This window comes from Neofelis nebulosa, chromosome 14 (genome assembly GCF_028018385.1).
Source record: "Neofelis nebulosa isolate mNeoNeb1 chromosome 14, mNeoNeb1.pri, whole genome shotgun sequence".
NCBI classification, from domain to species: domain Eukaryota; kingdom Metazoa; phylum Chordata; class Mammalia; order Carnivora; family Felidae; genus Neofelis; species Neofelis nebulosa.
In genome coordinates, this window is record NC_080795.1 from 53,301,947 (window position 1) to 53,374,035 (window position 72,089).

General features: G+C 35.8%; 1 protein-coding gene across 2 annotated transcripts; it reads right to left on the bottom strand.

The window, feature by feature from the left end:
- Positions 1–519: 519 nt before the first annotated feature.
- EIF3E (eukaryotic translation initiation factor 3 subunit E) lies at positions 520–55,709 on the bottom strand. 2 transcript variants are annotated; one of them, XM_058698842.1, is made up of 14 exons: positions 55,553–55,664; positions 52,657–52,760; positions 51,293–51,407; positions 49,491–49,608; positions 46,851–46,893; positions 45,068–45,172; positions 39,368–39,493; positions 38,568–38,692; positions 22,255–22,381; positions 21,098–21,199; positions 19,668–19,777; positions 1,876–1,978; positions 1,452–1,586; positions 520–697 (listed from the first exon to the last, which is right to left on the bottom strand). In XM_058698842.1, exons 3-14 carry the CDS (start codon positions 51,348–51,350, stop codon positions 659–661), a joined length of 1,191 nt encoding a protein of 396 aa, XP_058554825.1. In that variant the 5' UTR covers positions 51,351–51,407; positions 52,657–52,760; positions 55,553–55,664; the 3' UTR covers positions 520–658. The 2 variants fall into 2 exon arrangements, with proteins under 2 accessions (XP_058554825.1, XP_058554824.1); XM_058698841.1 differs by lacking the exon at positions 52,657–52,760 and having other exon boundaries at positions 55,553–55,709.
- Positions 55,710–72,089: the final 16,380 nt, after the last annotated feature.

Sequence of the window (72,089 nt, forward strand, 5' to 3'; positions counted from 1 at the left end):
CAGGTAGTAGTGATGTTTACAGAGTGATAGGATACAAGCACATGACCTTCATGCAGCATAAATATGTGTGCCATCCCATATACAATCCCTTATAGACCCAGCCTGGTTCTTCTCCAACGCTGCCTCTTGGGAGTTGTGCCTGATTTCATTACTAGTTTCCATCTGAATCCATTTGGGAATGGGGTGATTCTGCTTTTGTTTCTTAGCCAGGAACAGTCAACCCAACACACTATGATGGCAGAGAAAAGAAGATAGTACTTTATCTTGACTGCACTGAAGGCTATACAAATCTACAGAAGTGATGAAATGGCATAGAGCTATTTACACACATTGTACCTATGTCTATATCCTGGTTGCGGTAATGCATCATAGCAACATAAATGAAAAAATTGGGATGAACTAGGTTTAGGCTACAAGAGACCTCTCTGTACTATTTTCACAATTTTCTGTGAATCTATAATTATCCCAAAATGAAAAGTTAAAAAATACACACATCTATACACAAGGAAATTCATAAGATAAAATGAAACACAGCCAATTTTATTCAAATTCCCCCAAATTTATACACAATGTTGTTTCTAAAATGCATGTCATCCTTTATATAATGATTTTATTATTTCATTTTTATAGTTTTTTCATCTTGTCTTTATACACTTCTTCAGTAGAAGCCAGAGTCCTGAGTTGCCCAGTTAGGAGCCTAAAACATGCAAAGGGAAATTGACAGAGTTAGAAGAAAGTACTTTCTGAAAAAGCTAACTTACAAAGTGATACTAGCATTTCCTTTCAGTACTCCTGCCCAAACCCCTCTCTAAGATTTTAATGACCTCTGCAATTTCTAAATCATGCCACTTACAACAATAAAAAACAAGTCAAAATATCATCTGAAACAGTTTTTGACCAATTATAAAGTATAACAATGACAGTATCACCAACATTATAACAAAAGTCAATACAAATTGATCTTTAAGCCTACAGAAAATAACATCATATAAAAGTTATCTTTTTAGGTTGAGTTATTCTAGACGTGGCTGGAACAGTCATGAACAATAATTTCCCATTTCTTCCTTCTCTTCTTTGAAAAACTACTCAAAGGACACAAACCTTCTGTTAAAATTTCAATCACATGAGGTCTCTGAATGTTCCATCTATTTTAGGAAGCAGTTGTACTTCCTAAAAATAATAACTTCCTACCCTTCAGTTACACATAATCGTAATAGCTAAGAAGCATTAAAGCTGGTTTGGGATTCCAAAATTACATGGCTGTTCAAGTTTAATATCTAATATGTAGGATATTTACCAAAAGAAGGGATATATATATTTTTTGACATAGTTAAATATGACAGATAAAATCAATTTTTTAAAGATCAATACTAAACCACACATGTAAGATGTAATAACGATGTTATATTCTTGCTAAATTCGAGACTGAATAGAAAATATGTGGTTCTTACCTCAGACCTACTATTCTGATTAAGTTTCTTCTCAATATTCATGGCCAACATCTGGCTTCTAAATGAAAGGCTTTTGGTCTTTTCAATCACTTGCTGATAGGGTGAGACTGCATTGTTACCCATAACCACATGACCCTAAAATAAGACAGAGGGAAGTTGATCCTGTAATATTACAACCAAGTTTCCCAGTAAGTCATGAGCATGACATCACAACACTACCTGACTGTTGCACACATTTTTATGCACTGTACAGAGATGACAATGTAACTCCAGCAACAAAAAAAACAGGTGGTCGCTGTTGCCTTAAAACAAAGCAAAAATTCTAACAGAATAGAACAAAATGTCCTTAATGAAAAATTCCCAAAAAAGCATAAAATAATCAGCAACTTATATCAAGATGTAGCATAACTAACATAATACTCACTAATTTAGAATCAATCTTGGCATCCAGTCTTGCATTTCTAATCAAATTTACGATCCACCTTTCAGCTTCTTCTGGAGTCATGTTCAGTTTGTCTGCCAACATGCTAATGAAAAAAGTAAAAACAATGTTAATGGAGTCTAAAACCTTGGTTTCATGTCCACAGTCTTTGAACCACACTCTGCATAGAGACTTTCAGGTATTTATGGATCGCCTCTCTTAAATACTGTGACTTAATAACTGCACTATTCCATGTTTGTGCAATTATCTAATACTGTGCATGACCTATCCCCATTCCACCAACCAGACTGTTAAGATCCTTGAGGGGAGAGGACCACATTTCACATTTATAGAAATCTTTCTGGCTTCTAGAATAGTACCTTACACTTAGCAGGTGCTCAATTAATAATGCTCTAAGAGAGGAAAGGTTTTATAATGTATAATGATTATACAAATTAAACCTACTACAAGGAACATCAGTGATAAGTATAATATAATGAAGTAACTAAAACTCAGGTCTGGTGTATATGTTTGCATTAAACTCCGAGGGCACTCTGGGAATTGTACACTATACAACCTAAATGTTAGCCAATGAATTTCAAAGGAAGGAGAAAGATACACATACATAAAATATGAGGAGGGTGGAGGAGGGAGGAAGACAAAGAGGGGAGAGAGGGAGAGAGGGAAAGAGGGAGAGAGGGAGGGAGGGAGGGAGGGAGGGAGGGAGAGAGAGAGAGAGAGAGAGAGAGAGAGAGAGAGAGAGAGAGAGAGAGAGAGAGAGAGAGCTAGGGAGATGCCTGGGGTAAAAAAGATACCATTATAGAGCTCAATTTATCAGGACTAATAAAAGCACCCCTTGGCAGTACATAAGTAAACCACTCAGCTGATGGAATAGTATGCATATATAGTATTAAAGAGTACAGAGTATAAATGTATTCACATATGCATGTTTAAACATTAACTGTTCTCTTTTCATCAGTCTTCACTGAAGACATTACACACTTGCCAGGCCCTCTAATGTTATCACTGGTTTGATGAAAAGAACTAGAGTACCAATAATACAATCTTTCCTTAGAATATTATAAACTAAAATTCCTGATCCGATGTCAAGACACTGGCAATCATATCATTATGTAATTCCAGACTTTCCAACACAAATAACCTAATTTATAAAAATACCCTTATGAGAAAAATATTATCTATGCTATCCCCATGTTACACATTTATTGAAAAAGAGTTAACAGAAGTTTGTTCAAAATGTAAAAATTAATGCGGCGCCTGGGTGGCTCAATGGGTTAAGCGTCCAACTTCAGCTCAGGTCACAATCTCGCTGTTCTGAGTTCAAGCCCCATGTCTGTGCTGACAGTTCAGAGCTTGGAGCTTGTTTCAGACTGTGTCTCCCCCTCTATCTGCCCCATCCCTGCCTGCGCGCGCGCGCGCTCTCCCTCTCTCTCTCTCTCTCTCTCTAAAAATTAACATAAAAAAAATCTTTAATGAAAAATTTAAGTTAGGTTATCAATAAAATAAGTACAAACTAAATCTATGCAGATATACAATTAAAATTTATCCATAAAGGTGAGCCTGGATAGCTCCATTGGTTAAGCATCTCTTGGTTTCGGCTCAGGCCGTGATCTCACAGTTTGGGAGTCTGAGCCTTGTGTAGGGCTCTGTGCTAACAGTGCAGAGTCTACTTGGGACTCTCTCTCCATGTCCCTCCTCAGCTCGTTCTGTCTCTCTCAAAAAGATAAGCTTAAAAAAAAAAAAACACAAAACTTATCCTTAAAATATGCTTGGAGCTAATAACATCTTGATGAATACGAGCAAAAACACCACCATAAAACTCCCTGGATTTATGTGTCAAAATTTTGTTCTCTGTCTTTCTGTGATCGATTTTGCTCTAAATACAACATTCTCAGCAAGCAGAAAGAACAATTAATCCATGACTATTAATTCAATTTCATGACTTCATTTTATTCTCTTTATCACTGTTCTCTAATAACCCTAATTTTATTTAAGCTACTAAAAATAGGGAACTACATCAACTTACTTAAACAAGCAGGTGTGTTTTTGACTAGTAAAAATTCCTGCAACTGGTGTTTCCTGTGGTTTCCCATAAACTCCTGTGTTTCCTGCTGGTGCTTGACTTATTTTAGAAATGTGTAAATTTCATTGTCTCTACACTTCTATAGTAAGCAAATGTCTGCTACTCTTACCTAAAACTCAACTCTAAATGTAAAGAACAGATTTTCCAAAACATACGGATTATTTTATCACCTCCTATAGCAATTTATCTTTCGTATGCCTCCTGCATCTCCCCAAACATAACTCATTAAAGTGAGGCCAAAGCATTTTACTCTGAAAAGCACAAAAGAAACTGTACTAAATATATTAAAATTCCAATGTTTAAGATCACTATATTCTATTTTATTTTTTTTAATATAAAATTTATTGTCAAATTGGTCCATACAACACCCAGTGCTCATCCCAGCAGGTGCCCTCCTCAATGACCATCACCCACCCTCCCCGACCTCCCACCCCCCCCAACAACCCTCAGTTTATTCTCAGTTTTTAAGAGTCTCTTATGGTTTGGCCAAACCACTATATTCTATTTTAAAGAGCAGAAAAATTATTCCCAGTAAGCTATGAATTATGTAGAGTTGGTAGTGTAAAGATGCTTTAAAATTATAATATATAACCTATTTATGAGGCTGTTTAAATAACTAAAATTATAATGAAACATGGTCTTGAAGCTTATCTATTAGATTCCTCTAGATGCTGTCACATCTAACTGAGAAGGCCTAGAATTCTCTCTTTAACCACTGCCTTTTATCTAACCACTCTACTGTCATCTTGAAAGACTTTCCTCTCCACCCACCATACTAAACCTCTCTATTCATTACACTTGCCAGGTTTTTAATCACTTCAGGACCTTTGCATATACTGTGCCTTCTGCTTAAAAGGCTCATCCATCATCTTCACTTAACTGTTACACAGGTCTCAGCTAAAACAGTACCCTCATAAGCCTTCCACGACACCTCTGTAAACTGTAATGTATCTTTGATTTCATAGCCCCTCTATATTCTTTGGAGCAGTCATAATAGGTGTAACTTCCTGTTGTTGAGTATCTGCTTTCATGATACACTGTATAAGCAACCAAAGAGAATGTACCAAAGTTTCTTTGTTCACTGTTATCTACCTAGCAATTAGCACAATGCCAGGTTTACAGGAGACAATTACTAAAAATTTACTGTCTGACTCCTATACTAGTCACTTCCCTAGTTCAGGCTCTATTAGTGTTTCCTAGTTTTTTAACTCATCTACCTCTCCAGTCTCTCCTTAATCTATTTTATATAATTGCTAACTAACCAGTTTATTCCCAAATTCCTTTCAAAACTTTAACACAGTCCTTTTACCAAAACAATAAAATCCAAACTTCTAAATATCTCATTCATGGTTCTATACAATTCGGCTACAACCTAACTTTCCAAATTCCCATTATTCTTTCCCATGAACACTACATGCCAGCCAAACCAAACCAATTATCTTCCTTCCTTGGCATTCACTCAACAAAATATGAACTGTTAGATGCTAACAATAAAATACAGTCTGTTCCTTACTTTTATAAAGTTTAAGCCAGGGGTTGGGGAGTAGAGGACAATAACTTCATCCCCAAAATATATAAACTATTTTAAGTGTAAAGATGAATAAAGTAGAAAGAGCTATGTGAGATGCACAAGAGTTTACTATTCTAGTTTGGAGGTTTGGAGACTACTTATTTAAGGTCAGATTTTAACATAAAAGAAAAGTTTACTCTGTATAACTCCATAGAGAATTCTTCATCCTTTCTTTCTTTACATCCATATTCTATCTCATATTCCAACATGGCTGGGGCAATGTGGCAACATGCATCAAGACCCACAAATATCTGCAAACTCTGACCCATAATCCTACGCTGGGGATTTACTGCTTTGCATTGTGCTTGTTGATCCTTTATGTATTAAATCAAGTCAAAGAAAAACCTGAATAATGTCCAAGAAGTATTAACAAATTATTGATGGCATCTCAGGTTATCTACGCTACCAATCACTCTGAGAGTGAATTAAAGAATGTGGCAACAGTCCAGTGTCTTTTAAGTAACAGGAAAATATACAGGGTAAAAGAAATTAAATGACTGATAGAAAGAAATCCTCAAAACTTGACAATACTCTTATAGTCCAGTGATTTTATGCAAAAATAGTAAAGTTTTAAAAATAAAACTATAAATCCTATTAAAGCTTAAAAAACAAAACGTTGGCTTAAGCTATCCTATACCATGCTTACCTTGTGTTATTTAAATTAACTCAGTTTATTAATACACTAAAAGACAAAATGTATCGAAATGCAGAATTTCTGAGAAAAGTATCTATTTGATCTAGATTTTAAACACAAAAATAATTTCCAGATTGTTCAGATTTTATAGAAACTCTCAACCTCATCTGGCAGCTTAAAGCTGACATCTAAATATTTGTGTAAATGTCCCTTATATGTATCTTTAAGTTGACTAGCACACCTTTCTCAAGTAATGCAACAACATATTGAATATGTTAAATGAGAAATGCATATGGAACCACAAAAGACCCCAAGTAGCCAAAGCGATCTTCAGCAAGAATTACAAAGCTGGAAGCATAACACTTCCTAATTTCAAACTATTGTTACAAAGCTTTGCATAGATGTTCAACTAATTTATGACAAAGGAGCTAAGAATATACAATGGAGAATTATATATTGTTTGATTATATATTCTTCAATAAATGATGCTGGGGAAAATGGACAACCACATGCAATAGATTGAAAATGGACCACTATCTTACACCATAAACAAAATTGACTCAAAATATATTAAAGACTGAATAAAGACCTGAACCTAAGACCTGAAACTATAAACTCCTCTAAGAACACACAGGTGGTAGGCTCCTTGACATCAGCCTTGGCAATGATTTTTTTTTTTTAACGTTTATTTATTTTTGAGACAGAGAGAGACAGAGCATGAACGGGGGAGGGGCAGAGAGAGAGGGAGACACAGAATCGGAAGCAGGCTCCAGGCTCTGAGCCATCAGCCCAGAGCTCGACGCGGGGCTCGGACTCAGCACCATGAGATCGTGACCTGAGCTGAAGTCGGAGGCTTAACTGACTGAGCCACCCAGGCGCCCCGGCAATGATTTTTTGATCTGACACCAAAAGTAAAGACAACAGAAGCAAAAATAAACAAGTGGGACTATATCAAACTAAAAAGTCTGCATAGCAAAAGAACCCATCTACAAAATCCAAGAGTAAGCTACCAAACGGTAGAAGATATTGCAAATGACATATCTATGGGGTTAATATCCAAAATATATAAGGAATTACTACCACTGAATAGCAAAAAACAAAAACAAACAAAAAACCAAATAATTTAACTAAAAAGTGGGCAGAGGACCTAAATAGACATTTTCCCAAAGAAGACATACAGATGGCCAACAGGTACATGACATGCAAATCAAACCTACAATGAGATATCATCTCACACTTAGAATGGCTATTATCAAAGATAAGAAATAACAAGTGTTGGCAAGGATGTGGAAAAAAGAGAAGACTTGTACATTGTTGGTGGAAATGTAAACTGATACATTCTGGATGGAAAACAGCATAGACTTCTCAAACAATTAAAAATACAACTACCATATGAGCCAGTAATTCCACTTCTGGGTTTTAACAAAAGGAAACAAAAACACTAACTCAAAAAGATTTATGTACACCCATGTTCACTACAGCTAATTTACAATAGCCAAGATATGGAAGCAAATTAAGTATCCATTGATGGGTGAGTGGATAAAGAAAGTGGGAGATATTATATGAATATTAGCCATAAAAAAGAATAAAATCTTGCCACTTGCAACAGCATGTATGACCTTGAGGGCATTATGCTAAGTGAAATAAGACAGAGAAAGACAAATACTATATGATCTCACTTTATATGTGGATTCCATATGTGGAAATTCTTTCTTTTCATTTATAATTTTTTTAATATAAAGAGAGAGAGAGAGAGATTGCAAACCGGGGAGAGAAGCAGAAGGAGAGAGAATCTTAAGCAGGCTCCACACTCAGCATGGAGCCCAATGCGGGGCTCAATCCCACAACCCTGGGAAGATGACCTGTGCCAAAATCAGGAGTCAGATGCTCAACCGACTGAGCTACCCAGGCAACCCTGGAATCTTAAAACAAAACAAAGCAAAACAAAAACTAAAAAAACAGGCCTTGATACAGAGAACAGATTGGTGGTTGCCAGAGGTGGTGATGGGTGGAGGGACAGGTGAATTGGTTAAAGGGGTCAAATGGCACGAACTTCTAATAATAAAATAATTCACGAGATGTAATGTATAGCACGGTGACTACTGTTAATAATATTGCACTGTATATTTGAAAGTTTCCAAGAGAGCAAACCTTAGAAGTTCCCATCACCAAAAAAGATCTTTGCAACTATGTGTGGTGATGGATGGTAACTAGACTTATTGTGGTGACCGTTTCACATCAAATCCTTATGTTATACATTATGTTGTCCATGATGTTGAAACTAATATGTTATATATATCAATTATAGCTCAACAAAAACACTAAAATAAAAGGCTAGCAATATCCTTTGAAAAATTACAAACTGTTGTGATACTGCATCCATAAAATAAGAACTGAAAGATGTGACATCATGGATTTGTTTTTTTACCTACAGAAGGTTTGGAAGAAGATGTTGAGAAAAATCTCCCCAGAGTGTAGAACATAAAGACAAAGGTATGGAAATTGGAGAGAAAAGGTAAAAAAATTAGAAGTCTAGTCCAGGAGATCCACTATCCAAACAACACTAGTTTCAGAAAGAATAAACAGTGAAAATAAAAGAAAATAAATCATTGAAGAAATAATGCAAACAAAAAAAAAAGTTTCCCAGAACTGGGGCATGAGTTCCCAAATTAAAAGGGTCCAGTATGAAGAATTAAAATAAACCTACACTAAGATATATCACCGTGAAATTTCAGAGCAATGGGAGCAAAGAAAAATAATCCTTCAAATTGTTAGAGAGGGAAACAAAACACCTATATGTAAAAGATCAGAGATAAAAATAGCTTCTGACTTCTAGAGCAGAAAGCTTCTAGAAAGCGACAGAACAAAGTCTTCAAAATTCTGGAATAAAGTAGTTTTCTACCTAGAATACCATGCCTAATACCATTATTCAAATATGAGAGTAAAGTAGACATTTTTAGATATGACTATTTTACCTCTAAACAACCTCCCTTATAAAGCTATTGAAGGACAAACTTTACCAAAATATGATAGTAAATCAAGAAAAAAAGGAATACAATAAAACTGGAGCTCTATTACAGGAGACAGACTAAAGGAATCTTCAGAACAAAGGACAAAGGGAGACAAATGTGCAACAGGCATAGAGAGCAACAAGTCCAGATCTTTTTCCCATAGATATAACTGATAGAGTAATTAGTCTTGAGAAGAGATTTATAAACTGGCAAACAGTCTGAAGTATAATTAGTGATAAAGACACTAAGAAAAACAACTAAGCAAATGGGAGGAAAATGGCAATTACCAACTCCACAGAGTATAGTGAATACTAAAACACATTACAAATCTTATTTGAAACAATTTGGTGCTTGTTCAGGAACCCAGAGATAATTACAACAGATTAAAGCATTCAGAAAAAGTCCCATATACAAATGACAATTCAAAATGTGATATGGGTGGCATTTCAAATTAGTGGGAGAAAAGATAATTTTTCTTTTTTTTTAAATTTTTTTTTCAACGTTTTTTATTTATTTTTGGGACAGAGAGAGACAGAGCATGAACGGGGGAGGGGCAGAGAGAGAGGGAGACACAGAATCCGAAACAGGCTCCAGGCTCCGAGCCATCAGCCCAGAGCCTGACGCGGGGCTCGAACTCACGGACCGCGAGATCGTGACCTGGCTGAAGTCGGACGCTTAACCGACTGCGCCACCCAGGCGCCCCAAGAAAAGATAATTTTTCAATAAATCATGTTGACTGGCCATTTAGGGGGAAAAAAAGGTAGTGTCTTCCTTATTCTCTATTCCCAAGTATAAATCCTAGGTGAATTTAAATAGAAAAAATACAGCCATAAAAGTCCTAGGAAAAAACATAAATAGCATATAAACCTATTGTGAGAAAGAATTTTAAATAAAATACAAAATCCAGTATGACAAATTATTAGTAGTAACTCTGACTACAGCAAAATGTTAATAATTTTTCAGTGACCAAAAAAAAAAAAAAAAAAAAGGGAAATATATAGGATTCTAAGTGATATTTCAAAAAGACAAAGTGAAAATAAGTATTTCACCCTCAGTTCTGTTTCATTAAACACGTTCATGCCTCTAGCACAAAACCAGATACTTTCCTTGTTTCTGGGCAGTAATTAAGACCAGTGGTCCTTCCTAGGAACATCAGTCTAAATCTAGAGAACCAATTAGAGTTCCACCAACTCTAGGTCAATTTTCTTTCAGGTTTTTAATTACTAATTTTATGTATTTCAAAAACTATGAACTTAAGCATTTACCTATGGGGTCCTCTTGCCTGCTTTTCACTGAAGACTGAGGCCAACTATTTAGCATATCCAAAGTACTCCAGTCTTTTACAAAGGTAGGACAACTAATTTAAGAATGAGTATTAAGAATAAACTGCTGAACTGTAAAACTGGAAGGAAATAGGAGAAAGAAAAAAGGAGAAAACTGAGAAATGCTTAATGCTGTGTGACAACTAAAAATTCTCACTGAATTTTCCAGTATCTCCTTAGTCAAAAATAAGAATATAGGCATACCTCTAATTGAATTTCATTTTACTGAGCTTCACAGATACTACATTTTTTTAAAAATTGAAGGTCTGTGGCAACCCTGCAAAGAGCAAGTCTACTAGTTACATTGTTCCAACAGCATTTGCTTTCTTCATGTCTTTGTGTCACATTTTGGTGCTTCTCACAGGATTTCAAACTTTTTCACTATTGTTATATTTGCTACGGTGATCTGTAATCAGTGATAATTGATGTTACTACTGTTAACAGTTTTGAAGTACCATGAAACTCACGTAAGACAGCAAACTTAACCCATAAATGTGTGTGTTCTGACTGCTCTACTGATGGCTGTTCCCCATTTCTCACTCCTTAGGCCTCCCTATTCCCTGAGACACAACAATACAGAAATTAGGCCAATTAATAACCCTACAATGGCCTCTAAGTGTTCAAGTGAAAGGAGGAGTCGCATGTCTCTTAGTTCAAATCAAAAGCTAGAAATGATTAAGTTTAGTGGGGACGGCATGTCAAAAGCTGACACAGCCTGAAAGGTAGGCCTCTTATGCCAGTTAGCCAAGTTGTGAATGCAAAGGGAAAAGTTCTTGCAGGAAATTAAAAGTGCTACTCCAGTGAATACACGAATGATAAGAAGTCAACAGCCTTACTGCTGATAGAAAGTTTTAGTGGTCTGGAAAAAAGACCAAAACAGGCACAACATTCCCTGTGAGTTCTATGAAGGCTGAGAGGAGTAAGAAAGGCCAAGGAAAAAAAAAACTGAAGTTCCTGGAGGCTGGCCATGAAATTTAAGAAAGGAAGCTATCTCCAGAACATAAAAGTACCCAAGGTGAAGCAGCAAGTTATCCAGAAGATCTAGCTAAGATAATTAATGAACGTGGCTACACCAAACAATAGATTTTCAATGTAGACCAAACAGCCTTATATTGGAAGAAGATGCCACCTTGGACTTACACAGCTAGAGAGGAGGAGTCAATGCTTGGATTCAAAGCCTCAAAGGACAGACAGACTGACCCTCTTGTTAGGGGCTAATGCAGCTGGTGACTTTAAGTTGAAACCAATGGTTCATTTACCATCCCCAAAATCCTAGGGCTCTTAAGAATTATCCTAAATCTACTCTGCCTATGCTCTGTAAATGAACAACAAAGCCTGGATGATAGCACATCTGTTTACAAAATAGTTAACTGAGTATTTTAAACACACTGTTGAGATCTACTGCTCAGGAAAAAAAATTCCTTTCAAAATATTACTGCCCACTGACAATGCACCTCATCACCCCAAGAGCTCTGATGGAGACGTACAAGGAGATTAATGTTGTTGTCGTGCCTGCTAATACATCATCTGTTCTGAAGTCCACAGATCAAGGAGTAATTTCAAGTGTTATTATTTAAGAAATTCCTAGGGCTATAACTGCCATACACAGTGATTCTTCTGTTGAATCTGGACAAAGTAAATTGAAAACCTCCTAAAGATTCACCATTAAGATGCCATTAACAGAGGCGCCTGGGTGGCCTAGTCAGTTGAGCGTCTGACTTCAGCTCAGGTTATGACCTCGCAGTTTGAGTTCAAGCCCTGCGTTAGGCTCTGTGCTGACAGCTCAGAGCCTGGAGCCTGCTTCGGATTCTGTGTCTCCCTCTCTCTCTGACCCTCCCCAGCTTCTGCTCTCTCTCTCTGCCTCTCAAAAATAAACAAACATTAAAACAATTAAAAAAAAAAAAAGATGCCATTAAGATTATTTGTGATTCATGGGAAAAGGTCAAAATATCAACATTAACAGGGGTTTGGAAGAAGTTAATTCCAAGCCTCAGATGATTTTTAAAAATTCCAGACTTCAGTGAGGAAGTAACTGCAGATGTGGTAGAAACAGGAAGAAAGGGCGCCTGGGTGGCTCGGTCGGTTAAGCATCCGACTTCAGCTCAGGTCATGATCTCACGGTCCGTGAGTTCGAGTCCCGCGTCGGGCTCTGGGCTGATGGCTCGGAGCCTGGAGCCTGTTTCAGATTCTGTGTCTCCCTCCCTCTCTGCCCCTCCCCTGTTCATGCTCTGTCTCTCTCTGTCTCAAAAATAAATAAATGTTAAAAAAAAAAAAAAAAAAAAAAAAAAAGAAACAGGAAGAAAACGAGAATGAGACGTGGAACTTGAGGATGTGACTGAATTGCTATACTTTCATGGTAAAACTTTAACAGATACGGAGTTGCTTCTGATGCATGAGCAGAGAAAGTGGTTTCTTGAGATGGAATCTACTCTTGGTGAAGATTATTGAAAATGACAACAAAGGATTTAGAATATTACATAAACTTAGTTGATAGAGCAGGGACAGGGTATGAGAGAACAGACTCCCCATTTGGAAAGAAGTTCTACTGTGGGTAAAATACTATCAAACAGGGTCACATGCTACAGAGAAATTGTTTGTGAAAGGAAGAGTCAATATTATGTGGGAAACTTCATTGTCTTATTTTAAGAAATTGCAGCAGCTACCCCAATCTTCAGCAACCACCACCCTGTTCAGTCAGGGGCAATTAAAACTGAGGCAAGACCCTTCATTAGCAAAAAGATTATGATTCACTAAAAGCTCAGATGATGGTTAGCATTTTTAAGTAATATTTTATTTATTTTTTTTTTTAAATATTTTTTTTTTCAACGTTTATTTTATTTTTTGGGACAGAGAGAGACAGAGCATGAACGGGGGAGGGGCAGAGAGAGAGGGAGACACAGAATCGGAAACAGGCTCCAGGCTCCGAGCCATCAGCCCAGAGCCTGACGCGGGGCTCGAACTCACGGACCGTGAGATCGTGACCTGGCTGAAGTCGGACGCTTAACCGACTGCGCCACCCAGGCGCCCCAAGTAATATTTTAAAAAAATGTTTATTATTCATTCTGAGAGAGAATGAGCACACATGTGAGCCAAGAAAGGGGCAGAGAGAGAGAGAGAGAGAGAGACAGACAGAGAGAGAATCTCAAGCTGTCAGCATGGAGCCCAATGTGAGGCTCGATCCCATCAACTATTAGATCATGGCTTGAGCCGAAATCAAGAGTCAGACACTCAACTGACTGAGCCACCCAGGTGCTCCATTAGTAGTATTTTTAAATTAAGGTATGTACATTCTTTAGACATAATGCTACATTGCACACTTAACAGACTAGAGACTACATATACTGAGAAACAAAAAAATTCATTCAACTAGCTTTTATCCCAAGTAAGCTCCACACTCAGTGATGAGCCTGACATAGGGCTTGATCTCATGACTCTGAGATCATGACCTAAGTCGATATCAAGAGTCAGATGCTTAACCAACTGAGCCACCCAGGTGCCCCCATTTGAACAGCTTTATTGTGATATTCACTTTATTACAGTGGCCTGGAACCAAACCTGCAGTATCTCCAAGGTATGTCATATATTACCTAACAGTTAACACAGAAATACAAAAATATTTTTGAAACGAGTTTATCTCCATCTGGAAATACACCTTTCTATATTTTTCTTTAATATCAGGAAATAAAATTATGAATAGTAACTGTAACAAAGTTAATGAGAACTTTAAGAAAAATATTAAGATCTAAAATGTTATTTAACAAAGTAGAATGGCTTCAAGAGTAGTTGGCAAATATCTTTTGTGAAAAGTCAAACTAATTCTCTAAAGGAAAATTACATTAATGTATGCTCCAACATGTTTATCAACACATTCAAAGTATTACTTCCATACTTTATTTTTATCTACAATTGAAAACCGGTCCAAGAATTACTCTAGAGCAGCTTTTAAACTTCAGACACACACCATATCTCATAAACTGTTCAACTATACTAAATTAAATCCCACCACAGTAATCTTTTATGACAGATGTTGCATACTTTATGGTAAACAGATTGGTAACTTATCCTACAAATCTATACGGTTGTATATAAACTGATAAAAACATTCTTTTTTTAAATGTTTTTATTTATTTTTAGAGAGAGAGAGAGAGAGAGAGAGAGAGAGAGAGAGAGAGAGAGAGAGAGAGAGAATGAATGAGTGGGGGAGAGGCAGAGAGAGAGAGAGAGGGAGACAGAATCCAAAGCAGGCTAGAAGCTCTCAGCTGTCAGCACAGAGCCCGATGCAGGGCTTGAACTCGTGAACCGTGAGAACATGACCTGAGCTGAAGTCAGACACTCAACCAACTGAGCCACCCAGGCACCCCTAAAAACATTCTTTATAAAGATATGCATTTTTATAAAGATATGACTATCACATGTGTTTAGTCAAGAAACCTATCAACTGAGAATGTTCCAAATCACTAATGGAAAAAGTTGTTTAATAAACAACCATTGGTTCTAGAATATGTACTATTCTCTTGAGCATTTAAAATGTGTCCACTTTTGGACAGAAAGGAGGCTGGAGACCAATCTCCCTGGTCCCCCCAAAAAGGACAGAATATTAAATAATTTTAGATTAATTAGAAGCAGAGAAATAGGTCAGCACAAACTCGTGAATAGAATACTGTGTCATAATTAGTATACAGTGGGGAAAAAAGTCTACTTTGCAGCTTAAACATATTCCATTTGCAGAGTTAACAGGGTTCACTAAAGCTTTAATCTAAATTACTCTGGGATTTTCCAACACACAATTTATAAATTATGTCCATGTCATTCTCATTACTCTATTTTTCTTCAAAACACCTATCATAACTTATAATTTTGTCTTTATTTAATTTGCTTCTTCCTCTGGATTTAAAGTTCTGAGGCTGTGCTCACTACCTTCTAACCAGTGCTTGGCCACAAGAGGCACTCATTCACATCTGCAGTATTTTCTTCTTTGAAGACCTATACTAGTTATACTGTTGCTAATTACATCATAATCATGACACCTAGTGTGTCTATCCTCTCTGGAAAGTGGAACATTACCTTTTAAAAAAGTTTTTGCATATTCTTCAAGTAACAAAATTATAGAAATGGTTAACAGATGAGAATGTATCAATATCAATACACTGGTTGTAATATTTTACTACAGTTTGTGAGATATTATTGCGAGATGTTATCACTGGAAATGTGAACTGTGTAAATGGGAAACTGTGAAGAACAAAGGGGATTTATTATTTCCTACAACCTCATGTAAATCTATAATCATCACAAAATAACAAGTGTAATTAAAAACGGGTTTTACATCAGAATTACTTAGAGGAGCTTTACAAAAACATAGTCCTTCTTTATTTTTGTTTATTTCGTTTTAAAAGCTTCCCACTTGATTCTAATATGCTGTCAGGACTACAAATCACTAATTCAGAGCAATGTTTCCACCAAAGGCTGAGTGCACCTGGGAAGCTTTAAACCCAGATTCCCAAGCCTTGATCCCAGAGATTCGGAAATCTATACTTTTTAAAATTTAAGTTAATGTTGTTTTAAGTTCTCCAGATGATTTTGATGTACACCTGGGTTAAAAACCTGTATTACAGGGGCACCTGAGTTGCTCAGTCAGTTAAGCATCTGACTTTGGCTCAGGGTATGACCTCCTGGTTCCTGAGTTTGAGCCCCACATCAGGTGAGCTTGAGTCTAGCTTCAGGCTCTGCACTTTCTCCCCCTCTCTCATGGGATTCTCTCTCCCTCCCTCTCTCTCTCTCTGTCCCTTGCTCACTCACATACTCTCTGCATGTGTCTCTATCTTAAACAAATAGAAACAGAAACATCTGGATTACAGAACAATAAGTTTTTTCTATGTACTATTTAAAGGTAAACATTAAGCTCTGTTGGTCATTACCATGGATTTCAAACCCTTAGAGTCTGCATTTTGACGTTTTCTGTATTTATAAAAGCCCAACTTAAATGTTTAACATTATTTTAAACCATATTCCAAACCCATTAAAGCAGCTTTAAAAAATGAAAAACCTAACCCCTAGACTAAGTCCTACTGTACACACCCTCCACCCTGCCAATGAACCTTACAGAGATCTCGTTGTTGCTATAAGACAACTATTTCTTTTTCACCCATAGCTATACTTTCTGCTCTGCCCCTATCTTCTTAATTCCTTATATACTAAAAATACTAAATCACTGATTTTTCACTTCATTACTTTAACAGGATGTAAATGTGTGCCTAAAAAACTGGCAACTTGATGCAGTGGTTCTCAATCCTGGATGAGCTTTGGTGAATAAACACTTTGAAGGCATAGGGTAGTAGCTCTGTTAGACATCACAGCAGAACATATCCAGAAAATCTGATCCAAAAACTTTGAAATGGCTTCAGGAAATCTGTATTTGTAAAATAAAATAAAACTCTATAATGATTCTGAGACACAAAGTTAAACAGTGACTTACGGTTTCCATCTTTATCCTCTGGCTTTTAGTGAAAAGACTAATGATAAATTAGTCTCAACCTGATATTTCTAAAAATATCAACTGTGCACAATGAAAAAAAAAAGAATTTATAGTGAGGTATAATACAATGAATGTCAGAGATCTATTAGTTCAGGCTCCGTCATTAAGTAAGAACTACACAGCTCAATGTCTCTGAGCATTAAGTTTCCTAGCTATAAATAAGGGGCTAGAAAACAAAGGAGTTGTACTGGATCTGGTTTTTTGTTTTTTGTGGGTTTTTTTGGTAAAACTGTGTTTCCAGAAGTCTTAGCATCCACCGAAGTGCTTCGGTAGTCAGGAGGAAAGCTGAACAGAGGTACAAGCTAAGCAAGCATAAAGGGACTTTAATTTGACTTATATATACACAAATATATATATAATGTCACATTTGAAAACAAGTTCTAACACACACACACAACACACACGATTTAAACCATGGTTCTATAATTTGAAATCTGAGCCACATGTAAAGTGTTCAAAAGCCACAAATGGGGATGCCTGGGTGGCTAAGTGATTTTGGCTCAGGTCATTATCTCAGAGTTGTGAAAACAAGCCCCACATCAGCTCCGTGCTGGGCGTGGAGCCTGCTTGAGATTCTCTCTATCCCTCTGCCCCTTCTCTGCTCTCTTTAAAAAAAAAAAAAAAAAAAAGCCACAAATGGACTATTGGCTACTATACTAAACAATATAGATATATAACATTCCATCAGTGAAGAAAAAAGCCCTGCTGTTGATGATTCAGTAACTGCACTGTTGGATCAAAAGCTCCCCAAGATTTCTTCCAACTCTAAAATTCCTTAATAATTGAAGAAAATGCATTATAATGTAAGTATTCAAAATCACCTGAGTTATAGAACATTCCACACACAGCCAAAAGCATTTAAACAACTGAAATACAAAGGAAATACTATCATTATAAAAGAGAAAAGATTTCTGGACTTTAGAAAGCCACTAGAACTTTAGTCTGAAAATGCTTTAGACTTTGTCTAAAGCTACAAAAAAAACTACTGGGATCAAAGAACTACAGCATTCAAAGAAAAACATCAAAACTACACTGATACCAACTTTAAAAAATTATTAGGTAATGATAAAGTCACATAAAAGCTTATAGATGATGTATTTCCACTATATTATATCCTGTGAGCTGCACTTTTCTCTTGAGTACACAGGACAAATACTTTATTTCACTGTTAAGCATGGTAAACCAAATCTCAAAAAAGGAAAATAATGAATACAAAGTCCTCAAGTTAATAAAGGGAAGAAGCTAGAGCTGGAACAAACTTTGCTCATGGTACCTCAGTGAAAAAGCATTATTGTGGACAAAAACACAAATTCACTAATGCAAAGAAATCTATTCATTTAACAAGTATTTACTGAGCATCTCTAATGTACAGAGTCACCATACTAGGTACTAAAGATATAAAAAGGAGAATTTGCTTTCAAAAGGCTGATAACAAGGATAAATATAGTCCTAGACAAAGCAAAACACCCAAGTGACCATATTCTAATAAGAAATGGGGGAAAGTCTGCAAGAAAAAACAAAATATTAGCATCCCTCTTTCATAAGACTGAATTATAAATCTCTAAAAAAAGGAAAAAAAGGGCATTGCAAGAATTGTTACCTATTGTAACTGCATCCCACATATGATTCATCTCTTTATTTCACAACCAATAACCAATAACATATTAGGAATATGCATGTATTCTTCAAGAGAATCAGATATTTTAAATTATGTCTGCTAGCTATAGTAAAGTACTAATAAAACTGGTCAAGGCTTTAATTCCCATAGGAGAAGCACCATGATTATACCATACTTCAAACTGAAAAACCACTTCAATAACCACCCAGTAAAATTAGGCAAACAAGTACGGATGCCTCAGCAAAAACAAATGGCACTAAAGAAAAACTTTGGTCTACACACAATTCCAAAGAGGCAAACATTAAAGTAATTTTTTAAACATTTATGGAACATATTTACTGTTTGACTTCATCTGTGGCCAAACAGCACTAGTTATTTTTCAAATTCTAATATGTACAATTAGTTTCTAATAGGTTATATAAGTTTCACAATTTTTCCCCCAATAATTTTCTCACACAACAAAGGAAATGTGAACTGAAATTCACCATACTTTCCATGTTTCAACATTTTAGGAGGTCACAGCTTACTATATGAGAATTCAAATATATAATTAAATAAAACAAACTCAATCAACTGAAATGATTACCAAATGTAGTCTTTCAACAGTATTTCTGAATCACTAAGGGCTAATCTCTTCCTTATTTGAACTCCTGTTGAAACCATTCTAAAACGTTATTTTCTCTCTTCTCCCTATATAACAGTACTTTTTAAAAAGGTACTCAACAATCAGAATACTGCCATGAAGATACCATTTTCAAAAATCATATTATGCCACACACATAGAAGCCAAAGAAGGTATTTCTGAATCTGTACCATCCCATAATAAAAACAAAAGTTAGGATTTTTAATAAATCACTATCAGACTGCTTTCTTTCTCTTCTAAAGCAAAGGGAAATAAAACAAAAATCCAATTAACTGGAATCCTATTAAGTATAATTTTACAAGAAATGGAAATTTCCAGGAATTTAAAAGTAGAAATACAAATCAAATCAGGGTGTTCTTACTTAATGCTGATACACTGGTGGATGCGACAGAAAGTCTCAAATATGAAGAGACGAGCATTTTCAATGAAATCCTCAAGACAAGCCACCAAGAAGAAGTCATTCACAAGTACCTATGTGTGTAAAGTGTAACAAAAAAATTAACAGCACTGACAAGCAATTTTCAAAAATGTGACCCAAAATACTTTCCATGTGCTTTACTGCAATTCTCTTACCTTACATCACAAGTTATATACCACAGCTCTTTCTAGAATACTATGCTCAAGCCTCTAACAATTTAAGCAGAAGTAAATGAATGCTATATGAAAAAAAAAAAAAACACCTAATTTAAGCACTGCAGTGTTTCCTTGTTCTATTGATGACTTTAGCAACCTTTTGACAAAGTAGTTTTGCCCTGCCCGTTATCCGAAATAAATGCTGTGTAGATAACATATCTCTTCTAGGTACTCAAAATCATTATGAAGACTAAATATATGCATATTTGTGAAGTAAATAGACTTGGAAATCTACAAAGGAGAAAAATTCAAGGGGTGGCGCCTATTCCACAGAAGGTATCATAATTAAAAGAGGGTATTTTAACTTCACAGTAATAACCAAGTGCCCCTTGGCCTCAGCCAGGCCTAACCAGCTACTTAGTGTATTGGCATATACCAAGACATAATACATAATAACACTACATATGACTACATGAATACAAATTATCACACTTGAGTCTATTTTATTTTGTCCAATGTGTGAAAATCACCCCTGGAGTTGTATTTACATGATAATTTTCTTGTCCTTAGGGAAATAAGATCTTAATCCTTCAACAAACTCTTTATATTTTGTGTTAACATTTGGGTTCAAAAATAAAACTGACAACTGATAACTTACCGATTTGGTAAATGCATTTAACAGGTAAGTTCTTAATTTCTTAAAACTCTACAAACTAACATTTAAAAAAGCCGATAAATCTAACTCAGCTGCTTGAAGGTACTTTAGTTTCTACCAATCAACAGAAGACATTGTGATAAAATTCACGCCCTTATAGCTTGACTGGTTTATAGTAAATGTTCAGTACAATCATGTGAAAACTTCTAAAGACAGGCCCACTTATGAAACAAATTTAGAATCTCAGATAGAATGTGCAGTTCTATACAATCTTATACACACACAGGAAATACTTCACATATTCACTAATATAGAGTAAGATATGGAATCATGGGCATATGTGTGAATTTCTAATGCCACCGATGTTTTAACAAACTGTACTAACAAAAGCATACACATATGGCAATATTAAAAATGTCTACATCTCGCACATTTCTAAAACATCAGTCATTTTAAGATTAATATATATTTCTGATATAATCACTTTAATAAAACACTGCAAAGTTAACTTTTACAATAACCAAACATTAAATATTAATTTATAAGTAAAAATTCATACTTACTGATTCACATTCCCTCAGCTTTTTCTGAGCCCCATCAAAGTCAAAGTTAACATATAAGCACTCAACAAATTCCGTGATTGGGTCTTTATATGTGTAAGACTCCTGTAAAATTATGTCAAAGGTCAAGTTGGATTTGATTCAACACTGTTTGGTGGTAGACTGACCCTAGAATATCCCAATATTCCTAGTTTCTCCTCCTTTGTTATTAATTTCTAGCAAATTACCTAGTGTCATCATCTCAAAGCAATTGCTCATATCCTGATTTTAGGCCCAACCTTAAGCATATAATGTCTTCCAGACTGAGTTCTCTATATATTCTCATCCTAGAACCATTCCAAATGCTTTCAAGTTCCTCTATTGCCAAAAGTCTTCCTTACTCAATAACATCCCCAAGTATAAGGGCATTCATTCATAACCTGCTGAATTTGTCTCTTGGTATTTAATTTATCCTTAGGTCAAAACAGCGTTTAAGTTCTTTTTCTAACCCATAGTGATTACTGAGAAACTGACTAAAAATCAACCAGTAGGGCTGCAGCTTTTGTATAACTTGGGGACTATTAATACCATATTCTATGTAGAAATCACTACTCTGCAATTAGGTAGGTAAGAGATCTCCCAGAAATGCCAGGCTTCAAATCTCCTTCACTCTGCAATAAAGGCAATGCTAATACACGATGTATATTAAGTATCCACCTAGCAGAGAGCAGTAGTCATTCCATACTACATCTGGCATAAGTATATACTGGAATTAAAGACAGTAAATGCCCATTTGAGTATCCTGGGCTCCTCTCTATGTATACTTCATGTAACCTTTCTCCTATTTTTAAAACATTTTACCTTAAGAACTAAGGGTCCTACTTTAGAAACAGATGTTAGATCTAGTTTAGAGTTTTAAAAGTTAACAAAGATTCTGGTTTTGGGGGGCACCTGGGTGGCTCAGTCAGTTAAGTGTCTGACTCTTGATTTTGGCTAAGGTCATGAGCTCAGGTTGTAAGATCCAGCTCCACATTAGGCTCAGCAATGGGCATAGAGCCTGCTGGGGATTTTCTCTCCCCCTCTCCCTGCCCTTCCCCTGCTCGTGTGCGCACACACACGCACGGTCTCTTTTCTTCTCTTAAGATAAATAAACATTTTTTAAAAAAGATTTTAGTTTTTACCTGTTGAATAACTTTAACCAGATCTTTTAGTACCTGTCGGCGTTTTCGAACATCTTTGTTTGTTATGACGGCAGTAGTCAAATAGCGCAGAATATGTGGACACATTGTCTGTATTGCATTAAGATACCTAAGGTAAAAATATAAATAACTTTAATATTTTTAAGAGTTAATTATTAATAATTTACCCAGTTTCTCTAGACCTAATTTACCATGTGATTAAAAAAAAAAACCACACACTTGAGCAGCCCATTAGATTGTGCTGTTTCAATAACCTAAATGTGACCAATTAACAATGATTATTATAAAGACCATCTCCTCCAAGAAATAAAAAAAACAGAAGCCTGAGGAGGACACCAGCTTGTATTCCCTAGTTTGAAGGGAAACAGAAGACTCAATTCAGAGGTAAATAATCCTATTACTGTTGTTGAGTAAAAGGATTTTGGAAGCCCCCTATATACACTGTCAGTCTGTTTCAAAAGATTGCTAAGCTATAACTCTCAGTCATTCACCTTTAAAAAAAAAAATGTATGAAAACATTCTATGTTCAAATAAGACCTCATAATCAGAAAATGAGGCACTTAAACAAATTAAAGATTCAAAGGATGAAAGTCTATAAACTACAGGGAGAAGGAAACTGTTATAGTATTATAAGGCTTTGGTTAAATTGGTAGCACTGGGAATTAGAAAGGAAGGATTAGATGTCAGACAAATGTCAGCAGGGCCTTGGCTAATATTTAACAAATCCTGCTATTCTGATGATCAGCAGCTGGCCACCCTCTGTCATTTGGGGTTTATCCTGTATTCCTCCTGCTCAATTTCCTTAAATAGCTCCCTAATTTTTACTCAAGAAGTACCTCTAAGTGTCAGGCACTATGCCAGGTTTGGAAATATTTGTCAATAAAGTCCATTCCTCTTGGCTATATATAAACCCCAAAGTACCCATCCAGCTCCACCTCCCACCAGACCATCATTGACCACTTCCTGGTTTTCTCACTTCTTAAAGTTCACTCCACATGGATTGCTCCCCCAAACACATCCCTCTGAAATCCTCAACTCTGGTGTCCTTCAAGATCCAGCTCAGATACCTTATCTTCCAAATTCTTCCAGACTATATTAATAAATCTTTGTATTTCACCACATTGTAGATTCTCCACAAAATGTTGTTTGAACTCCTTAGAGGACTCTAGAATCTGATAATAATAACCTAACAATAATATTTAGTCCCTTCTTATATTCCCTCTAAACAAGGCAGGGTATAAAAACAATCAACACTCAAGAATAAAACAATTTCTAGGAAAAGATAACTAACATCAGTTAAAAGTTTCATCACCTGAAAAATTAAGCCTGAATTTTAGGCAGAAACTTTTTACATTGCAATCTGTTCAGAACAATTGTTTGTCTCAATACTCTCCTGCCAGAGATCTCATGTACAAGCACAAGGATGACTGCTTATCTCAGTATCAGTTTTGAAGTAAATAATTGTAGTAGACATTTCTGGAACTCACTCATAAACTTATCCATACAGCTTAAAAAACTATAAGTTTATTGTCTAAGATGTTAAACATATTTATTTTTACCTATCCTAACTTTATATCACTGCACCATGTATATCTTCATTGTTTTTAATGAAGGATAACTTCTTAGGAAACTGTATCTCACTTTTTTTGAGATGGTAGGGGCTAGCAAAACTTTTGTAAAAGTTTTGTAAAATATTTTAGGTTTTGCAGGTCAGGAGGCACAATTGAGAATACTGTACAGGTTCTTATATGAAAAGAAAACAAACTTCCAAAATATGTTAGTCAAAATATTAATTGTTGAGTATAATTTTTGTAATTCATCTACTAATGAGAACAGATATTATCTATTGGGGATAATTTTGTTTAATTGCATTCAAAGTTACAAATCCCTAACATTAAAATTAGTTGCAAATGTTTATCTGTAACTGTTGTTCTGTAATGAAATTTTACATACTCAGTCTTTATAAATGTTTTTCATGAATCTAGTACTACCAAATGCTGATATCAACTGACAGAAATGATTTTAATTTAGCATATTTATCACCTGAAAGGCATTATGGAATTCTGTTAAATTCTTGTTATGATATTGCCCTTTAGCATATCATTACACTGCAGATAAATCATCTCCAATTCAATAGCACAGCCAAATGAATTTTGAAATGGAAATTTCCTTTGTACTTACAGTGAGGCCTAAAAGTTCATGGAATTGCAATTTGAGCTTGAAAAATATATCTGCTGCAAATTTGTGTGGGAATGAAGGTTTCCCTTCTTGTTTTAACATGTGAAAGAAAGGCAAACAGATAAAGCCACTGGACATTACCTTTTTTAAAATTTTGGACATTACTTGTTATTCATGCTATGTTAGTTGTCATCATTGTGACAATATACTGCAATATAGTTTTTAAAATAAATACTATATTTATAATATTTATAATATTTTATATTTTCATAATATATTATAAATAATATAATATTTACTATATTTATAATATTTTAGGGTGAATTAAGAAACAATAACAAATTACAGTAAAAGTTACTTTCCAGAGCCACCCAAGGCTTGATAATAAAGATTGAGGGCAATTTTTCTCATTCAGAAAAATTTCAATCTTGCCCTGAGCAGAAAAAAAAAAAAAAAATCACATTAAAACTTTGCCATTACTAAGCTATCTAAAGGTTAAGTAGAGAAAGTCAGGATATTCTGTTTCTGACAAAAGTTCATGGACTGAACACAGTTAAGTCCACATGAACAAATGAAGTTCACAGTTGACTAAAATGGTTCAAAATTACACCACAGATTCAACTATTTTCCACAAAGTGTCTAGAGACGCACAATGTACTGAATAACCGTATTTTGAACACTTCTCATTTTTCCCTCCACATATATTTGCAGATTCCACTTCAGGTTGTACTAAATTAGTGTTTTACCAACTTTGAAAATATTTTCACCTGTAGTTATTCCACAGATGATTCATAAAGGCGTATTCTTCAGTCACTTCAAATCCAGCAATGATTCTTCAAACCATACTAATAATATCTATTAACCCATCAAGAGCCAAGGAAAATCACTAAAAATCATATGCCTTGTTTTTTTAATTGATTATTGATGTTGCTCCAAATATCTTCAACTCTTGAGTAACTGTTCTCACCAAAAAGCTAATATTTTTAAACACGTCTATTTTTTCTGGACATTATTTCTTTGGCTGCTGCAACTGAACATGATTTAGAATCACCACTGGTAAAATGGCTTTCCCTGCATGGCCATTCAGAGACTTACTTTGCTTGAAGCCTCATTTCCATTAATTGTGAGGAAATTCTGCTATGAGGAGATATTCTGCTTTAAATTTCCTAGTTTTTCTGATAGTTGCTTTGCTGTCAGTTGGAATATTACAGTCTTGCAATGTGAATTAAAATATATTCTTTCAGCATACCTATAGTGTCAGTTTAATGCTTTGCTTTCTAATTCAATACAAAGTAATCCCACTCCACTGTGCCTTAAGAGTACCTCTGAAGTCGACTTTTCTTGTTTTGACATGAGTATGCATTGGGAATAAAATGTTGCAGTATGACAATATTCAGGACCCTTGAAACACTGGCCAAGCATAACTGCAGCATCATGGGGATTCATAGTGTACTGAGTAGCTGTGTGAGGCAACAAGAATGCAACAATGCATGATCTCTGTCACAACTCTCAACTCCCCCTTATAGTTCAAAAGCAGCCAAAGATGCTATGTATATCAATGAACCCAGCTATGTTCCAATAAAAATTTATGATGGACACTAAAACTGTAGTGTCATATAACTTGCAGGTCATAAAATATTCTTTTTTCAATCATTTAAAATGTAAAAGCCATTCTTAGATCACAGGCCATAAGGAAAAAAGCAATGGGCCAGATTTGGTCCATAGTCCAGACTTCCAGTATATAGCACTACCGTGGCTCTGGACTTCCCAACATAGCAGGGACTCCCTATCTTCTAGAACTGAAGTAATCCTTCCTATGTATGTATGTATATGAATCTACACACATCAATACATAAAAAGGGGGAGTGCAGATTAAGAGAGTAACTCTTATGAAGTTGGTTTACCATCTTAAAAATTTACAATCTTGTTGAATCAATGATGATATATTTTAGTTTAAATCCAAGCAAAACCACAGATGTGCTTAACAGTCTACACATGACCACTGTGCTCTTTTGTTCTGTTTCTTTTTACTATCTCCTTTTCTGTCAACTAAAATTTAAGGGTCAATTTTCATCTTCACCGCACTCTTCTAACTTTTCCAGATCTCACTGATAGCTGTGATACCTACAGTGTATTTATAATGCACAATACATCTGTACTTAGTTAAATGTTAAGCTACTTCTTATTATTATTTGTTTGGATTATAAACTATTTAAGAACAGAGGCTGTAACTCCATTATTTCTGAAGTTTAACTTTATTATTTTTTTAAAATAAGAGCATCAATATTTATTGTATTCTGAAGTATAATTTCATAACAGGTAATTAAAGATATTTTTGTATATTATTTTCTCTAGTACAACCCTGTTCCAATTGTACAATTTTATGAAAGTTTTTTTACAGTGTTTTCTAACTGCAAGTTAGATCATTTAGTAATCAAAAGAAAAATTTCCCAAAATAAAAAAAATTAAATATCTATCATGTGCCCATGCTACAAGAAATAAAGAATAAAAATTCTGCCCTCAAATATGCTTATACTATAGTAGGAAAATTAAAGCAATTATAAATTGTTTATTTTACAGGTATTAAATAATTAAATACCAAACATAAAGTAGACACTATATACAGGACTTAATTAAGGAAATAAAGCTGAGCTAGATTTTGAAAAAAGGCAGGCTTGAATACTTACAAACAAGAGAATAAGGGCATTTCTGGAAAGACAGACAAAAAACAAAACAAAACAAAACAAAACAAAACATGAAAAAAACAAGGCAGGGCACTTACTAGAACCTCAAAGGATGAAATTTTACTTTTGTTTTTTTTTTTTTTTTAGATGGACACCTTAAAAGGCCATTATCCTGAGCTAGAATAGGTAAAACACCTACATGAAAAAGTGCTTTCTTAGCAGGAATGACTAGAAGTTGACAACTTCTGAATACCACCCAGTGGACTATAAAAGTAAAACTTGCAATTTCTTAGGGTATTTATGTTATTTTTATTATGTTATTTCATGTTACTATTTTATATTTATTTTATTGAGTGTTAAACATTCAGAGGAGTGTTTAATTCAAACTGAACTTTGAATCTTTCTTTTTACAACTGGAGAGTAATAACTAGAGCATTGTATTACAAAAACATTCTTTAATAGCATCTACATTTGGTGGCAAAGCCTCATCTCTAATAGCCTATGAACACTTCTCTATCTTAAACCAGATACCTTATCTTATATATAATGTTACATTTAAAAGTTCAACATTTTTAAAATGTGTAAATCATCTCCATTTTAGATTCAGAATAAATTATGCCAGAAATGGAAATATATATGATGCAAGATACTTTATTTAACCTGCACTGGCATCTAAACTTTCACTTCAAGAACAAATGTATTAATTATCAACAAAGTACTTTTATATTTAAAAAAAAAAGCCTAAAGTCCACAATCTATAAAAAACTATCAATCTAACACAATTTTATCAATTAATATATCCAGCAAAACACAATGAATTGTTATTACTGTGCTACTAGAAATGGAAAACAGGAATATACCTTCTCCACTAATTTCTACTATTTATCAAAGACAACTGAAAAGCACATTGAATATAGACATACAAATGACAGTAACACACTTCTTACTAGTAGCTGTTCTACTTAAAGAATATAAAATCCAGAAAAATAACTGAACAATGAACGATCTGTCAAGCCAACTGAGTATATTCTCATTTGAAAAAAGTGAGAATCAAGTAAAACTCAAAACAAGCCAGGAAGACATTACTAATGAGGGAGAAAATATGATGATAACCTGATCTAATGGCAAGTGAAAAGAATAAGCACAGTATTTTAGTAAAAAAAAGAAAGTTGTAATATTACTGAAGTAGTTTATTTTCCACATTTTGCTAACAGGCTGTTTCTGTTTAAAAAAAAGTTTCACAGTCAGGAAGGTCTTACTGGGGAGTTGAAACTGTTCAAAAACTGATTTACAGTGACAGCTGCAACACTTGGTAAAGTCACTAAAATTCACTGAATTGGAAACAAACAAATAAATGAAATCTTTTTTGAGTATCTTAGGACAAATCAAGATAGTGGCATCATTCTATACCAGTAATCACTTTTTTTTCACTACCAGACTCTTACAGTTAAAAAAACAAAAACAAAAAAAGCCAGTTTCAACTATGTCCTTAATCAGGTAGTACAGATTATTAATTTAAAAAAAAATCAATCCCTGTGTACTAATCTTCATAATATTCTGTATGACAAAAGGAAGTATGTGTAATGCTCTTCTGCTGCATACTGTAGTTGTCACAGTTATCTTAAGGACAACTATATGATTGAACTGTATGCTTAACTGTGTTCCTCACAGAATACTATTTTTACTTGAAACAAAGAATGACAGATAAACCAAAGCTATTCAGAATTGGGTATTTGGTAGACATTTTCTAGAAAATAAAGTGAGCCTAAACTTTCAGAAAAATAAAAGATAAAATTAGAGCTTTCCCAAAAAGGTAGAATTTTGGAAAATACCTGTCACAAAGAGCTTGACTACTTTCCAATACTTTAAACCTTTTCTAATAGGTTTAGTGGTGATATTAATGAGTGATTTTTTTTTTTTTTGGTATTGTATGTCAACATATCTGGAATACCTGCATAACTCAATGATCCAAGATTTCCCAAACAACCAATGCATGATGTTATAAAGTCAAGCATGAGTACAAGATCCATTAAAGAGCAAGATGGGCCACTACAGTTTAGAATACCAGTATAGTTTAGAATCCAAAAAACTGAATAAGGTTTCAGATTCCACATTATAATAAACTTTAAAATATTACTACTTGTTGAGTTTTGTTAGATTAGCAAAAAATAATATTCACAATTATCTGAAAAGGTTATTAAAACAGCTCTTGTCCAACTACATATATGTCAGACTAGATTTTCTTAACAAAATAACATCAAGGATTAAAGTAGATAGGAAAATCTAACATGCCAGCAAGTGAAAAGCCTGCAGAAATGTAAAACCGTGACATTCACAGTTCTCATTAAATTGTTTTTAAGTTATTTTTCAAAAAAAAAAAAAAAAAAATCAACCGTAATCAATTTACTACTCGTCAATTATAAAATATATTTTTTAACTTCTCAGTTTTACTATCTCATACGGTATAGATATATATCAATACATTTAGCCAATAAAGACAAAATTACATTCAACAATTCTTCATGAAAAGGTTTCAAGACCATGAAACCTTTTCAAGCATGAAAAGGTTTCAAGACCAAAAAGTTTCAGTGTGATTCACTTGTAGCAATAACATTCCAAAGACAATTCTAATGTCAACTTTAAAAAAAAATTGTTTTTTACTATTAATTTATTTTTAAGAGAGAGGAACAGAGAGAGACAGAGTGCGAGTGGAGGAGGGACAGAGAGAGAGGGAGACACAGAATCCGAAGCAGGCTCCAGGCTCTAAGCTGTCAGCACAGAGCCTGATGCAGAGCTCAACCTCACGAGCTGTGAGATCATAACCTGAGCTAAAGTAGAACACTTAACTGACTGAGCCACCCAGGTGCCCTGTCAACTTTCTTTTTTAATTAACATTGAATATCTCCTCTGTTATTTACATTAATTTGACTCTTTGAGGGGGGGTTGAAGCTCTTACTAGATATTTCAACAGAGTCCTATTTGCCTTACAAAGACAGATGACTATCTCCCTATATACACATACACTTTAAAATGTACCCAAATGGCCAATAATCCTTTAGTGGAATCACTGAAAGACAAAACAAAGCAAAACCACCTCAAAATTCCATCCTCATTTAACGGATGTGATAAGGTGTGTCACCTGGAGCATTTCAGGTTTTGGAAAGTATTGTGCAAGTATATATAGTATTCCTTATAATTTTTATTATATCATTTGACATACAAACCCATTTTCATTGCTAACTCTTTATTCTTGAAATGAAATTATCAGTTTTAATATTAATATAATAATAATTTCAACATTATATATTTGGTAATTTTATTTTCATCACCTTTATTGTGTTTTTCTGTACTTTCAACCAAGGTTTTAAAAGCTAAGTAATCAAAGCTATGAATTAATCTAAGTGTTTTCTTTGACAGAGTTTCATGATTAACATTTATTGTCTTCTTTGATTGTTATTTTTACAACTTGGAATGATTTCTAGTTTCACTGTATTCTGCCCAGAAACTACAACCTATAAAATGTATACTTTTTTAACCTTATTACATCTTAAATGGCAAAATGTATTCTTTTTTATATATGAAATATGGAAATATAAACGAAGAATTAAACCTATTTATCTAGAATAGCTTAAGGGTTTCTAGAACCATGAACCTCTCTACCATACCTTAAAATTTTTTACAAATCTACTTTTTTTTAGTGCTCGCTTTGGCAGCACACATACGGATCTACTTTTTAGGAAGGGTTCTGGGGAATTCCTACTCCTTTGGGAGTAGGAACATCCCAAGCTCACCTCATCCTACAGATACAACTAAGTAATACCCAAAACAGTGTATATAACCCAGAAAATGACCTAAGGACTGGCAGAACAGACTCTCCACAGCTCAATGTAGAAAAGAAGCCTCATCGAAATGGGTAAAAAAAAGCAGAGACGTGGGTGGGAGCTAAAGGGACCTAAGGGACTGTCCATAAAATGGAGGGATGCCTTGGGCGTGAAGAATGGAGAGAAAAGGACCCTCATACCAAGCACTCCAGGCACAGAAGCGTGAACAGGCAGGACAAACTCCCATAACATTTGGTTTTGAAAAACAGAAGGGTGGAATTTCATGACCTGTTACATTGGCTCAATACCTGAAATTTTAAAATGCAGTGGTGTGGCTCTAGGAGAGCCAGAGGAGAGGGGAATCAGAGTCCCCACCCTTAAAAGAGACAGCACAACAAACAGCTCCTAGGAGATACAGCATAAAAGCAGCAGTTTGAAAAACACCTGGGGTATGCAGGAGGAAGATTTGTTTACTAATCTCAGGGCCTATGCTGGAGGGCAGGGATCAAGGGAGAATTCTCTAGGAACAAAGGAGCTGGCAGGGGCCATTTCCCTCCCTTGCCTCCCAGCCTAGGTACCTGGACACCTGCAAGGAACCAGTGCCGTTAACACTCTCCACCTAGCTGGCTAACATGGTGTCAAGCCCAGACATTCTCCTGTGGACACACCCTCTCCAGCCAGGTCCGGGTCTCCTCCCACAGCAGATAATGCACAACGTTTCCTGACACTTGCATCCTCACCCGTTCCACCCTCTTCTGAAAGCCCACCTCCTCCAGCTCTGCCAGTCTCCCTCCCAGGAGGCTGTAGACCACCTCCCACAGCAGACCAGCTAGGACCTTGCAAGCAAGGAGTGCCTACTCCCTCCAGCAGGAGTTTTCTCAAGTGGCTGTAGGCTCCCACAAGAGACGCATGCAAACCTTATCAACTACCAGCACTGAAAATGAATCAGTAACCAAAAACTTCCCAACAATCAAAAATCCTAGAAGGCTGCATAGGTGAAAATTTTACCACATTTAAACAAGCTAATACCTATTTTTCTCAAATTATTCCAAAAAATACAACAGGAAGGACAGCTTCCAAATACATCCTTCGAGGCCAGCATTATCCTGATACCAAAATCAGATAAAGGCACTACTAAAAAAGAGAACTACAGGCCAAGTTCTGTGATGAAAATAGATGCAAAAATTCTCAACAAAATATTATCAAACCAAATCCAACAGTACAAAAAAATTACTCACCACAATCAAGTGGGTATTCTTGGAGGCAAGGGTGATTCAATATTTGCAAATAAATCAACATGATACATTACATCAATGAGAAAGGATAAAAACCATAATGATCATTTAATACATGCAGGGAAAGCATCTGACAAAGTACAACATCCATTCATGTTGAAAACCCTCAACAAAATAGGTTTAGAGGAAACGTATCTCAACATAATAAAAACTACATATGAAAAACTCAAGGATAACATGAACATTACACTCATTGGTGAAAAACTGAAAGCTTTCCTCCTAAAGTCAAGGAATAAGACAAGGATTTCCATTCTCACTGCTTGTATTCAACACTGTACTAGAAGTTCTAGCCACAGCAATCAGACAAGAAAAAGAAATAAGACATCCAAATTGGTAAGAAATAAAACTTTCACTATTTGCAGATGACATGATACTATATATAAAGCTTGAAAGACTCACCAAAACTACTAGAACTGATAAATGAATTCTATAAGGCCATAGGATACAAAAGCAATATACAGAAGTCCATTGCATTTGTATATATATTAATAACAAACTAGTAGAAAGAGAAATTAAAACAATCTCAGTTACATGTGCACCGAAAATAATAAAATACCTAGGAATAAACTTAACCAAAGAGGTGAAAGATCTGTACTCTGAAAACTGTAAAACGCTGATGAAATTAAAGAAACTAATAAAAAGATATTCCATACTCATGGACTAGGAGAACAACTATTGTTAAAATGTGCTCACTACCAAAGCAATCTGCAGATTTAATGTAATCCCTGTCCAAATACCACTAGCATTTTTCACAGAATTCGAACAAATAATACTAAGATCTATATGGAACCACAAAAGATCCCAAATAGCCATATCAATTTTGAAAAAGAACATAGCTAGAGATATCACAATCCCAGATATCAAGATATACTACAAAGCTTTAGTGATCAAAACAGTATGGTACTGGCACAAAAACACACACAAAGATCAATGGAACAGAACAGAGAGTCCAGAAAGAAACCCACGACTATATGGTCAAATTAACTTCAACTAAGGAGACAAGGATATGCAATGGGAAAAAGATGGTCTCTTTCAACAACCAGTATTGGGAAAAACTGGCAAGCACATGCAAAAAAAGGAAACTGGGCCACTCTCTTATACCATACACAAAAATAAACTCAAAATGGATTAAGGACCTAAATATGAGACCTGAAACCATAAAAATCCTGGAAGAGAGCACAGGCAGTAATTTCTCTGACATCATCCATAGTAAAATTTTTCTAGATAGGCCCCTGAAGCAAGGAAAACAAAAGCAAAAGTAAACTATTGGCACTACATTGAAATAAAAAGCTTCTGAAAGCAAAGAAAGCAATCAGAGAAGCTGAAAGACAACCTAGTGACTAGGAGAAGACATCTGAACAATGATATATCTGATAAAGGTCTTAGTATACAAAATCTACCAAAAATTTCTCAAACTCAAGACCAAATAGTAGTAGTAATAATAGTAATAATTTTTAAACAGGTAAAAGAGGGGCACCTGGGTGGCTCAGTTGGTTAAGCACCTGACTCTTGGTTTCAGCTCAGGTCATAATCTGCTTTGGGAACAAGTGCTGAGTGTGGAGACTGCTTGGGATTGTCTCTCCCTCTCTCAGCCCCTCCCCCACCAGCGCAGCATGTACGTGTGCACACACACTCTCAAATAAGTAAACATTAAAAAATAAGTAAAAATAAAATACAGATGGCCAACAGAACATGAAATGATGCTTAACATCTCTCATCAAAAAAAAATGCAAATCAAACAAAAGTAGGTATCACCTCACACCTGTCAGAATGGCTAAAATAAAAAACACAATAAACAACAGGCGTTTGCGAGGATATAAGAACTATGCACTACTGATGGCAATACAAACTGCTGTAGCCACTCTGGAAAACAGTATGATGATCCTCAAAAAATTAAAAATATAATCACCATTTGATCCAATAATTTACCCAAAGAATATTAAAAACCTAATTTGAAAAAAATATATGCACTCCTTGTTTACTGCAGCATTATTAACAATACCCAAGTTATGGAAACAGCCTAAGTTAAGTAGATAAAGAAAAAATGTAGTACACACACACACACACACACACACACACACACACACACACACACACACACTGGAATATTACTCAGCCATAAAAAAGGACATCTTGCCATTTGCAACATAACAGTAAGTGAAGTAAATCATTCAGAGAAAGGAAATACCATGATTTCACTCATGTGCAATTTGAGAAAAACAAAGAAAAAAAGAGATAAACCAAAAAACAGACTCTTAACTATACAGAAGTGGTGGCTACCAGAGAGGTGGGTGGGGAGATGGGTGAAATGGGTGAATGGGATTAAGAGTACACTTATTGTGATGGGCACTTAGAAATGTATAGAATTGTTGAGTCAATATATTGTACACCTGAAATTAATATAACCTTGTATGTTAACTACACTGGAGTTTTTTAAAATAATCTACATTTTTGCATTATTTGCTTTTTGAAAAGTTTGATTTTTATCTTAACACTTTCTGTAATCTCAACTGAACTACCTTTGTATTTCTAGTATCCATAACAAACGGTTCTACTAATGAATTAAACATATGCTTTTAAAATTTCATATGAGCCATAAAATTGTCAGGAATTAATCTGTATTGTTTCCCTCTTGTTTGTATTACATAATTTTCACAGTGGGTTTGAATACTTTTATTTTTCTTTTTTTTTTTTAATGTTTATTTTTGAGAGACAGAGAGAGAGAGAGAGAGAAAGGGAACAAGCGGGAGAGGGGCAGAGACAGAGGGACACACAGAATCTGAAGCAGGCTCCAGGCTCTGAGCTGTTAGCAAAGAGCCTGATGCAGGGCTTGAACTCAGGAACTGTGAGATCATGACCTGAGACAAAGTCAGACACTTAACCGACTGAGCCACCCAGGCGCCCCTGAATACTTTTATTTTTCTTGTTTGCATGCTTTTCATTACTTGGAAATATTCAAAAAGCCTACCTATTTAATTTAATGTTCCTTTCTAAATACAGATGTAACTGCAAAAAACACAGAAGAGTGGGTCTACTAATAAGCAGTACCCTGGAAAGCCAATTCCTAGTGATTCCAATGGCTTAATTTAGGAAGAGCTGCCCTTATCCTTAACCCATCCCCTAGGTGTCAGGAAAATAGCCACATATTACAGGCCAAAGTGTGGGTTAAATTTGCTCTTCATGGCAGGTTCATCCTCGCACACCTGATTTTGGGGATACCAATCAACTCTTAAGACAATCTTACAGGTTTTATTAATCAGGAGAGAGACAAAATATTAATGTTTGTGTTATTTTTAATCTCTTCTCATTTGAATGCATGTTTGCTTAAATCTCCATAAATAACAAGAAATATATCCTTAATTCTTGTGTGAAATTCTTAGAAAACATCTTTTCTAAAAGATGCATAGTTTAACATTAAAAACAGATATGTAGCTATTTTACCAATCAACATTCCCAAATTTCTTGCAATGATTTACTAGTCATTTTTCTGGATACTCCAGATTTGTCCATTATTGTTGTGTCTCAATCACTGCATGAGATAGATTGTAATTGTCAGTATCACAAGTAAATAAGCCTTTTCTAAAATGTAATGATTGCACAAAAGTACTTCCCAAAAGGTACCTCTCAAGAATCACTGCCCTGAGAGGATTAAATAAACAATTCACCACAGCAGAGGGAGATTAATCAGTTTAATCTCAGGTAAGAGAAAGCTACCAAATAAAACTTGAGTAGAACTTGATAAAAGACATTAACATACTTAAATCAGAATGGGGGGTGGGGGTAGGAGCACAGTGAGAAGTACTGATCTGAAATGGAATCAAGAAAAGAGAAATAAAAAAGCAAATCTAGGAAATGCCCATCCAAATGTTGAGAGTAACATATGTCAAAAATGTTCATGATCTGGCCCCAGTGCAATAGTCCTATTGTGAAGATAGATATACTAGGCCAGCTTAACCTGATGGTGCCATTAACAGTCCACCCACATAATTAAACTTTGCATTCTGATTCTAAGTACTCATAAAGCAATCTTATGTTTATTACACAGCTTCCTATGTGTTAAACCTATAGGGTGAGAACTCTTACTACTTACACTTCTCATAAATTACTGATGGTATTCTGGTTTTACACATCAGTCTTTCTGAGGATGGTTCAGCTTCGATCTTCATAAATCTACCTTTAAGACACTACCAAGTAAAGCTGCTGAGCTTTCTATGCTAAAAGCCAGAACAAGTATTACACCCTTATAGAATCTTATTTTAGTTTACAGTTATTTTGGGCTTTGTCTTTTTAATCTTTTGCATTAGTCTTTTACTTAATTCAACATACAGACTATGATTTATATAACTTTCCAGATTATAAACAATTTATCAAGGCATCTAACAAACAGCAAATAATATTCAAATACAATTATAATTTTAAAACTATATATATAATTTTAATAATGGATTTCCCACAAATATGATTTTTTTAAGGTATAACAGCTAAGAATGAGGCTATTATGAACACATTAGTGAATAACATGAATCTAGAAGGCATGCTTAAATACTATAAAATACTATAAAATATCTCAAATAGAAAAATGAATACAATGTTATAAAAAATAAATTTTCACCTCTTGTCACTTATATTTAAAATGGGATGCAGGCAAAGATCAAAAATTGTTTTTTACCTAATGCCATGTAGGGTTTTTTTTTTCTTTTTTTCAAGGAAAGAAAAACCTAATTTCCTGTTTCAAAAACTCCTCTGCCCATGTTTAGTTTTAACATACTGGGTCACCATGTCATTTATACTGACTAAATACATTAATATTCAATTTACATTGCAATGTAAAATAAAACAGGTCTATTTCTGTTAAAAGTACTTTTTACCAAATTCAGGGGAACATTTAGCATCTAATGCAGAGAATAGAATATACACCATTTAAAACTGGCTCCCTAATTTTCCATAAAAATAATTACTGGCATTTCTCAGTTCGCTGAATATTATTTATCTGTATTACCATTAACAACTTAATTTCTCTTAAATTCAAAGTGCTACTGATTACGGTAACAATTTCACTGAGGAGGTCAAATATATTAGTCTGAAAAATCTTACTAAAATGAGTATTTGAAGTATATTTATTAATCAAAGTCACATTTATTAATGGGACTCAGTTTAGATTATCTCATCAATTTATCCAAATATATTGGCACAGATATTATTTTCAAGACTGAAAATTACAAAAATCAAAAACAGGTTGCTCAATCTTCACTGATGTTTTGTATCAGAAGGGTATTACACCAACTATTTCTGAGGTATACTTTTATAAATTAAAATAAATATGCATTTTAGAGAAAAATGTTAAAATCTGATAATTTGACAGACAATAATAAACAAAAATCAAGTGAAATAGAACTACATCTTCATTTAGGGTAAGATATAACAAAACCTATGGCTCAAGTGTTTATATCAAGTTTAGCTAACAAGATAGTCAATATATGGCATACCATGAAACAAATGCTAAAGTGTTATTGCAATCTTGGGCTATATTTATATAAGCACATGTACAGGTCAAGAAGCTAATATTGCCCCAGTAACCTATAAAACTTAAGTAACAAACCTAGAATTCTGAAGATTCATATTTTAAGAAGGCTATGGATAAACTGGCATTGTTATCTAAGAAAGGCAACCAAAATACTAAAGAGTCTGAAAAATTAAATATTGATAAAACCATAGATATTTAGCCTAAAAGAAGAGATAAGGAAAAATTATCTTCAAATATCTGAAGTGTTTTCACAAAGCAGTCTTGTTTTCTGGTGTTCTAAGCAAATAAGAAGATTCAAAGGCACCTAAGCTCAAATGGAAAACTAAATTTAAAAAAATGATATAGCTAACAATGTTCATAAAGCAGTAAATTTCTCATCACCAAAAGATGGATAATGGAGCAATGATGATATAAAGGATTCTAGGATGTATATATTTCTTCTAGTAATTTGGTATGGAGCCCTAATTCTAAAGCTTTAATTAATATATTAATTACCTGGGATCTTGTTAAGATGCAGATTCTGATTTAGTTTTTCTAGGGCGAGGCCTAAGATTCTACATGATGCCTATGCTGCTGGCCCAGGAAGCACACTAAATAGCACTTCAATGAACTTAAAGTATACTTTTTTCAAAAAATTTAGAGTTACGTGTAAACTTTAATAAGCAAATCTACCACATGAAGGGAAAAAAGGTTGACAACAAATTCAAATGTTAGAAGTACATTTTTAAGTTTAAAAAAAAAATCCGTATTATTTCATATGACTAAAACCAAATTATATAGTAAAATAACTTACTGTGGCTGGTAAAGGAAGAGATCAATAATATTATCACGCCCTTTGGGGTGGTTGAAGAAAACAAAAAGAGACCAGTGGATGAGCCATGTTCGCTGCTGAAGAGACTGAAGTGGGGAACTCACAGACTATAGAGTTAAAAAATAAGTATATAGGAAATATTAATATAAGAGGCAAGAGAATAAAAGAATAAACACTGATCTCAGAATTTTAGTTAAAAATGAGAACCTTCTGAGGCATACCCTAGAGCCGTTACGATCAAAGTCCTAACCCCTGGACCCTCTACTATCTGCACAAATCTCGACATTAGAAATTATCTCCCTGTTCTGAGAGATAAATTCAATAATTCTGCTAAGCCAGAAGCTGTAAATTATACCCATTTCAGAAAACATTTTAAAAGCAGACTGAACTAAATACTCCATAATAAGTGCTTTTATTAGAAATAATTATAGATGAAAACTGTCTTATTGAGGACTTATTACTGAGATGGCACTAATAGCATTACGTCATTTTCACTGTACAAATAAAAAAGGCACAGTAGCTGTAAGAGAAATGAAAACAGTTCTTTTCTCTAAGAGCCAAAAGAAGTTTGATAGTTTCTCTCAAGGAGATTCAGTGAAACTAGTCAATCCACTAACCCACTGTGAGTTGTAGTTGTATGTCAAGTCAACAAAAGCTAATCTGAACAGTTTCCTTCCTCTCCCCACCTTTCTATTTTTTAAAGTACACAGTGTTTTCCTCATCAGAAAGTATGAAGGTCACACAGAAATTTCAGAGAATCACCATGGAAAAATGTAACTCACATTATTATCTATGGTCTCTTTTAACCGTGTAAGGTCTTCCATAGCTGCATCCCAATTCTGCATTAAGATCTCAGAGGCCAGTTTCCCCCAGAGTGAACTCAAAGCGTTTCTATCGGTTGCTGGAACCTGTTTAGGCAATCATAATTAATTATATTCTGAATACTCTGGAAAAAAAAGATGCTGTACATTTTATACTTTCTTTACATATCTATCTTGCCTACTAAAAGACCTGTAGCTTTCTACCCCAAACTGTAATTATCTAAGTTCTTATTGGTTCACATTGGCTAAACTGATTCAAACAGCTTCCATTTAACTTGATTACAAAAAAACCTCAGCCATTTGATATTCAGTCTAAATCAGAAAGAGTGATTTAAAACTAGGACACAGCACCAGTGTTTTAGTTTAACCCATTTTTGGTAATTTATACACTAATCAAATTTTAGGCACCTAAAACTTTGGAAACCAGTTAGATTCAAAGGAAATCTGTTGTTAAAATCACTGGAATGAATGTGTGGCAAATCCAGACTTGTGAATTTTATTCACAATTTAGAAAAATTATTTTTAGAAAAAAATATCCAAATTATGACACAAATGAAAAGGGTCAGAAAGAGACAGAGGGAAAAGCAGGTCTACTGGATAATAATAATAATAATAATAAAAGGTATACATACTGAGCAATAAATGTTAATTTTCATATATAATCCTAATAAAAACACTATAAAGGTAAATATTTTCCATTTTAATTAAAGAGGGGAACCTGACACATGGGAGACCCTAATTCCCCCAAAATTAAACTTTTTTTTTAAGTTTATTTGAGAGAGAGAGTGTGCACGCAAGCAGGGAGGAGCAGAGAGGGAGAGACAGAATCCCAAGCAGGCTCTATGCTGGTCAGTGCGGAGGCAGGCGCGGGCTCTATCTCACAAACTGCAAGATCATGACTTGAGCCGAAACCAAGAGCCTGAAGCTTAACCGACTAAACCACCCAGGCATCCCCAAAGTTATACTTCTAATCATGAAAGATATAAATTTATACCACAATCTAAACCTACAAAAGGGTAGAGTACCCTACCTCTTCTTGTCACTGATGGAAAAGAGTCACAAGGCCAAAACACCTATTAAGGACTTTGACAGCAGTAATTAACTCAAATATACTGAATAACATTTAGCAAACTCTAATAACAGACACTAAATTCATAAATTAAATTTTGAAACATATCCATGAAACCACTGATTCTTCTTATTATCATTAGAATATAGGTCCACAAAAAAACATACCACTTGTACTTGAATATTCATGGCAATTTTATTTTTAAGATAACAACTGGAAGTAATCCAAATGATCAACAAATAAATTCTAGTATAGTCATAGAATGGAACACTATGCACCAATAAAAAGAATCAAACTTTTTTTTATTATTTATTTACTTATTTTTAGACAGAGAGACAAAGAGACACACAGAGAGAGAGAGCACGTGCGTGTGAGTTGGGGAGAGAAGCAGATGGAAAAAAATCTTAGGTAGGCACCACACCCAGCACAGAACCCAATGTGTGGCTAGATCCTGGGACAATAACCTGAGCTGAAATCAAGAGTCAGATGCTCAACTGACTGAGCCTCCCAGGCGCATCAAGAATCAACTCTGAAGCACACAAGTAACAGAAATGAAACTTAAAAACTTGCTGGTCAAAGTGAGCCAGGCACAAGCTTACATATTTCATCCCACTTACATACAATTCTAGAACAAACAAAACTAATCTATAGGGATGGACAACAGATCAGTGGATAAAATCAGGGTGAGTTGTGACTACAAGGGGGCATAATGGGTCTTTCTGCATTAACAGAAATATTCTTTATCTTGATATGGTGATAGTTGTACAAGTATATGCATTTGTCAAAACTCAGTGAAATTTAAAAATTGATTTACAGAAATCCATAAAATCACTGTTCAAATTATAAAGGATAAAATGTTTGATCCTTACTTTAAAATCTGAGGAATATTTTATCAAATTTAAGACGCCATCAATCTTAAGATACACTATTATTTATGTTTCCAAAACACAACCAATTTAAGACACAACCCAGTTTGGTATTAAAATGTGATAATCTATGTATCTGAAAATCAATATGAAACAGATAACTTTTTAAAAAATGTTTATTTTTGAGAGAGAGCATGCAAGGGAGCAGGGGAGGGGCAGAAAGAGAGGGAGACTGAGAATCCTAAACAGATTCCATGCTGTCAGTGCAGAGCCTGACACTGGGCTGAAACTCATGAACTAAAAACTGAGATCATGACCTGAGCCGAAATCAAGAGTCAGACACTTAACCAACCGAGCCGCCCAGGTGCCCCAAACATCTTTTACACCAACATTATCAAACAGAGCACATCAGACCCAAAACATCACCTAAGATCCTAAAGCTTCCAAAAGTCATCACTACTTAAGCTTTCTTAAGTCAAGGGAAAGTACCTTTAAACCAAATGGCATGTACTTACAGGAGATAAATTTAAAATTCTGAGTGAAAACAACAAAAACCCATGCTAGTAAAATATGATCACAAATAGTTCTAGCATCTTAAAATCACTTTTATTTCAAATGGCTGCTGGATGAAGGGAGGGTTATATTTTAGAGTCAGAGGCCACAGAGAAGGCAAATTTTCACAAAATAATTAAAATACAGTGTTAATACCTTTTATTAATTTTTTAAAATAACTTTTAAAACAAAAACGTTCAAAAATTCCTACTAAATCTGCTCTACCATTTCATTCCAAATTAATGCATTTCTCAGAGTACAACCATATAGGGTGCATGTAAACACTGCTTGATGTATTCTAAAAACCACCAAACTTTTTAAAAATAAAGGTAGATTCCGAGGTCACACTGCTTTAATTTACACAACACTGACCTACAATAGGTCACCTGGAGAGTCAAATTCTAATCTCAGATCATAGTTACAATGGTTCTTTCATATCTTATGTTTCCCTAACTATAGATTTAAAAGAATACCCAACCACCAGACAAGAATTTGGAAATGAAAAAAAAAAAGGCTATTACAAAAAAATAAAAGTAAATAACTAACATGTAAAACACTGACATTATTCATCCCAAATCAAACCAGGATTTTTAATCTTTGCTATTGACAAGATTTCACATATACATACATTTTATAGTAATGCCTATCCAAACAAAAGAAAAGGAGAAGTAAAATTATTCATTTTTTAAAACTTAGCTTTGTTAGCCTCTATCAATATGCCAACAGAAAGTAACCAACTCCCAGCTACTCAAATGTCTTGTCACACAGATGGGACATGAATTTAAAAATAAATTTCACCTAATTTCTAAGCACTATCTAATCACTCTAGTTTAACTGCTCTTAACGTAAAACATTGATTTTGTGCTCAAATCATGGTAATCAATCACCTAACAAATGTCATTTGAGTTCCAACACAAGACCTGTTAGGTAATGCTAAGGTTTAAAATTGAGGATTTTTTTAAGTTAGGAAACTAACTTAGATCTTCACATTTAAAAAAAAAAAAAGTAAGTATAAAAACTTCACGAGCATTTGTAGAAATTGTCAGACTAATTACAAAATATTACTACATATAATATCCTATTAAGACTGGAATGTTATATTTGTTAGGATAAAAGCTGTTTTGTAACAGCATAGAAAGTTTCTTAATCCCCCAAAGATTCATGCGTACTACTCTGGCTCAAGTCCATGTCATTACAGTTGGCTCTTCATACCGACCTGCTTTCAAGGATGGATATGCTAGAAGAGTTTCAATATCTGGATTTCCAGCAGTTACCTTAAGTTTCCATGTCTTAGCAAAATGGCACATTCACTCACTGACCAGCAACAATAAATTTACTGTGCTAGAACTCTAACATGACACTAAATCTTCATTCTCAAAATTCACTCCCAGCATTAACAAATGATATGAATAACCAACTCTTTTCATGTACCTGTAATCATATCAGGCTTCTGATTTTACAATCCTGGTCTAAGCTGTTTACATTTCCAAAGTAATCAACTTTTGCTCTCCTAAATCCTTCATAATATTCAAAGTAAAACTGATGGAATTTTCTGATAAGCCACTACAAGTTTAGCATCACTGATTACCTTCAATGCACTTGCAAGCTAACCACAGCTAATCTGCAAATTAAGAATATTCACAAACGGGAGCAAGAGAAAAATAATTTTTTTTCAAATCAAACTTGGAAATAAACTGAAAATCTTTCTTTGAAGGATAGATGGTAGTTTTAAAAAATGAAGTTCTCTAAGTACTTTTTTTAAGTGTAGGAATTATTTGAATTAATAACATATCAATCTCTTCCCTTTCCCTGCTCCCCCCCAAAAGAAAATTTAATTTCCTGGAAAACAACCAAAGATAGCAGCCCTACATCTTTTGACATATGCGGCTAAAAAAAAAAAGAAAGGCACCAGAAAACAGAGACAGAAGAAACAGACTCTTCCAAGGTTAGAAAACAGTCAAGTCCCTGTCTTAAGAGATCATTTCCCAACATCTAGGATTAACTAGAGAAATCAGAGACTTAGGTACTTGCTTATTAACCTAAGGTAACAAATTGTAATTCTTCAAATGAGAAGTTAGTTAAAACAAGGGCATTTTGATAACTCCACAAGGCATTTATTATTAATACAATTACCTACACAGAAGGCAAAATGAGAAAGAGATCTTTTCATTTCAAATGCTGATTTTTTTCTGTGGCTTCATGGAACTCTCCTTCCTCCCAAACAAAAGCCCTAAAATCTAGGGGCACCTGGGTGGCTCAGTTGGTTAAGAGTCCAACTCTTGATTTCAGCTCAGGTAATGGTCTCATGGTTCCTCAAGTCGCACCTGAGGCTATGGGTTCTGTGCTGAGAGCATGGAGCATGCGTGGGAACATGCATGGGATTCTCTCTCTCTGCCCCTCCCTGATCCCTGTCTCTCTCAAAATAAACATTGAAAAATTTTTAAAAAGGCAGTAATCTAGGAACATGTCAACTAGCCAAATGAAAATAACAAACAGGATTCTTTATGGTTAGAAATTTGCTCTCATAATACCATTTAAACTCACCTACCTCCTACATTAAACACACTCACACTCTCTCTCTCTCTCTCTCTCTCTCTCTCTCTCTCTCTCTCTCACACACACACACACACACACACACACACACACACACACACACACACACAGAGTTTCATATTCTAAACTCAGCTGAGTAAAGAAGTAAATGGAAAAAAGTTACTATTAAGGTGTAATTTTTTTTCAAATATCATAAGAATTCCATAGTGTTTAAAACAAACTCAAGGGAGATATACAGCATCAAATAATGAATTAAAGTTAGGAATAATGGATTTATTCAATAAATATTTATTAAGTATCCACAATGTGCTGCTCACTGTGCTGCACAGTAACATAACAAATTGATAGAATTTTGCTAATGTTAAAATCATACAATTATACATAAAATAACAAATTAGTGGCTCCTACTTTTGGATTTCAAGGACAAGTTAAATCTTTCTTCAAATTTTGAGGTCCTGATATAAGCTTTCCTATTTCTATTTGTTCTTTGTTAGGAAAAGTTTTATTTTTTCCTTTCCCTAAGAATTCTTGAAAAGTTAATGTACAGACTCAAATCTATAGACATGTTTTGACAAAGCAAGTAAAACCTACAAAATCTGAAAGAAAAAAAAAATTACTTACCAACACTCTAAAGAAGTAAAGATATTCTGCTGCTCCAGAGTAATTCCCACATTCATACTGGAATTTTGCATACCTGTAGAGTGTATCTAAATATTCCTGCCTAAACTAAAAAAAGAAAAGAAAAAGCATCAGTTCTATTTCTAACTTTGAGTTTTAAAATTCAAACCATTCACTCCTTTAAATGTCCCTAGAAGTCAATTCTCTGTATGCCAAGTGTCACAAAAAACAAAAACAAAATCCATGATCAGAAATACATATGACTCTTAAAACATATGTTAGGAATTGGTGGATTTAGCATTCACAATTCTGGTCTCAAAGAGTTACAAATTCTATAATACCTAATTTGTTGCAATCCAAATCTGAATTGCAGTGGGAAGGTCTCCCAGCTGGTTAATGAGCTTAGATAACTACCAAATATATGCATCCCTATACAGTCTTGTGATTCTGTACAAATAATATGTACAGTAAACTTCAATTCTCTGTGAAAACTGGCCTCCAAATGACACGAAATATTAACATTAGCAATGCAAGCAAAGTGAAAGTGAAGAAATCTAAGAGAAGGACTCCGAACTAGAACATTATCAAATACACCAAACATTCTATATGGAAACCAGAAAGAATAATTTGCACAGTGGTCAGCATACCTCCTGCTAAAGTAATTGTTAAATGAGAGATAAAACTTGAATGCAAGTTAAAGAATTAATTATATGTAAATCCTTATGCTTTGAGTTAACACAAGGGAAGGGAGACTGGGAGATGACTAGAAAAGCCTACAATAAAATTCCCTTATTGGGTATTTATGAAGACCTTGATAATGTCAAGAGCTACTATATTCCACAACGCAGCCAAAGTATTACTTAATTCTACTGCTCAAAGCATTTCTAATTCAAATTTAGTTCTATCTTTATTTGTTAATCCATCAAAAATAAATGGTACCTATTACTTGAGTATTCTAGGAAAAATAAAAAGTTTTGAGAATTTCTATGATTTAAGGTAAGTTTAAGTGGGGCGCCTGGGTAGCTCAGTCAGTTAAGCATCTGACCCTTAATTCCTGATATCAGCTCAGGTCATGATCTCAGGGTCATGAGTTCCAGCCCCATGTTGGGCTCCATGATGACCTGAGTGTGGTATCTGCTTAGGATTCTCTCTCCTTACCTCTCTGCCCCACCTCACTCACAAGCACACTTGCGCTCACACTCTCGCTCAAAATAATATTTATAAAAAAATAAAGGTAAGTATAAGCATCTCATTTTCTTATCAGCACCAATTTTAAAAACTGATGTTTTGAAAACATATCATATATTTAATAAGTCAATCTGGAAATTGTATTCTTGTTAAGCCACAAACCTGTCTTTACAGCACTATTCTTTAATTAACCTTATTGAAACAGGACAACTAAAGAAATTTTTTTTTAAGTGTTATTTATTTATTTATTTTGAGAGAGATAGAGAGAGAGAGAGAAAGAATCCCAAGTAGGCTCCCCCTTGTCAGCAGGGAGTCCGACACAGGGCTCAAACCCCCGAACCACTGAGATCATGACCTGAGCTGAAACCAAGAGTTGGACACTTAACCGACTAAACCACCCAGGTGCCCTAAAGAAATTTTTTTTTTAAAGATAAGAAAGAGCCCCTTTATTGACCAATATATCACTTAAATATGTTTTGTTAGATTTGTGGAATCATTGCCAACATGAATACAACTGCCATCAAATGCATTAACAATGATTTAAAGTAGAATGAATTATAAATGGGAAAATTAGGAAATTTTTTAAAATACCACTTACACCATGCTTGTCCGCTAGGTAGTCAAACAGCATCCGACCATCTCTAAATTAGAAACAAAAATTACTGATTTGATAGGCCACAGAAAACAAAATGAGCATATCCAAACATTCCTATTACCCACATAAAGCCATCTAAATATCTTAATACTTAAACACTAGAAACAAAGTAAGTCTTCCAGAATCAAATAAACAGAACATTACAAGATTAATCAATTATGCTTAACATATATATCTATGCTACACACCCTGTATAATTATTATCCAACTCAGTGTCAATCCAATTTAACTTTTCTTAAATTAGCTTTGCATAACTAAGATGTTGCCAGGCGGGTAAAAGACAAAATGATGACAAAGACACCAAGGAACAAGTGATAGATGGCACAGTGACCCACTTTCTGGGCATTTTCAAAAAAGGAAACATTTTCTTATGCTTACCACAAGAGGGAATGCTGTGGAATGCTTTTCTGGAAGATAATTTTACTTGAGATTTAATGGGGAAGGAATATATCATCACCAAAATCAACATGGGTATATTATAATACTGAATATGAAACATGTATAACTTTTTAACATAAGATTTCAAAAAAAGCTTAGCACTTCTTGTGGATCATAGTGAATTACTTGTGTTATACTCCTTGTACCTTTTAGTATGTAATCACTGTCCTTTGGTTGATTGGGTATTTCTGGGAAAGTATGAGAAATACAATATGTTGAACAAAATTTAAAAACAAATTGGCAGGAAGAGGTTATTACTTTGAAAATAAGTAGTTTAATTACAAGTTTTTAAAACAATTCCATTCTTTCATTTATCTCAATGCCATGCCTATTAAACTGCAAGGAGTGCTCTCTAATATTTGGTGAATAAATCTATATTCATCTTATTCAACCCTAATCTCATTACTTCCTCATATTTAAGTGACTAGAATAAATTCAGAATTTAAATTCTAAATTTTTGATTGTCCCCTAACAGCTGGATTATTTCAGCTGTTCCTTTGTGGGCATTTACATGTGACCTGAAGGCCTAAATCATTATAAGTGTAGACATGTAGTGTGTGTGTGTGTGTGTGTGTGTGTGTGTGTGTATATATATGTATGTATATATACACACACACACAGATGGCTTTATCTTACTAAGCAATCATATATATTTTATGTATAGCTATCTGTGTGTGTGTGTGTGTGTGTATATAATCTGTGTATATATATGTAGTATAACACAGTGTATGTTAGTAATATAGCAGGCTACACTGTAATATGGTATATGGGCTCCTGGGTGATGTGCCAATTCTTGATTTCGGCTCAGGTCATGATCTCACCATGCGTGAGTTTGAGCTTCCGTGTCAGGCCCTGTGCTGACAGCTCAGAGCCCACTTGGGATTCTCTCTCCCTCACTCTCTGCCCCTCCCCAGCTTGAATGCACACACGTAGATGTGTGCTCTCTCTCTCAAAATAAATAAACTTGTAAGATGGGGTGCCTGGGTGGCTCAGTCAGTTGGGCGTCTGACTTCGGCTCAGGTCATGATCTCAAGGTTCATGAGTTCCAGCCCCACATTGGGCTCTGTGCTGACAGCTCTGAGCCCAGAGCCTGCTTCGGATTCTGGATCTCCCTCTCTCTCTCTCTGCCCCTCCTACGCTCACACTCTGTCTCTCTCTCTCAAAAATAAATAAATATTAAAAAAAAAATTTAATAAAAATAAAATTAAAAAATAAACTTAAAAGATGGTATAATAATCGTGTAGTATTTGCTGTCTTGTTAAAAATTATCTAGTAACACTTCCCCAGATCACAAATGACAACTTAGAATTAATCTCTCTTAATAGTTGGTTTGGCCATATATTGTAAAAGCTGAAGATACAACATGGCAAAATCTTCAGCAATTCTTCTAGTAAATATGTTGGTAGCTAAGATTTACCACAATGGCAATATTCAATTTTAGTAGGAGATTTTATTTTTAAAAGTTTCTAATAACTCAAAGGGCTTCAATTAATGATATATATTAAGACAGAGTAAGGCAATATGCATTCTTTGGAAACCAAGCACTATGTTTATTTCTAATTAAGGAGAAGTTAAGAATAAATTAACTTTATTAGCTCCACACCACCCTCCCTCCGTGGGCTGGGCAATGAGGTTGGAAGGATATGAGAGAATGTAGCCAAATGATAAAGTGAGTTCAGGTTTCCCTCTAGGTATTGCCCAGGCACAGGTATGTCAACCTGAGTACCACTGACATTTTTGGGGTGGATAATTCTTTATTGGAGGGTAGGGTACTGTCTAATGCATTGTAGGATATTTAGCAGCATTCCTGGCCTCTCCTTGCTAGGTGCCAGTAGCACCCCTCCAATTGTGACAATGAAAAAATGTCACCAGACATTGCCAAATGTCCCCTAGGAAGAGGGGAGGAAGGCAGAACTGCTGTAGCATGATCAGATTTGGGGAACTGGTAAAGAAGTTAAAAAAAAAATTAGTATTAATATTTATTAAGGAATTCCTGGTCCATACACAATAAGGATAAATGAAAATAAACAGATAAAGTTATCAATTAAACCCTGAACTTTTATGATGGGATATTAAATAAAATTTGAATTAACATTTGTATTAATCCAGAAAAGAATTTTTAGAATTCAAATTAAGGGAGGTTACCTGGTTGACTGCATCTGCCTTGTAGTTTCTGGATCTTCAAACATCTTCACAATTGGTTCCGTTTCTGCCTGAAGCTGTTTAAGTTGTGCAACAACTGTGGTTCTTTTTTCTCTCAAAGCTAATTAAAAATGCAAAGGAGTACTATAATGTTGAACTATACTGCTCACCATGAGAATATCTCTGGAAAAATTTCAGTTTATTTCAGTTGTACATAGATTTATTTGCCCCTAGTATATTCACATGCCAGGAACCACCAACCCGGTAAGTCTCGCAAATCCATTTTTTTTCTTTCTAGCAATGCAGAAGCACATAAAGAAGTCCCCTTCTTATTCTTAAGGAAAACTGAGGAATATACAAATACAGCTGGGGGAGGGGGGTGGCTGCTGAGAAATTATCTAAATCCACATTTCAAATACTTTACTCCTAGTGTTTCATTTGTTCTCAATGAATTTTCTCAGATGAGTATTATCCCGGAGTTCCTGAACAGAGACTCAGAGTGGTTTACACATTACTATAGATTTTCAATTAGATTGAATGGAATTTAAATCCAACCAATAATCTCTCTTTTCACTATAAACCTACTTTTGTAATCTATCAAACCCAATTCTAGTTTCTTTTTACTGCATTATGAAGAGCCACAGAAAACTTGAACATAACCTACCCTGCAGGCATGCTTTAAACTTTTACTCTGAAATAGTTAACTTTTGGGGCGCCTGGGTGGCTTCGGCTCAGCTCAGATTATGATCTTGCAGTTTGTGGGTTAGAGTCCCGCTTCGAGCTCTGTGCTGGAAGCTCGGAGCCTGGAGCCTGCTTCCGCGATTGTGTCTGCCTCTCTCTCTGCCCCTCCCCCACGGGCGCACTTTCTCTCTCTCTCTCAAAAATAAACATTAAAAAAATGTTTTTAAAAAGTTAACTTTTTCATCACAAACTAAAATTTAAAGAGCTACTGTCATTTACTGTAATATAAGCAAAAAAGGTGATTATGTTTAGTATAATAATTTCTGTGTTACACATTAAAAAGTATTACTAGAACAATGTTTCTCAAACATAGAAGGGGATATGTGCTTAAATTATGGAAAATGTCAATTTAAACTAAATAAATTGTATTTATGTACTGAAAGCATTCTTAAAATCTTTTAAAATAACACGTTCACAAAAGAAATAATACAGCATTTTTCAAACTTACGGGGAAACTTTTTTTTTTTTTAAAGGAACATCTATTACCATAGGAAACGTGGAAAACACCATACCACAGCAGTTCTCCAATTTGAGTGCTGGGCCTCAGCCAACACTTTGTGATTAAGTAGACCTGGGGTATGACCTCAAAATTTGCATTTCTAACAAGCTCTCCCAGGTGAACTGACGATGCTGGGACTGGGGACATTATTTATGAGAACCGTGACTATACCCAGATGCCTCAAGATGGAAAAAAAAAAAAAAATCTCTAAGGCACACAGATGCTAACTGAAAAAGTTACTAGCAAACCAAAAACAGCCACATTCTCAGATAATTCCAAGGAGACAATTCATTCATAAGCACAATTTTGATGATACATACTATAAACTGAAAATATTTAAAAACCATGTTTTAAAGTAGTCTCACACTTTTTGTGGTGAGAAAATAATATACTTTAGATGACATGTAACCTTCACATTACCTTTCATCCAAAGAACTTTTAAACCATAATAACCTCAAATAGCATTAAAGGCTCTTGGCTAAAAGCTCTTTTATACATCACAAAACTTTAACACACATATCCTCAGTTCACAAGACAAGCTGTAGTTCCAAATGACAAAACTTACCATGCGGAATATCATCAGAATAAAGATTTTTGTATACATCCATAGCAAAGTCTACCATGTTGGTATCACTAAGAAGATCCAATTTCCCTTGTAATAATTCTTTTTCATTATAGATCTGCAAGAGAAAATTACTTTCTAATGACTATGTTTAAGTTCCCACAAATAAACTAATAAATATCCACACCAACTCTACTGATAAGCATATATAGTGGTTTCCTTGCCACACCAGCAATCAACTCAAATTTTTTACCTTCTTAGTTATCTCTCACATCCACATGATGCCTACCCATCTCTCCTTGAGGTGGGTTCTCCTCTACCCCCACATATTTTTTTTGCTAAATCATTTGAATCCTTCATAATCCTTACCCATCCACACCACTAAAACAGAACTAGCACCCATTCTCTAGGTCAGCCATGTCGTATCAGGTTTTTGCTTTGCAAGGAATTCAAGAAACAATTTAACCCATACTACAGGAATCAAACAGACACACAAGCGAACTCACATAAATGTGAAGTTTAGTGCAATGAGCAACATGTAAGGATCCTATACAACAGTATTTAAGGAGACAGTAATCAAAATTAAAAAAAAAAATTTTAAGTGAACAGTTACCAAGATAAGGCTTCAGCAAAAGATCTGCATACTAAATTTAATTTTGTCAAGGAAAGAAAAAACACAAGAAGATTCCACATTTCACTGCCTGTGAAAAGATGAAGGTGATCAAATGGTACAGCTATGAGATCAAAACTGAAACTTCCAAACTATACATAAGGAACTCCTACAGAATATAAGAAAAATAATTGAAAATGGCTAAAAATTTTAATACCCACTTTATAGGAGTATAATCAAATGGCCAACACCGAAAAAGGTTCTCAACTTCATTAATCACACAGAAAATGCAAGTTAAAGCCACATTTAAAAAAAAAAAAAAACATGCACACACACACACAAACAAAAAACTGGCAATACTAGTGTCGGTGTAGAAGTAGAGTAACTGAACACTTAACTCTTCTGGCAGAAGTACAACCACTTTGGAAAACTGTTTTTATCTCCTAAAATCAAACATACATTTTCACCCAGTAATTCTGATCCTTGATACCCAAGAGAAATGGGGGAATATATTCAAAGGGCATTTCCGAGAATGTTCATAGCAGTACTAGTTGTAATAGCCAAGTTTATCAACATTGGAATGGATAAACTGTAGTCTACTCATCTAACATATTAACACTCAGCACTGGGAACGAAAGAACTACAGTTACCCTAACATCCTGGATGACTCTCACAGTGGTGAAGGAAATAAATCATACAAAGCACTACAATGCTTAATTTCAAAACCAGGCAAAGCTATTCTAGGACTAGCGCTTACCTTTGGGGGGTGTAATGACTAGGAAAGGTCAGAAGGAAGGTTTTTAGGATGTTTGTAATGTTTTATTTATTGATTTGGATGGTGGTCACACAAGTGGGTTCACTCTGAAAAAAGGCATTATTATTTGGCACTTTTCTGTATGAATGTTATACCTGATAAAAAGCTTACTTAAAAAAACAGGAGAACCTTATCTTCAGTGAAAACATCTTTCTCTAGCGTGTCAACCTCTTCTTTCCACCCCATTAATAGCTTTTAATTTGCATCGTCTCTACTGTAGATTCAAAGCATCGCTCCTCTGCCATTAAGACCTTACTAGCCTCTTAAATCTGCATCTGCTTATATCACCTTCTCTAAATTCTGCCTTATACCCACCCAGCCATACTCTGTAAAGGGTAGATAGGAAATATTTTAGACTTTTAAACCAAGAAGCAAAAATCTAGGATAGGCTATATCAGTACTGTAAGAGTTTCCACAATTTCTTTTCTAAGTAAAAAATAATGGAGTAAAATTTTTTGTAAAAGAGATATACTAATGAGAAGAATGTCATTCTTTCTGGGTGGGAACTGTTTCACTCAATTGGGGTATAAAGTCAGTGTTCTATAACTGAAAATGTTTGCAAACGTCCATCTGTTACAATTATTTTTAACTTACAGACCATACAAAACAGGCAAAGGGCTGTATTTGCTTCACGGGCTATAGTTTGCCAATCTGTGGTCTATCAATCTCTGAGAAACAGCTCCAACTTTTTAATAGATTGAAAATATTCTTCTGACATCTCTTCCTGCTGTCATCCTCCACAAAATCCAACATCCACGATGAAGATCTTTAAAAACTCAAGGTTTGGAGCACCTGGGTGGCTCAGTCGGTTAAGCGTACAGCTTCACCTCAGGTCATGATTTCACAGATCCTGAATTCCAGCCCACATCAGGCTTTCTGCTGTCAGCACAGAACCTGTTTCGGATCTTCTGTCCCTTGCCTCTCCGTCCCTTCCCTGCTTGCGCTCTCTCAAAAATAAACATTAAAAAAAAAAAAAAAAAACCCTCAAGCCTTAAAATTTCTTTATCTCACAACTTTCACTTAGTACCTCATCTCTAAGACTTCCAACTTAAATTAATCATCTTGGTCACCAATATCATTAAAATGCTTCATCATCCCATTGTACCCTCTGCTCTTTCTCATTTTTATATCACCCTTTTTCGTTGTCACCACATTAGTTTAGATATCATTTTTTAGCTATTTCAAAGATTTCCTCATTAGTAGTAGTATCACTAATTCCATCCATTTTCTCAAACCAAATACAATTCAGTGTCAATCCCTAGTTCTGGGGGAAAAAATCATCTGTTTTCTATGTTCTGGCTAAGGATGACTATAAAATGTTTCAAGAGCAGGCAACAATGCTATTCAATCACATTTGTGCTTTTTCTCTGCTGATCAGCAATCCATCTCTAAATGACATATATTTACATGTCTACCTCCAAACATGTTGACACTACTTCAATCATCTTCCAATGCTCCTTTCAATCTGAGAGTGACTGGCATGAGCTCTTATAAATGTATGATTTTCAATCTCAGTTGGGTCATCCACACTAACCAATTCTTGTATTTGGTCAGTTTTCTCAGTCCCCATTTCTTGTCCTTACCTCACTCCTCAAAACCCCAAGTGGTTGCCTCACTCCTCTCTCATACAGGATGGCCTACCCTCAGAATAGAAAATATTCACGAGTACTTACTTTGTCCCACAAGGCTAAGTACTTTATATGCATTATCTCATGTAATTTGTCTAACAATCCCATAAGGGAACTTTGCTGTTCCCTAACATCACAACTTTGGAGTTGTGTTATGTATTTCGAAAAGGATCAGGTGAATGAGGAGTACACATATCTAATGAACCGTAACTACCAGGAAGATTTGAAAAGTTATCAGAACAATGTTATGTTTCTTTGAAGGGCTTTTTGGTCTTATTGCTTTTGGGACACACAAATCTACTCCCCAAATCTAGAATTCCCTAAGTAAACTTATGTTGTAATCTGCGTTCACATGCAGAATTCATTTACTTTTCTGGCCAATATTTGAATCCTTTCACCATAATAATATTACTTTATTATAGTTAATAAAATGTATCAATTTCCCAACAAATTCAAGGTATAACTAAGACCAGTATATCAAAACTTTTAGGGTTGAGATGTTTTAAAATGAGGTACCAAAACCACAGACTAATCTCACGATATTTTGAGTAGCTAAATGAATGTTAACACTCAAATTACTCGAAGTCTGTATACACCGAAAAAAGCACTGTTAAGTAAAAACTGTCCAATTTTTGGCGGGGGCAGGAGGGCGTCCCCATCCGACAAAATATGCCACGCTTCTAGAAGTGGCAGGAAAGACCAGGAAAACTCTAAGGGAAAAATGCACAACTTTATGGAAATTAAAGTCTAGCTATTTCACATAAGGGTAGGAAAATTATTCCAAAGTTCCAGCAAACAAAAACAAAGCCAAGCACATCCTTCCCACAGTTTCTGAAAGAAAAATCAAAATCTCTCACACACCAAATTGCTTTTGGAAGCAAGCATTACCCCAGCGAAGCTGGCGAACGATCAACTTCCGAGAGGAACCGACGCGGAAGTCCCTCCGGCACCGTCACATCAAGAAGTAAAGCAAAGACCTCTTTCTCCCCCTAAGTTGCCTACTGTCACTTCACCTCTCTTCACAACCGAATTCTGCGGTGCTAATCAACTGAGGAGACGCTAAACTACCAGCAGATCCTTACTGCCCGATCCAGGACCAAACCGGCGGCCGCCTCACACGTGTCAGGCCTAGGGCTAGAGTCACCGCCTTTCGGCCTCCCCCAGTGTATCACGCGTTCCCACGCCTTCCTCGCGCTCAAAGCCCCCCTCACCTCTTTTACGGAGAGAAATTCAAGCAACGGAAAGACTAGATGCCGATCCAAAAAGTGCGCGATACGAGTAGTCAGGTCGTATTCCGCCATCTTGGCAAGGAAAAAGGGAGTCTGAGCTCACTAAAACTTTATTCATAGCGCCGACAAACGAACAGACAGGCCCCAGATTGCGCATGAGCAGTAGTTCAACAAGCCAGGGAGAAAGGGGCGGGGTTCAGCCCGTAGCGCTCCGCGAACAGCGGCGCATGCGTGCCAAGGTAAGGTAGTTCCTTCCTCTAGGCAACTCTGGGACTGGGCGGAGCGGCGGGCTCCAGATCTTCCGTTTGAAAGTTTGTCAGTATCCTGCAGTGCATTTCGCTAATAAATATTGAAAATTGAGAATTGATTGCTGAGGGATTGTCGGTTACATTGGGATGCGGCAGAGGACAAGATAATGAGGCACCTGTTTTCCGAAAAGTTGCGTACAAGAAGGAATAGACCTGAGGTTTCGTTTGGCATATACTGATCATTTTGTTATCGTTTGTTAAATTATGGTAGGACGCGTTTCTAGACAGGAAACAAGTGAAATGATTTTAGTTTATAGTAAAAGCCATAATTTAGTGGGGGTGGTCGGGCTGGGCCTGTTTAATTGGCGGGGGGGGGGGAGGGTAAGAGAAAACTTAGGGTAACAATTTGAGAGTTTGTACTGACAGAAGGAAGCCACGAAAATTGGAGCCAGGGTAAAACTATGCTGGTGGAAAGCTTAGCAAACACAAAGGCCATGAGACAGGAAAGGACTTGGTATGTTCCAATAGCTAAATATCCTGTGTGACTAGACAGTAAGGTAAATGACTCTGAAAAGTGCTAGGTCATGATTAAGATAAAGAATGTGGATTTTATTCTCAAGTTTCCTTTGCTAGTCTGTTTTCATCTTTCAGGCCTCTTCATTTTGGAGTCCTTGTGGGTCTTGGAGCTTTTCTCTATGTTAATGCCCTAGTTGATATCATTCAACCTAAGGGCTTTAAGTGCAATCTATACCTTGACAACTCCCAAAGTATAGCTCCAACACAGACTATTAGTTAGCCGCAGACTCACATACATTTAGCTGGCTACTCAACATCTCACTATTAACATGTCCAGAACAAAACTCCCCCATGTAGCTCATCAAAACCTGCTCTGTTTGCACTCTTCCCCATATCAATGAATGCCAGTTCCATCTGTTCAGTTACTCAGACCCCTCGGAATCACCTTTGACTTTGTTCTTTCTCTTACATTCTACATTGAATTTACTAACAAACCCTTTGGTTCAAACCTTTGAAGCATATCCAGATCCGATCAGCTCATACCACCTCCAAAGTCACATCCTTAGTCCAAACACCGTCAATGTCTTGCTTTGATTTTTGGGGTAGCTTCTTCACTAATTAGCTTGCTCACCCTCTTTTCTACCTATGATTTATTCTGATACAGCAGCCAGAGTGACTTTAAATATGCTTAAAACTATCCAAGCCTTATTATCTTACACTGACCTCGTCTTCTTCATCTCCTCCTCTTGTTCATTCTAACCCTGGCCTGAAGCAACAGTTTTCTATCTCTGTAGATTTCTCTATTCATGACTTTCATATGAATGGAATCATATAATAGGTAGCGTTTTGTCACTTTGCATAATATTTTCAGAGTTCATCCAAGCTGTAGCATTACTCGTACTTCATTTTTTTCTATGGCCAAATAATATTCTATTATGCTGCTGTACCACATATGATTTACCTATTTATCTATTGATGGACATTTAGGTTGTTTCTACCTTTTGGCTACTATGAATAATGCTGCTATTAACATTCATGTGCAAGTTTTTGTGTGGACATATGTTTTCAGTTTTTTTGTTATTTACCCAGAGATGGAATTGCTGGGATATATGGTAACTATCTGTAGTCACTTGAGGAATTGCCAGACTGTACTATAATTTTGCAACATATTAACACTGGAGGAAACTGAGTAAAGGATACACTGGATCTCCCTGTATTATTTCTTTTTTTTTTTTTTTTTTTTTTTTAACGTTTATTTATTTTTGAGACAGAGAGAGACAGAGCATGAACGGGGGAGGGGCAGAGAGAGAGGGAAACACAGAATTGGAAGCAGGCTCCAGGCTCTGAGCCATCAGCCCAGAGCCCAATGCGGGGCTCGAACTCACGGACCGTGAGATCGTGACCTGAGCTGAAGTCGGAGGCTTAACCGACTGAGCCACCCAGGCGCCCCATCCCTGTATTATTTCTTACAGTGCCTCTGAATCTACTATCTCAGAGTAAGGTTTCAATTAAAAAAAAAAAAAAAATGATTCCTAGGGGCACCTGGGTGGCTCAGTTGGTTAAGCCTCCGACTTCAGCTCAGGTCATGATCTCGCAGTTTGTGGGTTTGAGCCCCACATCAGGCTCTGTGTTGACAGTTTAGAGCCTGGAGCCTGCTTCAGATTCTGTGTCTCCCTCTCTCTCTCTTTCTGTCTGCCCCTCCCCAATTCCTGCTCTTTCTCAAACATTAAAAAAATTAATAAAAACATGATTCCTAGACTCTGGGCATAAGAAACTGGGTACTCACTGATGACTACTATATGGCGGGAGAATGGTAAAGGAATAGGTATGGGTGCTAAAATCAGGAATTCTGTTTCAGACAGAATAAGATCCCTATTAGATATCCAAGTGGTAATGTGTAGTATGCAAGTTGAGATACTATTCTGGATCAGTTGGTATAGTTGTTACTGCTTACCATGCACGTACAGTGGATATGTGCCAGGACTCTCAGTGGATGCCTGAAACCATGGATAGTACTGAACCCTATATATATTATGCTTTGTCCTGTACATATATATGATAAAACTTAATTTATAAATTGTGCACAAAGTTTTCTGGAAGCCCAGATACTAAAGTTGTAATAGAATATAGACAGGAAAAGAGGAAGTTAAAGAAATAGCAACCAAAACTTCTAGCAGAAGTGGGCTGGGGGCAGAGAAAGGAAGAAATTAGGTAGCAGTATGGAAATTTTCCAATAAGGAACATAGGGCATTTTTGAGAAGCAGAGAGAAATAAGATGCAATTCAGTTTGATTATCATTTTGAATTTTTACCATATGGTAGGCACTCAGCTAGGTATTAATGGGAATATATTATCAGTAAAGGCTATATAGGAGCTTTCAACCTAATAGGTGGCAATTACTTACTCATTCATTCTGTATAAATTGAATACTTAACAATGTGCTAAGCACTGTTCTAGGTCTTGGGAATATAAAAACTGACTATCTTCTCTAAAGAAGCATATATTCAAGGGAAAGGAGATGGATGAAAACAGATAAATATATACTTTGTCCAGTGGTGATGAATGCTGTGAAGAACAATATGCAGGGTAGAAGTTAGAGAATGGTGAGGAAAGGCTTCTAATTGATATAAAGTTGTTAGGAAAGACCTCTCTGACAAAGTAGAATGTGAAAAGACACCTGAAGGAAGTAGGGAACGTATGGTTTTCTAAAGGAAAATTCCAGGTAAAAGTATAAAGGTACTGAATCAAAACTGCAGTTGATGTCCTTGAGAAATAGCAAAGAGACTAGAAATTCAAGAGCTGATTCAACAAAAGGAAGTATGATAGAAGATGTGTTTGGAGAGGGGCTATGGGACAGATGACAATGTCTGGAAAGCCACAGTCAAGACTTTGGGTTGTATTCTGAATGAGATGGGAAGCTATTGGAGAATTTTGAGCAAAGAAATTACATAATCAGAGTTATGCTTTGAAAAGACCACTTCAGAGGTTGGGAGGTGGGGGCAACAAGCCTATGCATAAAGAAGCCAATTAAGAGACTCCTGAAATGATTCAAGCAAAAGATGATGGCAGCTTAGTGATAGCATTGAAAAAGTTGTGCATAGTAACAAAATTCTGAATATATTTTAAACACAGAGCTATCAAAATTTGCTAATGGACTGTATGAGAAAGAAAAGGGTCAAAGATGACTCCAAGGTCTAGAAGAACTGAGACGCCATTTACTAAAATGAAGGGTGTGATAGATACATGTTTTAGAGAGAAGGCAAGAGTTTAGCTTTGGACATATGCTTTAGATGCCTATTAGACATCTAAACTGAAATACTGATTAGGCAGTGGTGTATATGAATCTGGAATTCAGGAGACAGGTAAAAGCTGGAGACAGAAAACTAGATCTTGTCAACCTACTGATGAAATTTAGAAACATTTACTGAATGAGATCAGAGTGTGAGTACATTTGGAAAAGACATGAGGAAGACTAAATCTTAGGCACTTCAACGTGTAGAAGTTGGGACAACTTAGATAAAGTAAAGAAGCTGGAGAAAGATGAACCAGGAGATGGCAAAGAGAAGAAGAGAAGTAAGGGAAAGTGGTGTCCCAGGCGCCAAAGAAGGAGAGTGGTCCATGCAGGAAAGAGCAGTATATCAAATGGTGTTGTTAGTTCAAGGTGACAACTGAGTATTGCCCTTTGGCTTTCAAAATATGCAGGTTATTGGGATGCCTGGGTGGATCACTCAGTTAAGCGTCTGACTCTTGATTTCATCTCAGGTCATGATCTCACAGTTGTGGTATCAAGCCCCACATTGGGCTCAAAAGATGGGAGGAGAAGAAGTGAAACAACATATATAAACATCTTTTGAGGAATTTTACTAGAAAGGGAAGTAGTGAAATAGAGCTATAGATGTGGAGTCTAGGGAGGGTGTTTTAAAACATGTATACTGATTGACATGATACGATATTTATGTATATGACTGTCATGGAAGGATAGAGTATTAATCCGAGACTGTAGGGAATATGAGAAGAGCATGGGTCCCAGTCAGGTTGGCCCCAGAGATTGATTCTCAATGGGAGTAGAGAAAATGGGGAAATTTTGGTGGGTTGGATGTCTTTTTTATTGAGCAAAGAAGAGGAAGAGGGCTTTGCAGGTGGTTCAGGAACAATGTGAACAATGTAGAGACACAAAAACAGGAAAATGGAAGAAGCATTTGAGAAAGACAGCTTGGGAAGTTAGTTGAAGATCGAAGACTAAGGGAGGATACGCCAAAAAAGAAAGATGAGGGCCAAATAGTAGAAAGCTTATATGAGGAATTTGAAATTTATCTGAGGTCACGAGGAACCTTAAAATATTTTTGAATATGAGAGTGAGTAATCCTATCTGTGTTTCAGGAAGATAATTCTGACAGTTGTATGCACAGTGGGTTGTATAGGTGAAATGCAGCCAGGCTGTGGAAGGTCTTCAAAACCAGACTGGGAAATTTGGATTTGATCAGATAGGCAATGGGAGCCACTCATTAAGTTCTTAAATAAATAACGAAATAAACAAACAAACATAGTGGTTTGTTGTCTTTTAAAATTAAACTAGAAGTGATTTACAAGTTGGATTAAAGTGGTGACAGATTGGAAACTCTACTGATTTGCCTGGCTTTTCCCTTGGAATTTTCCTTGCTGGTTTGTGAAAATATCTTGTTTCTTTTTATAAGAGAGATTTAGCTCCAAAAATGGAAAATCTGACTTTCTTGCTTTATTATCTTTCTAGTGTTTTAGTTAAAAACAGATACTACAGAAGAAGAACAAGCAAAGCCTCACCTAGTACTCAGTGGTATTTGATTCTCATTCATTTATTAGATATTGATTGAATGCTTTCCATTGGCTGATCACCATGTCAGGTTCTATGGAAACAAAGAAAGGAAACCAATCTCAGCCCACAGGAAGCTTATAGTTTATTGGTGGTAGCAAGCATGTAAAATGTAAAATAATTGTTACACAGTGTGAGAGAGTCTATTCAGAGTGCACTTGGGAGTCCAGGGCAAGAAATGATTTGCTGTCAGAGGAAGTTGAGTCTTCATAGGGAAGGTAACATTTGACTACCTCTACCAGAATACATAGATGTTTAGCTGGCTAAGAAAAGAGGAAAGAATGAGAGATGAGCAGGCACACAGACTTGGCCTTGAGAAAAAGCATACTGTGATCAAAGACATTGAGAAAGTCTTTATGCCTAGAGGGTGCCATGTGTAATGTCAAGTGGCAAAACAGTCTGCTTTGAGGGATCAGGGCTAAAATGTCAAGGGTACTGAGGACTATGCTGATAAGTTTAAATTCTATCATGCAGGCCAGTCTTCCTAACTCTTTTAACATCTCCCTTTGACACATCCTCTTCCTCTGTCTTTCTAGTTCAGGCTCTGATCATCTCTCACACAGACTACTGCAATAGTCTTTCAAAGGCTCTCACTGTCCCTGGTCCTGCACTCAGCTAACCTGTCCTCCTTTCTGCTATCCAGATGACTTCAATATACAGCTAATTTTGTTATGAACTGAATTGTGCCCCCAACTCCCAAAATTCATATGTGAAGTCCTAACCCATAGTACCTTAGAATGTCATTGTATTTGGAGATAGGGTCTTTAAAGGGGATGATTAAGTTAAAATGAGGTCATTAGGTGAGCCCTAATCAAATATGACTGGTGACCAAATATGAAGACAGATTAAGACACATGCACGTATAGAGGAAAGACCATGCGAAGACACAGGGAGAAGAGAGCCATCTACAAGCCAAAGAGAGAGGCCTTTAGAAGAAACAACTCTGCTAACACCTTGGTCTTAGACTTCTAGGCTGTTATTTAAGTCAACCGGTCTGTGGTACTTTGTTATGGCAGCCCTAGCAAACCAATAAATTCTGCACTTCCTATTTCATATAATAAAAGTCAAAACTTCTTATCATATTATATATAAAGTTCTTTGGAAACTTATCTCTCTAGAATCTTATACCTTTCCATGCTAAGCTCTGCTCAAACAAACCACCAAGTCTACTGTTTCTCTACATTAAGAAGAAGAAAGATCCCAAATAAACAACCTAACTCTACACCTTAAGGAACTAGAAAAAGAACAAATGGAGCCCAAAGTTAGTAGAATAAAGAAAATGATAAAGAGCAGAGCAGAAATAAATATAATAATAAAGAGCAGAGCAGAAATAAATACAATCAAGAACAGAAAAACAAAGATTAACCAAACTAAGAGTGGGTTCTATGAAAAGATAAACAAAATGGACAAATCTTTAGATAGCCGAACAAAGGAACAAAGACAGAGGATCCAAATCAAAGTCATTAATGAAAAGATAACCTGCAAGAAATGGAAAATTTCTTAGAAACATACAACTTACCAAGACTGAATCAAGAAAAAACTGAAAATCAGAATAGACCAATTACTCTCATAGGAAGATTGAATCAGTAATGAAAATTCTCCCAACAAAGAGAAGCCCAGGACCAAATGTCTTTACTGGTGGATTTTACTCTTTACTATTTAAATAAGAATCAATACCAACCCTTCTTAAACTCTTCCAAAATGTCAAAGGGAAAGGAACACTCCCAAATTTATTTTATGAGGATAGCATTATCCTGATAACAAAACCAGAAAAGGATACTACTAGAAAGGAAAACTATAGGCCAATTTCCCAGGTAAATATGATGCAAAAACTCTCAAAATTCTAGCAAACCTAATTCAGCAGCACATTAAAAGGATAATTCACTATGATCAGTGGGATTTATTCCTTGGTTGAAAGGATGGTCCAATGTATGCAAATCAGTCAATGTGATACATCATGCTAATAGAATGAAAGAAAAGAATTGTATGATCATCTCAACAGACAGAAAAAGTGTGTCTATTCTATATCTACGTGTTTTTTAAGTTTTTTTCCAAAATAATTATTTGACAAAATTCAACATCCATTTATGATAAAAGCGCTTAATAAATTAGGCATAGAAGGAGCATATCTCAACATAGTGAAAGCCATGTATAAGAAGCCCACAGCTAACATCATACTCAGAGATGAAAGGCTGAAAGCTTTTCCTCTAAGATCAGGAACAAGACAGTGTGTCTGCCTTCACCACTCCTATTCAACATAGTCCTGGAAGTCCTAACTAAAGCAATCAAGCAAGAAAAAGAAATAAAAGGTATGAGAATTATGGGGCGTCTGGGTGGCTCAGTTGGTTGAGTGTCCAACTCTTGATTTCGGCTCAGATCATGATCCCAGGGTTGTGGGATCAAGCCCCGCATCAGGCTCTGCACTGAGTGTGGAACCTGCTTAAGATTCTCTCTCTCTCTCTCTCTCTCTCTCTCTCTCTCTCTCTCTCTCTCTCCCCCTCCCTCTCTCTCTCTCTCTTCCTCTGCTCCTCTCCCCTGCTCATGCTTTCTCTCCTGAATAAAAACTTTTTTAAAAAAGGTATCAGAATTGGAAAGGAAGAAGTAATATTGCCTCTATTTGCAGATGACATGATTTTATACATAGAAAATCCTGCACACTTAACCACAAACTCCTAGGTCTAATCAGTGAATTCAGTAAAGTTGCAGAATACAAAATTAACATATAAAAGTCAGTAGTGTTTCTACACCCTAACAACAAATTTTCTGAAAAAGAAAGAAATCAATCCCATTTACAATAGCATCAAAAACAAAATACTCAAGAATAAATTTAACTAAGGAGTTGAGAAGTCACTATTCTGAAAACTACAAGACGCTGATGAAAAATTAAGGCACAAATAAATGGAAAAGTATTTCATGTTGATGGAGTAAAAGAATTAATATTGTTAAAGTAGCAATACTGCTGAAGCCATCTATAGATTCAATGCAATCCCTACCAAGATTCCAATGGCATTTTTTACAGAAGTAGGGAAAAAAAAACTTCTAAAATATATGTGGAACCATGCATTTATTCCTTCTTCACTTGCTTTCCAGCAGGTCATTCAGACGAAAATGACCTTCTGCCCCCTCCCACCCCACTGACCACCTTTTCACTTTTTAAGACTCAAATGAAGCATCATCTTCCATATACTGTGTTTTCCACTAGAAGAGCATATCTGAAGTAATTAATCCCTCTTTCTAACCCTCTTTACTGGCAGCAACATTTATCCCGTCCTGTAACATTCTAGCCCACTTTTTCTTTTTTCTACATGTTTTTCTCCTCCTACTTTACTATGCAGATCTTGAGTGTAAGGACTATGATATCTGTCTTTATAGTCCCAATTCCTGTCTTAGTGCCTGGCACATAACAATTATTCGATAGATACTATGGAAACGAGTAAGTGTGCACAGTGTCTGGATATCCAGACCTATGTGCTCTTCAAAGAAATCCAGCCATATTTTGGAATGGTTTAATGAAATCCTATCATTACGATAGGGGACACATGTTTTAAAATGCTCATGTCTCCTGATATAATAGCTTTCTTACATATTTATAAATAACACTAAATAACATTATTTGTAATCCAGTTACCCTTTTATATACTGCATGCAGATGCCTATTGCATTTTAGTGTCTGCCTTCTTTAGTTATATTTCCAGTTCATTTACTCAGCACACATTTGTTCAGTTTCTATTTTGTGCTAGACACAGAGCTAGATTGTGAAGTTAAAAAAAAAAAAAAAAAGAGAAACTAAATGCTGTTTCACAGTTAGGTAAAAGGGACAGATACATAAACCAACAATTATACTTTAGTGTGGTAAGTGCAAAGATAGAAGTGTACAGGAGGCATTAATGGAGTAATTTCATTAGACTGAAAGTGCAGACGTACCTTTCATCTAGGTGTTTTTTAAGTCTTTTTTTTCTCCTCCCAAATAATTATTACTTCTTGGAGTGTGTATCTTCAGAAGATGACTTTTTCCTGACCTTATTCTCTTGCACTGGAGGGACCTCTTGTAACTCCTTATGTGCTGATTCTACCTAATGCCTGCATGAGAATTTCCAGAAGCCTCAGTCCTGCTGTCATCCTCATTAAAGTATCACAGAGAGAGAAGGTGCCTTTGGAGGACTTAAATCCCCTTTTTTCTTCACTTACCACCTCATATAAAGCTAGGATTGACAGCTAATTCTATTCTACTCTGAGACTTTGTAATAAGTGCAGTGAAGGATATTCGCCAAAGGGAACCATCACTGCTCTTTCTCATCTGTCTCCAACACCAGGACCTGGAATGTGGCTACCTCATTCTTGGGAAAGTAGCAATTACTGGTAGTTGGGAGTATCTCAGAGGAATCTGAAAGAATTGTGATGAATCTAAAAGAGCTGACAAGCTAATATAAACTGCTGGCCACTTCAGAACGTAATTAAAACACCTGTGTATCTGTTCAAAGACTTTTAATTCGGTGTGTCTTTTATAGAATATTCTGTGTCGGTATTATCTGTCTTTAAAAATTCTTGCAGTCTAAATAAGCCCTTACTGCCTGATTACCAGACCAGTGTGGTTGGTTAACATACTTACCAACAGAAATATGTGCTGAAATGCAATACAGGCTTCTGATAATGGCAGTTGTCATTTGAACACATTCTCTTATGTGATAACAACCATCTTCAATTATCTGGCTAAAAATCCTATTTAACATTTATTTGAAAATCTTGCTGTAAAAAATACAGGCTCTTTAAGAAAATAATTTTTAAATCAAGATTCCGTATTACTTTAAGTTATATATCTCAAGCCAATGTTAGATCTACTGGCTATGAAGAAATTAAGCCAGTATTGCATGCATGTCCAGTTACTGCTGATCCAGCCAAAAAATAAAAGATAAATATTGAGATATTATAGGGAGCCAGGCAGAATTTTCAGCCTGGAACCCAAACAAGAAAACACAGTTTTCCAGGCACTCCAGCGCCCCAAGGCAGACGAGTTAAGTAGGAGAACAGTAACACTGTTCATACTTGTGGCATACCCTTTGTCATATCGTATTTACTTGATCTGTTTACATGTCTGTCCCTTCCACTAAACTATGAGTTCTACAAGGTCAGGAATGAGGCATATTTATGTCTATACCCATTTACCTTTTGGAAGAAATAAAGAAAAGAGGGAGGGGGAAAGGCCTGTAGGTAGCCCCAAAGGGGAATAACAAGTGGATTCATGGGAAGGCATTTAAATATTTTAATATTATCAAACTAACCAGACAGTAAGAGACTATGGATGTGGTTAGTGAAGTCTTACCTGACTTTGCTATTAAGAATAGCTTCCTCCAACATTTCAATACCTTGTTTATTTCCCCACCAATGCTTATCACAGTCTGTGTTTACTGATTTAAGTCTTTCTCACCTCAAGGTAATTTCATGAAGGCAGGAACCTAATCTGTGGTCTTTTTCATTACTGCCTGATAACTGTTTGCTGCTTATTAACTATTTGCTGAATGGATCTTTGAATGAATTAATATGTGTTATTTAGGCAGAACTACATGATAAGAAAAGGCTTACTTATGTATCCTGGTGTGTGTGTGTGTGTGTGTGTGTGTGTGTATACACATAAATATACATATAGATATGTATACATATATACATATAGAACTATTGAAAAAGGAGAGAATGTGGAGTGTCTGGGTGGTTCAGTCAGTTAAGCGTCCAGCTTTGGCTCAGGTCATGATCTCAGGGTTTGTGAATTCAAGCCAGCATCAGGCTTGCTGTCAGCACACAGCCCGCTTTGGATCCTCTGTCCCCATGTCTCTCTGCCCCTCCCTAGCTGGCGCTCTCTATCTCAAAAATAAATAAACATTAAAAAAATAAAAAAGAAAGAATGTGAAAATTCCTTGATTCCTGGAATTTGATCTGTAAAAGGGAGATCTCTCCTTTTTATTCTCCTATGTGACAATGGGAAATTAACTCCATGTCACGGAAGGAGGGAGCTAAGCTAGTGATACTCTTATTTTGAAGGCTTCTCTGAGTCCTGGAGATCAGGAATGAGGGAGTTGTTACAGGCATTAAGCTCCATTTATTTAACAAAAGTATTCTGTACCTGTTATGTGACAAGAACTGAGTGGGGCCACAAGATACAAAGATGGCTCAGAGGAAGGTTGTAAAGCAGCAACAGGTAAAAACAAGAGCTCCTGGTCTGTGAGCTGCTGGAAAAGATCTGTGTACTAGCTTCACGTCTTTTGTTTTGTTTTTTTAATCTCTTCATTTCGTTTTGATTTTTAAATAATTTGTTTTTTAAAATTAAAAAACTTTCTATTTATTTTTAAGGCATTAACATAATATTTTTTAATTTATGTGTTAATAGTTTAATTCTTTTCTAATTTCTGTCACCTCAGTGTTGAGCTTTTCTAATTCTGATTGACGATATTCTTTCACATCTTGAATCATTTTCTTAATGTCTTTTTTAGGCTTGTTTTGAAATGGTGGGCTACAGTTTTGAGCTGTTTTGTGAGCACATTTTCCTTGTCTGTAGGAATGTTAGTTTGCTCCTTAATTCCTTTTTCTTATAATATTTTTGTAAGGGACTTTCTCTCGATACTCTCCTCATGCTCACTTCTATGGGAAATTAAAAATTCCTCCCCCCTCCCCGCCCCCGAACATTTACGGTTAGGCTGGTGGAGAAAAGCTTTTCTGACTTCAGCATGCCCCCTCTTTGGTTGTTCTTCTATAGCGGTCAAAACCTTGGTGGCTAGCTGTCTGGAATTCTCTGGCCCCACTTTCTCCCCCTGCACCTTTTCTTTCTGAAAATCTCTGCTGAGATTTCTTCTCTGCGCAGCAGCTTTTCCTCAGTGTGGAACCCTACCCCAGATCAGCGCACTGGGGCAAGGCACAGGTTTGGGAGTCCCAGGGAGCCCTCCTGCTCTGTTCCCTGCAGTTTCGCGGGCTGAAGCGCCCATCCGGCGGGAACGGACAAGGCGCCGGCTCCCACCCCGGCTGCGCGCTGCCGGCTGCTGAGCCTGGAGCTGCTGCGCGCTCGCGGCGGCAGTGGCACCTGCCGCACCTGAGCTCACCTGCCTTGGGCTATCGCAGGGCTTCTGCTTTTTCAGGGCATCCGCCTGCTGGCTTCCTTCTTCTTCCCGCACTGACCCTGAGAATCTGACTATTGGGGATTTGGCTCTACCCGCTTGTATTTTGGGTGCCCTAGCTTTGCTGCCACGTTTACCGAGACGTTTTGGCTTCCCCACGTAGTTACTCTGTTTTTGTGGTTATTTGCTTGCTTTTGCTTGTTAGTTTTGTAGGAATTCAAAGACTTAAAACCTGGGCTTCCACCGTCTCCCTCGAATCCCTGTCAACCGCATCTAAAGCTGAGAGAAAGCTCAGACTAAGCAGATATGACCTTCCACACTGGCTCTTTGAACTAAAGAGCTGTCCTAAATGTATGCTTCCTCGTTATCCATATCACCACTGTCTACACATTTAGCAGCTTATTTCTTCCCGAGCCAGTCCTGCTGGGTTCACCTTTGTCCTCAATCTCCATGCTTGGTTTAAGTAATCTCCCTAACAATCACACAGGACCATGTCACTTCCCTGTTCTAACTCCTTGGCAGTGCATGCAAGACCCTCCATAACTGGGGACTTTATCTTTCTCTTGTCTGATCTGGTGCACAACCTTCCAACCCTGTGGGTTAACGACTACTGGCCTGCTTGCGATCACACACGTATTACATTGTCTCATGCTCAGTGCTTTTGGAAGGCCTTTCCCACCATTTCTCTTCTAGCTAATTCTTATTTGACTTTCCAGACTTCACTGCCCTCCTCTTGGATCTTACAGCATCTTGTACTTTCATTGACCAAGTGAGATACATATGATCTGCTTAAGTGTATGTCACTTCCAGTTGGCAGTAAACTAGGGACATCTTACTCACCTTTGTGTGCCTCGCATCACATATAATGCTTTGCACATAATGTTAACATTTTCACTGCTTCTTGCTTCTATCTGTCCTTTCTGAGTCGTTTTACAACAGCTAGTTGGTTCTAGCTTTGTCCTATTTACTGCCATGGTATGTTAAAAAAAAATCAATTTTCTCTCCAGCTGAGATATGTCTTCTGAGCTTCAGAACATTTATTTGCTGCTTGAGTAACATCTTCACTTGTGTATCTCCCAGGAATCCAAAATCAAGATCCGGCTCTCCACTGGAGTTCCCTTTCTTCATCAATGTCACCTTGTTGATCATGCTCGAAAATAGGAGTCATGCTAACTCACTATGTTTTCAAAGCTCCCCAGTCATCAAGTCTTACTGATTCCACCTTCCAAGCCTCTCTCAGCTCCATCCTTTTCTTATCCACTGTCACTGCACCACTTGAAGCCATGTAATCTCTCACCTGAAGCCATTTAAAATAGATTGCTAGCTATATTCCTGTATCTACACTTGACCTTCTCAAATCTGTTTTACATATAACAGACAAAAAATTACTCCTCGAAAATGAAAATCTGATCAGCTTGTCCTCTGCTTTAAAACAATTCACTGTCTAGGGCCCCTGGGTGGCTCAGTCACTTAAATGTCTGACTCTTGATTTTGGCACAGGTCATGATCTCACAGCTCTTGAGATCAAGCCCCACATCTGGCTCTGCACTGACAGCACAGAACCTGCTTGGGATTCTCTCTCCTCTCTCCTTCTCTCTTTCTACCCCTCCCACTTGCACTCACACATGATCTCTCTCCCTCTCTCAAAGTAAATAAACTTAAAAGAAAAAGTTGCTTTTCATTGTTTTTAGCATGAAGTCTGAAAATCCTTAAAATGGCCTCTAAATTCCTGTTCCTTTTGCTCACTGATTTCCTTTAAGTTTCTCAAATTCAGCCAACTCCTTCCTATCACCCAGTCATTCTATTTCCTCTGCCTGGATCCTTCTTCCCCCTTACCAGGCCAAACTCATACTTTGGCTGTAATATGGTAAATACTTTTCTGCTCTTTATAATTATATTCAATAAATATAGCCCTAAAAATAGTTTACGTTTGCTTGTTTTTTAACTTTACATACGTGAAATCAAATTCTACAAATCTTTTTATGACTTGTATTTTATACTCAATGTTATGTTTGAAGGATCCATCCATATTGCTGATTGTATAATTTTTCCTTTTTCTTGCTCTACAATATTCTACATTTTCTTAAAATCTGTTCTAAAGTCAGTGAACTTTAGGTTTGTTTTCAGTCTGGGGCTGTAATGAACTATGAATAATGCTGCTACAAACCTTCTTATACACATATCCTGATCTACCAGTGCACCCATTTCTTCATAGTATATTCCTATGACCTTTGACAATTAATGCCAGATTGTTTTCTAGAGTGGGCATTCAAGATTATACCCATACCAGGAATATATGGGAGTTACTACTGATATACATCCTTGCTGACACTTTTTAATTCATGCCAATCTGATGGAGGAGTGTTTTTTTTTACACTTTTTTATAATAAATTGATGCTTTACAAAATAATAACATGGCAATATGTGGTCAGTTGTTTCCAGAGCTGGCCACACAATACCTCTAATCTCACATGCCCTTCTGCAATATTTTGTAGTTTCTCCATTAAAAATTTGGAGTTGATTTCTCTTCTCCCCAAATCTGGGCTGGTGTGATGACTTACCTTGACTTCTAGATTTAAGTCTTCAGAAGCCTAGTAATTGCCACTTTCATTTTCATGGAATCCAGCTGCCATGTAAGTTCAGGCTAGACAACTGAATGACGAGAGATGATGTACAAAGAGAGAGGACACGCCATCCCCCAGCTATCCCCACTATCCCAGTTAAGGTGCCAGACACGAGTGAGGTCATCTCAAATATTGCCCCTTCACCTGAGCTTGCAGCTGAATGCAACCGCATGAGTGGTCCCAGCCAATATCATATACAGAAATAATAAGCGCTTGTTACTTGAAGCCACGCACTTGTGGTTATTTTGTTATATAACAATAGATAATTGAATGAAAACATATATCAGAAATCTTTAAAAATGCCTATACCTTCCATATCAATTTCTTTCTTTTAATCATCTATCTTAAAGAAATGTTTTAAAATATGTACAAAATTGTTAACCATAGTGATAATTGCATTTTTTTAAAAAGTGGAAACAACTTGTGTGTTTAAAATTTTAATGTGGAGTAATAAAATAAATTATTATTCTTTTATAGCACAGAGCCCTCTATAGACAAAATTACATTGAAAAGAATTTTGACGATATTGGAAGATGCTGAAGAAAACTATGAGGTGGTGGTAATGGCAGGATCAATATATATTTATACATATATTCTTGTTTAAAAATTGTACATAGAAAAATAATTGGAAAAAGCAAATCAATATATTAACAATAGTTTGGGTGGGTTCCCCTCCCACCCCCCAGTCTTTGAAAGTTTTCTATGGAGATCATATATTACTTATCTAATGAGAAAAAAGATACTAATGTCATTTTTTGGAGCAGTAGAACATTTCATTCAAATTTGACACACTCTGGCAAAGAAAAATCCCCTACTTAGGTTTAAAGTTTTACAGGCTGTGGCACTCTGCTTCCCCTGGTGGCAATCATTTCAAATTTCAGAAGCAGACATAAAGGCTAGGTAGCCCACGTTTTTGAAATTTAGAGACAGTTTCTAACTCTTTTTCTAAATTCAAAATAAACTCTATTCTTTTACTGTTAGAATTATTTCATAAAAGAAATGGCATTTCAAAGCCCTGACTGTAAGAAGAATGCAATCTCAAAATAAAAGACAACCCTTTAAGCACATTTAACTTTATGAAAAACTCACTAAGGACTTTGAAATTTTCATTTTGCCATGGACTAGGGAGACTTTATTTGGGCAACTGGCTCCAAGAAAGAAAAAAAACGCTGAAAACTTAAG

Bases quoted from the DNA above. Each gene is read 5' to 3' on its own strand.
- EIF3E (XM_058698841.1), bottom strand. From the start codon at position 55,642: ATGGCGGAATACGACCTGACTACTCGTATCGCGCACTTTTTGGATCGG. The intron at 39,494-45,067 runs GTAAGTAATTTT...TTGCCTAAACAG, and splicing joins TTTACTTCTTTAGAGTGTTG to GTTCCAGCAACCGATAGAAA. The intron at 19,778-21,097 runs GTAAGTATGAAT...TTACACACATAG, and splicing joins AGCTGAGGGAATGTGAATCA to GTACTTGTGAATGACTTCTT.